The sequence below is a fragment of the Danio aesculapii genome, chromosome 15 (assembly GCF_903798145.1).
Source record: "Danio aesculapii chromosome 15, fDanAes4.1, whole genome shotgun sequence".
Lineage (NCBI taxonomy): Eukaryota > Metazoa > Chordata > Actinopteri > Cypriniformes > Danionidae > Danio > Danio aesculapii.
In genome coordinates this window covers 37546194-37618282 of record NC_079449.1, presented here as the reverse complement: position 1 = coordinate 37618282, position 72089 = coordinate 37546194, and the positions used below count along the sequence as shown (strand labels likewise).

The 72089-nt window shown below is 43.0% G+C and overlaps 1 protein-coding gene and 1 long non-coding RNA gene across 2 annotated transcripts in view; one reads left to right on the top strand and one right to left on the bottom strand.

Moving 5' to 3' along the window:
- The first annotated feature begins 59253 nt into the window (after nt 1–59253).
- On the top strand, nt 59254–60686 carry LOC130241600 (uncharacterized). Its single transcript, XR_008838890.1, has 3 exons — nt 59254–59357; nt 60225–60260; nt 60656–60686. It is a non-coding gene; the product is annotated as an uncharacterized LOC130241600 (long non-coding RNA).
- Nucleotides 60687–71958: 11272 nt separating this feature from the next.
- LOC130242344 (uncharacterized) overlaps nt 71959–72089 on the bottom strand; it is a 4178-nt gene continuing 4047 nt past the window's right edge. Inside the window, exon 2 of the mRNA XM_056474424.1 lies at nt 71959–72046. The gene's annotated coding sequence lies outside the window, so the exon portion shown is untranslated. The remainder of the gene's footprint in view (nt 72047–72089) is intronic.

Here is a 72089-nt window from a genome sequence, read left to right as displayed (position 1 = left end):
TGTTAGAAGTACCTAGCTCCATAACATTCATGCCTTCATTGGATGCTAAACATAGATCCAGAAAGTTGTGCTGTAGCTGAGGTGGAGGAAGTACAGCAGAGAAATTAGGGTCAAGTGGATAATGAAGTGGGTGCAATTGAAGAGCTTTCTCTGCTTAACCCTGAAAGAGCTAAGGCTACGTTCACTCTGCAGGCAAATGTGGCCCGAATCAGATTTTTCCCCCTCAAGTGACTCAGGTGATGACAGTGTGAACAGCCCAAACTGCATGGAATCTGATCTTTTCAAGAGATAAAACTGTTAAGGAGAAAAAGTTTCCAGTTTTATATCAACTTGAGTGTGTAGTGATTGCAGTCGTGTGATTTTGCTTAGTGGATAGTTTCATTTGCTGCTCATACACTTATTGTTTATGCATGCAAGAAGTCTCTGTGGGGAAGGGGAATTTAGACAACGCAAATGGAGATTGAGTTTGAGTTAACCTGACAAATGTTACAAGCAGAGCCGGCCCAAGGCATAAGCGAACTAAGCGGCTGCTTAGGGCCCCGTGGCCACCAGGGGGCCCCCAAGAGTGCACGAAATGAATGAGTGACTTTCATTTTGTTTGTTTGTTTGTTGGGTTATGGATAAGGGGTGGGACAAAACATATGCCCATTTATCATGTTATTTCCGGCCGCGATACATACTCTGGCGCCACGTATCGATACTTATCTAAATTTACAAAAGATATGAATTAATTAATTAGTCTTTCACTCTGACTGCAACAGATTACCGCTTTAGATACAGTACACTCAGCCACCACCAGGCGCTTCCCATAACAGCAGATCATCAGAGACACACCGGCGTCATGTAAACCGCTGACAGGTGAGCCATTGCAATGGTGGAAATCTCAGGCATACGGATATTCTTCTGTCCAAGCTGGACCAAGGTATTTGTGTTTCAGACATCCAGCTCCCCCGAATTTTCCGCTAGTTTCTTCCTCACAGACGCGCTTTCACTTCGCTATATCGCTCGCGCGTGCCCGCGGGCAGTGCTGTGACTTAAATGTGCTCAAACATTTTAATTCCGCCAAAATATGTATTAGATAAAGATATCAATAGGGGGTGAACATATAATTTAAAAGGCCTTGCGTTTATTTAACCCTTACAGATTTTGGCAAAGTCTTGTAGATGGTATTTTGGCTAAAAATATTAGGATAATTAAAAAATCTTTTTAAATAGATGAGTAAATAACTGATGTTCTCCACTGCTGAAAACTTCATACGCGATCAGAGGAGTCTGTTCTCACCTCTCAGAGCATTCTGATCAGTTAAAGAAAAAATATTAATGCATTAATTACAAATATTTAATGCATGATTGTTTATTCAAAATAAACCAGGGCTAAGCATAAAATGTTTCCATGTTTTCATAAAATAAGTTAATCAAGTTGTAATAAGTGTTTTAAGTTTACAAAAAACTAGAAAGCAATAATTGACTATTTTGACAGTGTTTTCTTAAATGCATATTCCACAAAATTGAGATTCTGCTGCTATGATAGAGATGACTGATTTTCAATCACAAACTGCTCTTTGCACATCAGCATTGTTAAGTTGTTTGACAGCTGTGCACTTGTTTTACATTGTTGCAATTTTAGAAACATGCTGTCATTAAAAGAAATGAATCAACCTTTTGATGCATTTTTTCCTTTTTGCATTTTTTTTTTATAAATTTTTTTTTCATTTTTAATGCATTTTTTTCATGATATATTTGTGATTGGTTTTCTGTTGATTTATCGCAGAATCACTGATATCGTGATTGAAGCAACAGTGCACGGTACAGCAGCAAAACGCTTCATAAACTTGGTGATAAAAAATAAGCTTCTGATTTATACATTTGTTTCAAATTTCTTATTACACAGCCATTAACTATGGATGGTAAATACACTGCAAAAATGATTTTCTTTCTTCTTTTTTTGTCTAGTCCAAATATCTAAAAAAAAATTTAACCAATAAACATTTTCTAGACAGATTTTTAGTCAAAATTATGTGCGTTTTTTTTTTTTTTTTTTTCATAAAAAAAGCTCAATTATCTGCCAATTAGGGTAAATAAAATAATATTGTTTTTGGTTTAAAAATAAGATTATTTTACTTATCTCATTGGCAGATTAATTTGTTCACTTTAGATAATTTATTTGTTCACTAGATATTTAGTAATATGCTATATGCGAATATGTCTACAAAATGCTTCCTGATTTAATTTGAATTTGATGTAAATAGTTTTAAGCTATTTGAACTACAAAATGCATTTATGTTAACATTTATCCATTTTTAAAAAATGATCTTTATTGTCACTATTCTATTTTGGCAGCGTTTTGTGACTGAATAATAATAATAATAATAATAATAATAATAAGTATGCTATTGGCTACTTCCAACTGTTTTTGTTTCTGTCAACATTAATTACAGCTTAGATTAATGTTTTGTGTCTAATTGTTTAGTTTTGTGGCAAGTAGTCATATAAAAAGTGGGATCAATAGGCAGTTTATCAATAGGCAGTTGTTTCTGCAGTATAATATTTGGAATTGTCTTTAAACATATTTTATGATTTAAGTAACACAACTACAGCAAATAAAATCGATAATGCATGTTTTAAATTTACAGTGTGCGAATAATCAAGGATCAACGATAATTTGTCACATTGTTTGCACCAAGGGGGGCCCCAACTAAAATCCTGCTTAGGGCCCCCTAAAGGCTTGGGCCGGCCCTGGTTACAAGAGTTTGATAATGTTGCAAAATGTTTATTAATGCTGTTTGTTTCCTACTGTATGTGAATTGTTTATACAGTAATTATTATTAGTTATACTGTGTTAGAGGGGAGAGATACAGTACACAAGGTCACACATGTGCTAAATGCTACATGAACTTTTTCTGCCTTATTCATTAATTTTCTTTTTGGCTTAGTCTCTTTATTAATCAGTGGTGGTGCACCCTGACCAAATATCTCATATCAGATGAAAAGAACATGATGTGTGCGTCGGAGGACAAGTGAGTTCATCAAAAGTTGCAGATCAATGACAGCCAGGGAGCCACCTACACTAAAAAATTTGACCTTAAATTCACATTAAATTACTGGCTAATAATTGTATTACTTTTACAGTAAATTACTGTATGTAAATTCACAGTAAATTATTGTGATGTAGTTCATAGTAATTTACTGTGATTTTGTCACATTAAAGTATTGTGAATTTACAACCATAGAGTGTAACTTTACAGTAGATAATAAAGTCTGTTACTGTGATTTCACAGTATTATCTTGTAGAATTAACTATATTTTACTTTGAATTTACAATACGATTACTGTGATTTAACAGTAAATTGCAGTAGAAAAACTTGATTTAACTGTAAAGTTACATTTATATCCTGTATTATTGTAATTTAACAGTTTGGTGCTGTAAAACTTCAAGGCAAATTTAGGTCACACAAAAATGAAAATTCTGTCATGATTAACTCACCCTTAGGTTGTTCCAATTCTGTTAAATATGATTTTATTTTGTTAAACACATAAAAATATCTCGCTTTGTGTCCAAACAACCCAAGAATGTGTAAATGATGACAAAATCTTCATTTTTGGGTGATCTGAGAAGACTCTAAAATCAAAATAAAAACAAACACAGATACATTTTAGACATTTATTTAACAGTTTCATGACATCTGTGTAAACATTTCAGAAAATTGTCAAAAGGTGAAGCCTCACCTGAAAAATACTATAAGAACATATTAATAAAATCTTCTAAAATCTTCATATGTAGCATACATATAAAAAGCAGTGTTTCATATGAGGCGCCGTGTAGGATTTAAATCAAACTTTGCTTATCAACACGCACATAAACACGTGCATATACACCTATAAATTACTCGCATATACACCTATACTTTTAGATGTTCAATAAACTTGATGCTCGCATACACCCACACACACACACACATACATATAAACTCCATCTATGCAAACACACCGACACACGCGCGCATACATATATACTCCATCCATGCAAACACACCCACATTAACACACGCACATACATATATACTCCATCCACGCATACACACCCACATTAACACACGCACATACAAATAAACTCCATCCATGCATGCACACCCACATTAACACACACATACATATAAACTCCATCTATGCATACACACACACATTAACACACGCACATACACATACACTCGGTCCTTGTGCGCGCACACAAACGCACATACATAAACTTCATTGCATAAACACCCACCCATACACACACATGCACATACAACTCCCAGCATGCATAAACACCCGTTAAACAGTCGAGCAAACATCCAAAACAAGATACACAAACGTATACAAAGTTGTGCATATATGCAGGTGATTTATATGTGGATGTGCGTTTACTTTTCGGTGTGAACAGAAGGCATGTCCGTTCAAACGGAAGGCATTAACTAATTTTTTTTCTCATGCAAATCAACATGAATTTCAGAGTGATCTTGATAGCCGTGACGTTTGTCGGTGCTTTATTTACTTGTGCTAATTGCAATGAAGATGATAAAGTCAGGCGAATAAAAGTGAAACAAGATTATAAAACTGCAGCGCATTAAACATACGCGTCTTTAATCTACCGCAAAACACAGAGTAGACGCGCACTACAATTTAAAGCACAGATAGCGTGACCGTCTCTCTCCGAACTGCAGATGGCGTGACCGCAGTCTTAAACTGCGGGCCTTGATGGCCTTGGCCTTGACTCCACTGAATTAGATATGGATCTAATTATAGTCGGCGAAGCAAGAACATTTCGCAAAATGTTAAGTGCGTCTGTAACGTTAGTGCTATCACTGTTCATCATGGTCATTCAAATAGAGAAACGTGGCAAAATAGCTTACTTCATCTTATTTTCTGATTAATGGCAGCTGGCAAACCAACAATGTGCATTCCTGCCACCTTCTGGACTGAAGTGTGGAACCAAAATAACCCATTAAGGGTTGCGACACCATACAGAAAATCATATTAGACAACAATGTATTTATTCTAATAATAAATAATATTATATACTTCATATGTGACCGTGTATTGATTAAACCTACTGCTTTCATTTATTTTAGGATTTTTAATAAACATTTTGCTGGAGCAGTCATGTCATGTTTTCAATAATCAAAAGACCTCAATTAATCACATTATTTATATTTCATAAGCTTGAAGATAGGATAGATTTCACTACAACACAGCTAATTGAAATTACCTGATACATGCTTATAATTATAAATAATGATATATGTCGTTTTGGCTGTGACTTTTACACTGAAATGACTTCTTTTTTATGAACTGAAATAACTTCTTTTTATACTGAAATACCTTCCTTTTACAGTGAAAAATTCATGCGCACTCACATATGAAATTACTTGCATATATGTATATACACAAGTAATTATATATATATATATATATATATATATATATATATGTGTTTAAGAAGTTTGCGCAACTTTTTTATGGTTGTGTATGAAAGGATCAAGTTTATTTATGTGCGTGTGTGTGCGCAAGGACCGAGTTTATATGTATGTGCGTGTGTTAATGTGTGTGTATGCATGGATGGAGTTTATATGTATGTGTGTGTGTTAATGTGGGTGTGTTTGCATAGATGGAGTTTATATGTATGTGCGCGTGTGTGTGAGAGTGTTTGCATAGATGAAGTTTATATGTATGTGCATGTGTTAATGTGGGTGTGTTTGCATAGATGGAGTTTATATGTATGTGCACGTGTGTGTGGGAGTGTTTGCATAGATGAAGTTTATATGTATGTGCGTGTGTTAGTGTGGGTGTGTATGCATGGATGGAGTTTATATGTATGTGCGTGTGTTAATGTGGGTGTGTATGCGTGGATGGAGTATATATGTATGTGCGTGTGTTAATGTGGGTGTGTATACATGAATGGAGTTTATATGTATGTGCCATAGACTGTAAAATATATGGACGGAGTATCCGTGACGTCACCCATAGGTTTCTGAAGAGCGCAAAAGAAGCCACAAGTAGGCGCGGCCAACCGTCGCCATTTTGTTCGCGCGTCATCGCACCCACGGCGGGATACCAAACAAGGGCAAAGAGGCGGAGAGTGGGCGGAGCTATAGACACCTGCTGGCACTTTGCTAAGACCTGGCAGACAGACTTTACTTTGGGAGAAACGCTTGTTACTTTATTACCTGCGACTCGTTTGTGTTCTGACCACATGTGCTTGGCTGTACACTATATCAATAAAGTGTTTAGACATTCAAAAACACTGTTGTAATACATTGAGCCACTAAGCATTGTTCTTATGACGTTTTTCTACAGGAGGAAAACGCAAATTACTTCCAAACACTTCAGATGTGTGTGTGTGTTAGAAAATGCAAGACTATTGATGAACTCCAGCATAACTCTGTATGACAACGCTTCAGATGACTGTTCAAGAGCCTACAGCTAATCAATCTGTCACATTCTGAAGTGCTTTACGGGTCTAAAGAAAAATATTAATGATAAATGATCTTAAATAAAACAAATACATTTACAGAGATGGTATACAAGTATATAACTTTACTCACATGGGAAACGAGGCCACGTGAACGGTTTGTGAGCACAATTAAATGCACACAGCATCCCATATCATCTGATAATTGTAAGAAATAAGTCCAAAAGACAGCTGACTGTGTAAAGCCACATAAAACAACACAAAAATACGATGAATATGCCGAGATCAGTGGCTAATCTGCCGGATTCAGCTGAGGTGAAGGGACGGCGACCAGCGACCAGCGAGACCTAGCTGTCACGCCCTTAATTATGCAAATTTAATATAACCTAATATAAAGGAAATGGATGAGTTATAAAAAAATTCACCCCCCTCACAGTTGTCATGAAGGGTAATAATAGCTATATGAACCAAAATCGTTCTTTGTACCAGGCTATAAACACCTTTTTTTCTGCTGTAAAGTTGGCCATTCTAACAGAGGGCTCAATTGCACTTTGCTCTATTATGGAGCCAGGACTAGCGGAATTTTGATGAATTGCAGTTTCAGTTACTTCCGTATTGGCCTCCCGAGGGAGAGCGGGAGGTTGCCGCTTGGTATGTGCGCGTGTGTCGGTGTGTTTGCATAGATGGAGTTTATATGTATGTGCGTGTGTGTGTGTGGGTGTATGCGAGCGTCAAGTTTATATGTATATACACAAGTTTTATATATGTTGTTTTGAACATCTAAAAGTAAAGGTGTATATGCGAGTAATTTATAGGTGTTTATGCACGTGTTTATGTGTGTGTTGATAAGCAAAGTTTGATTTAAATCCTACACGGCGCCTCATAGTTTCAGAGTGCGCTCTCACTTTCTCTCTCACTTTCTCTCTCTCTCTCTATATATACCCTACTGAATAAACCCTACTATGCTGGTTTAAGCTGTTTTTTTTAGTAGGGAATATCTCTCTCTCTCTCTCTCTCTATATATATATATATATAGAGAGAGAGAGAGAGAGAGAGAGAGCGAGAGAGAGAGAGAGATTTTGATTTTTCACTGTACTTTATTAGATCAACTTACAAAGCCCAAAAAAATCCAATAAAAAGGAAGAAAGAAGTAAACATATACATATTACAACAACAGACTGAAAATTAAATTATCCTCCACAACAGTACACAGAACATTGTTAAAACACCACTGCAACATAAACATATCCACATCATTCATATCCTTATAATATTTGAATTCAACCAGAATCCTTGATTTACCAAGAGTTTTAAAAGACAAAACAACATCTTGACCATGTGAATTGTTTATCTTACTTTTTCTCGACATATTGTTTGCCATTTTTGCCTGTCCCTCAACAAAGTTAATTAATTGTCATTTGAATCTTTGACTATGATTGTAGCCAGCCCCCAAAATGAAAGCAGTAGGTGTAAAAGATTCTCCAAAGCCTAAAAATAAGTGCTCCAACAAGACAAACAGTGACTGCAATCTATTACACTCTAAATAACAATGAAAAATAGTCTCTCTAAAACCACAAAAAGCACAACTGTCATTTATATTAGGATTAATAACAGAAAAACACGCATTAACAGCAATAACACCCTTTTAAATTCTCCATTGCAAATCACCTGGTTTTTTAATCAATGGTGGTTTGTATAATACCCTCCAAACTGGTTTGACTTCATCTCCCAAATTAAGTTTTGTCCTCCAAACATTGTCAGACTTGTCACATAACACTGTTCTATACATGATTTTGACAAAACATTTATACATCTTTTCCCATTCGAATCACCAAAGTCCAAAAACTGTAACCCATCTAAATTCAATAAGGAGCCCGACTTGTCTTTTAAATCAGGTGTTACCCAGTGCTTGGGATTGGGATCCCTCATATCTGGAGTTAAGTGTCCTTCTTCAAAGTTTTTTAAAAGCACAAGTTCCTCAGTGGTTAATTTCTTCTTCCATAATTCTATAATTTTTTCAGTGTAACGTAGCGACTTTTGACCCAACATAGAGGCCACTGCAGTTATGTCTTTCAAGTCAGCACCCGCAATATTTCCTAAATGTACCAACTTTACAGTCTTAGTGATGCACAATCTCTGAAAAAGATTTGGTACTTGATCTGTAATGTCCAAGCGAGCTGCTTTTACCAAAGGTTCTTCCAATAGCCAGAATTGAGAGGCTGCAGAATCTGACCTTTTAATTTTAAATGAACCCCAGGCCTTATACAGTCTTTGATAGAAAAAGGGTAGTCTATTCAGGTGCAGTTTGCCATGATCCATAAAAAACAAAGTCATGTCCAGTCCAAGACCATCAACTCTTTGAACAATAGTCTTGGCCACATTTCTCAACACCAAATCCACCGGGCTTGTTAAAAATCTCTGAATAAACTGTAATCTAAAAGTGGCATGTCTGCTCACCAAGGATACCAGTCCTTGTCCACCCTCTTCTAATGGCAAATAAAGTTGGCTTTGAGACACCCAGTGCATTTCATCCCAGAAAAAATTAACTAATTTGGTTTGTAAAAATAACAGCAACCCTGAGGGAGGTTCAGTACAAAAAAGTCTATGCCACAAAGTTGAAGCTATTAGATTATTAATAATTAATATTCTTCCTCTAAAAGATAACTGGGGATGAATCCATCTCCATTTTTTTTTTAATTTTCCTTCTATTCTTTCTATTATTCCATCCCAATTATTTTGTTGCATAGTGCTCTCTCCAAGATATACTCCCAGGTGTTTAAGACCTCCCTTCTTCCAAATCAGCCCACCAGGTAAAATTGGAGTACCATTGTTACATTTGCCATTAATTAAAGCATCGCTTTTACCCCAGTTGACTCTGGCTGCATAAGTTTGTCAAAATCACTAATGGACACCAAATTATTTACATTCTTTTGACCATTTACAAAAACCAAAACATCATCCACATAAGCTGATAATTGATGTTGAACACTTTTATTACCAAACATAAAACCCTCAATTCTAGAACACAGCTTTTTTAACATGGGCTCAATGGCCAAGGAATATAACATTCCAGATAGAGCACAGCCTTGCCTTATACCTCTATTTATTTTAAAAGGGGCACTCAAACCACCATTGATTTTCAATACGCTTTCAATGTCTTGATACAACACTTTAATCATTCCAATAAAGCCTGATCCAAAACCAAAGGCCTCAAGAGTGTTCCAAAGGTACTGATGCTCCACACAATCAAAAGCTTTTTCCTGATCAATTGAAATTAAACCCAAATCAAAGTTAAAATAACTAGACAGTTCTAGAATGTCTCTAACAAAACAAATATTATCCATAATAGACCTGCCAGGCACACAATAAGTTTGGTCAGGATGGACAATCTGCCCCATCACATCTTTTAATCTATTGGCTGATGTTCTTGAGAGGATTTTAAAATCTGAACAAAGTAGGCTCACTGGTCGCCAGTTCTTTATTTCCTGTAAATCACCTTTTTTAGGCAACAGGGTCACCACTGCCCTCCTACAACTCAGAGGGAGTGAGCCCTCAGCCAAACTCTCATTTAGAACAGCCATAAGATTTACACCCAGCACATCCCAAAAAGTTTTATAAAACTCAATCGGAAGGCCATCAACACCTGGAGCCTTACCAGGTTGCATAGCTTTTAAAGCTGTTAAAAGCTCAAGTTCAGAGAGAGGCCTATCAATACTTTCCTTGGAAGCCTGTGAGATGTCAGGAAAGTTTTCATAAAAACTGGCAGTCAAATTCTTATCCTCTTTGTATTCACTCCTGTACAAATCCACATAGAATTGTACAGCCCTTCTTCTTATATCAGCAGGGTCTATCAGTTCCTGCCCACTTTCAGCACGTAAAGAGTGAATAAGACGACTTTGGTCATTTTTTTTTTCTAGACCAAAAAAGAATCTAGATGGGGCATCCCTTTGTGTTTTTATAGCCAGCAGGTCTGAAAAAGCAGATTTTTTCCTTTTAAGAGCATCAATACATTTTTTATCTCCCGTAGTTTCAACCAAATTCTGTAAATGAATCATTTCAGATTTAAGTGAAGTTTAGTTATAAACTAATTTCGAGAGGATCACGTGCTTATGATTGCTAGCGGCTGGATCCGCATTATTCAATTCTCAATGCACCAATCAGACGACTCCTAAGCTAGTACAAATACCCTGGGTTACGTACCACTGCTATCTTCGTTTTGAAGACAGCTCTGCTCCGAATCAACTGCTACTGCTACAACAACAAAAACAACAACTACTACTACTACTACTACTACCACCACTACTTCAAAACGACTACATCTCCAACTATACTCCAACAACAACAACATCAAAACCTTCCACTTCAAGTGCATCACCCAACGCATCCGTTGTGTCTTCAAAACCAATTCTCCAGCAAAATCACAGTCAAAACTCGATCACCGTCCATGAACTCCGCTCAAACTCTCAAGATGCCGGCGATTAAGCCACTGCAATAAATAACTCACTGCTCTCCTAGCGGTGCACCTGCAGTAACGTATATTGCATGCTTTAAGGGGAAGCCTCGCAAAAAATAACTACTTCCCAACAAAGACTAAACATCTATAAAGCTTTTGAAAGACAAGACTCGCGTGACTAGAGAAATTTCAACCAATAACTCACCTTTCAAGCCTCATGCCCGTCCACAGATCCATAACATTCCAAAGTAATTCGACTGCAAAGATCCAGTCAATCTAGTCCCTAAGCTTTGGTTTGCGGCATGTTCGTGCGTAGAGAAACATGACAGAATGCGCTGTTATCATCCAATCTAGTCACGGAGTGCAGCTGCGTTTCCTACACATTAACACTAGTATTTCTGGTCAACAAAATGGCCGCCGATCTTTTGATTGACACCCCATTGAGCCAATAGCTGAAAGAAGACTTGTCACTATCCAATGAGCTCCCAACTCTAGATGGTCCCGCCCTCTCTCTTGACAATTTGTGAATGAACTCGGCTACAAAGACCTTGTGAATGATAGGCTCATGATTTAATAGCATTGAGATCCCAAACGTAATGTTAATGGATTAAAGTAAAGCCTATAACAAAATTCCATTCACACAGTGTCTTCTAAGTGGTGACTTTATAGTTTAGAGTTTGAGGTTGGCAGTTGATTATATTTATTATAAATAAATAAATAATAAAAAAACAAATAAATAAAATTAAATTAAATTAAATTAAATAAATAAATAATTTTTTACCCAACCAGTTAAATTCAAAACATTACCACAGAAGTTAAATCGTAATGTGACTCTCATGTCCATACACAAAGTGACATGCAAGTTCATAATAACAATTCAGTTGAATCTGAAATGGCAAAGGAACAACTCCATGCTTGATAAATAGGAGGAGGACATTTCTGACAATAGATCTTCAAGAGGTATCTGTCTTTAAGAAGTACTTCCAGGACAACCAGACAAGCCACACCCCATATCCTCAGCTCTCTATCCATCTGCCATCCCATGGAGGGACGAATGACCACCCCTACCATCCTTGCACTTCATGTCAATGAGGCTATCATACTATGCATTAACAAAGGTGCTTGAATTCACGGTTACCCATGCCCTTATTAAGATGCCTTGCATGGATATCAGCTAAAACAAATTATTATGTCTGGCGTACATGTACCATGTTGTAAAGATTTCATTTCTGATTCTCTTTGGTTTCTCGTTTCAGAGATCATGACTGCCGGCCCCAGAAGCTGACCCTCATCCAACCTATTACAATCCACATCCATTCCAAATACATTCACATTCCATGCAAAGAATACATTTCCACTAACCCAGCCCACACCACGATGCCATATTCACACTAGCCCCTTTTAGTTTTAAGATGTTCTGAACTAACATCAAATGTCAATCCCAACATCCACCTCACCACATCCGATCTAACTTTGCTGGATGAAGAAACTCCATCTTTCTTTATTAAGCAAAGCAAATAGCTCAATTTTGTAAAGGACATTCTGGATACATCCTCAATATCCCCTCCCCCACACACCCATTCCAAACCCTCCAAGCATTCTTACATAACAGTAGAGCAATACCCCCTCAGGGAAGCCCAGCTGATCCTCTTCAGCCGAATTCCACCCACACGCATTTCTAGGTATAAGCACGACTCTGCCTTTTCCCCCTATTCCCTCCTACTACTTTCCCTCCAAACTTGAGCTATTTCATACTCCTATTCACTCCCATTCACCACAGCTCCCACCCATTTAGGGAGCACCCAGAGTTCAATTGCTACAGCAGAGACGCTCTAAACAAGCTCATATACACCTTAATTTCCAATACCACTATCGTCACACTCCCACGTACTCATACAGCAGCAATGCTTCTACGGGTGCGCACATTACCGCCATATTGACCCACTGCACCTCTGCAGCAGCATAGACGCTCCGCTGAGCTGCACTTACCCATAGCACCACCGCAACTGCAGTGAAGCTCTAGCTAAGAACTTATTTACCTTCATCTATACATATCACTACAGACAGTATTTACATTCCAGTGGGAACCCTCATAACTCCAATACCGAACACCACTGCACCTCTGCAATCGCAGAGGCACCCCGCTGAGCTACACTCACCCATAGCAAACCAGCAACTGCGGTGACGCTCTAGCTGAGCCCCTATTTACTCTCATCTGTACAAATCACTACTGACAGCATTTAACATTCCTGCAGGAGCACTCATAACGCTCCAATATTGACTACCACTGCACCTCCGCAACAGAAGAGACGCTCTGCCGAGCCTTATTCTCCCTCTGCACCACCGTATCAGCAGTGACACTCCACCTGAGCTCACACACATCTCCATTTAGCCATTCACTACCAACACACTCCCCAGCACTACAACATCAGTTAAAACACCTCTGCGGAAGTGCACTTGCCTTCAAATTTTTACTTCCACCGCACATTTGCAACAGCAGAGAAGCTCCGCTGAGCTTCCTTTCCCCTCCTCACCACTGCCGCAGCAGTGACGCTCTGTCTGAGCTCACAAACACTTGCATCTAACATACCACTACTGACACACTCCCCAGCACTGCCACAGCAGTTAAATTGCCTCCACGGAAGAGTACTTGCCTTCCAATACCAACTTCCACTGCACCTCTGCAACAGCAGAGAAGCTCCGCTGAGCTTCTTTTCCCCTCTGCACCACTGCCGCAGCAGTGACGCTCTGCCTGAGCTCACACCTCAAGGAAACCCAGCTGGCCCTAACTAGAACACACAATACTCCAGAACAAGGGCTTGAGCATGACCCTCTGTATGTGTGTGTATGTTTGTATATGGATGTATGTGTATGTGCGTGTGGGTGGATGTATGTGTATGTGCGTGTGGGTGGATGTATGTGTATGTGGGTAGATTTATGTGTATGTGTGTGTGGGTATATGTATGTGTATGTATGCCTGTGTATATATGTATATGCATGCATGTACGCGTATATATAAGTAAATGTGTGTGTGTGTGTGTGTGTGTGTATACATGTATAAGTTTGCATATGCGTATGTATGTGTTTTTATGTATGCGTGTATTCATGCGCGTGCTTGTGTATGTGCATGTGTGTGTCATGTATGCACGGTATGCATGCGTGTGCATGTGCATTTCTGTGTGTTGTGTATGCACGCGTGCATATGATGTGCATGTGCATATGTACGTGTATGTACATACCTAACTTTCTGTTTCCAAGCTTTGCTATGCTTTGCCATCCCACCCAACAGCTCTGACCCCCGCAGGGGTCTAACCCGAGCTTCGACTCCCGCAGGAGTCACTTCAAGCCCATCCCTGGCCACCCCTTCACAGTCACACCTCCAGTAGGAGCATCCCTGCCCCTCCTTTTTCCCCACTCTTACTGGATCCCCTCTAATCTCTAATCTCGCTCTAATCGCTCCGAGCTTTGACTCCCGCAGGAGTCATCACCGCCCCCCAGCCATTAGGAATGGTATGCACACACGAACGAGCAGGTATATGTGTGTGCATTTGCGTGCGTGTGCAGGTATATCACTTCTCCTTTTCTTCCTTCCGGCGTTGAGATCCTCCGCCCCCCTCTTTTGCATATTGTGTGCGCATGCAGGTATATCCCTTCTCCTTTTCTTCCTTCCGGCGTCGAGATCCTCCGCCCCCCTCTTTTTATCCATCTCTTTTCAGCGAATTACTCCGCTACTCTTTCTCTTCCCATAGGCCGAGCTTCGACTCCCACAGGAGTCTCGCCCCGGCCACCTCCTACAGTAGCCTCCACCGCCCCCTTCCTTCCCTAGACTACAGTAGGAGAAATGCCCACATCAGCTCTGACCCCCGCAAGGGTCGCCTCGAGCTTCGACTCCCGCAGGAGTCAATCACTGCCCCTATATATATATTCACATATGTGTATATATATTTTACATTTATACTCTCCTTTTCTTCTTTCTGGCGTCGAGATCCTCCGCCTGGCAATTATTTGCCCTTTCTCTACTTCCTTACTGCGTAGAGTGCTTCCGCTACCTTTCTACCCCTTCTTTTATCTCCTCCCTTATCTTCTTATCTGTCAATTCTCCCAATAATTTCCTCCTTCCTGCGGCAAATTTTCTCCGCTAACTGTTTTTTTACAGCATTGATTCTGCCACTTTTTTACTTCCGCTTAGGCCCTCAATCCCCAGCTCTAACTCCCGCAGGAGTGACTAAAACAAGCTTCAACTCCCGCAGGAGTTCATGCCCCCCCCCTGGCCCACCTCACACCCTCGCATGCAGGAGTCTTCACCGTCCAATACCTTTCCCCACTCCCACAGGAGCCTGCCCACCCCAGCTTTCACTCCCGCAGGAGTGTATCCAAGCTTTGTCTCCCTCAGGAGTCAATCCAGCCCCTCCCACTCTTCCGCTTGGACTCCCGCAGGAGTCTACTTTCCTCTGCTCCTGCAGGAGCCTCTCTTCCTAAAATATCAATATATCCAGCAGCCGGATATGGCATTGTTACATCTGCATTTTGGGGGGGTTCTTAAATATGCGGCTGCTGTCCCGAGCTATATAAGGCATTTTGGGGAGTTCTCGAGATCTACCTGAGCTCAAACTTCCCTCTCGCCTTGCAATGGGAGGGAGCCCTGGGCTCGAGGATCTTATGAGCTCAGGGCTCTCTCCCGGGACAGCATTCCAAACAAGCTTATAATTAATCATCAGCTAAGTGTGAACTCTTGAAGTGAAGTTTAGTTATAAACTAATTTCGAGAGGATCACGTGCTTATGATTGCTAGCGGCTGAATCCGCATTATCCAATTCTCAATGCACCGATCAGATGACTCCTAAGCTACTACAAATACCCTGGGTTACGTACCACCGCTATCTTCGTTTTGAAGAATCCCCCCATCCACCCCTACTCCTCCTTCTTCCTAGATGGGTGACACGTGGCCCAGTGCTTAGCACTGTTGCCTCACAGCAAGAATGTCTCTGGTTCTAGGCTTTACCAAACCAGCAGACATTTCTGTGCGGAGTTTGCATTTTCTCCCCGTGCTCACGTGGGTTTTCCCCGGGTTCCCCGGTTTCCTCCCACGATCCAAAAAACATGCAACATAAGTTAATTTACTAATCCAAACTGGCACTATAGACATGCTCCTAGTAAATGGTTATCTCTCAAGAGCAATCACTGGCTGTTCATTGATTATTACAGTGGGGGAGTTCTCAAGATCTACCTGAGCTCAAGCTTCCCTCTCGCCTTGCAATGGGAGGGAGCCCCAGGCTCGAGGATCTTATGAGCTCAGGGCTCTCTACCGGGACAGAATGCCAAACAAGCTTATAATTAATCATCAGCTAAGTGTGAACTCTTGAAATATTTTCATTGAACGTGCAATGTCTCGAGAAACATTGAACGCGTATTTTGACATAACATTTTTATTTCTACTTTCCCACAATCCCACCACTGTCGTAGATTTTTAAAACAACTCTTCCTTGATTTAAAATTCTCCCAGAATTTACAAAACACATCTTTAAAATTAGCATCACCCAACAAAGTATTAAAATGCCAATATGCACTCATTACTTTAACATTTGCTATTAGACATGTACATAAAACTAAAGAATAATCCGAAAAACCAACTGGTGCAATTGAGCAACCTTTTATAATGTTTAACTGATAACTAAAACAATAAAGCCTATCAAGCCTGGCTAATGAAAGAACATTATCTCTAACATGTGACCATGTATACTGTTTGTTAGAGCCATTCACCTCTCTCCATACATCACATAAGCTGTGAGCTTCAATCAGCTCACGCATAGTACGCCCAAAAGTAGTATGAGGTTCCAAGTGGTTTCTATCTAATACATAATTTTCCGTACAGTTAAAATCACCCCCTAAAAAAAGATAATCATCTGAGCTACAACTTTGTAAAAAACCACTTACATTGTTAAGAAAAAGGACTATTTCAGTGCCATTAATAGGAGCATATAAATTCAAAAAGACAAATTTACATTTTTCAAATTTTGCTTGTATAACTAAAAACCTACCAGGAATTTCTTGTTTAATATCACACGAAACAGGCAAAAAATTCCTTGAAAAAAGAATGGCTACTCCACCTTGAACATTGTTAAGGTGTGAAAAATATACTTCCCCCTGCCATTCTTTCCTCCAATCAATCTCATTCAAACTATCACTATCTGTTTCCTGAATAAACATTACATCAATATTCTTTTGACTTATTAGATCAAATAACAATGCTCTTTTCTGAATAGACCTAGCACCGTTCAGATTAAGAGTGCCTATTCTTATTGCACTCATGAAATTATATATTTCCAAAAAACACACAAAGAAAAAACATAAATGAAAAAGAGAGGAGTTAAGTAGTCTCAAAACCATATTTACTTCTTAGTTCCAACTTCACCTTAGAAACTAATGTCTTCAATCTATACACCTCCTGTGCAGTAAACTGCGTTTCATCCTTATTTCTCATTAAACTAACGACTGAGTCAACAAATGCTCTCTGGTCAGGAAAAGAGTCTACCACCTGAACATTCTTCATATTCTTGGTTTTTTGCAAAAAAAGTCTCACTCTCTCAAATGTATACATATTCCTCCATTTAGTAGGGCTCAGAGCCTCTCCATCAGAATCCTCCTGAGTGCTACAGTCAAAATCATCACTTCTACTGTCCAGTTGCTCCGTTATTTCCTCGTTTGCTTTTCTTAATTTGTTGGATCGCTTTTTCTTAATTACTGGTGTTTTAAACAACGACTCGTCATTCTCAAAATCAACATTCATGTCTTCCTCATTCAAAATAGATCCTGCTGCTTCAGCGACATTGCAAGTTTTCAGAACTTTTTCATTTTTTTCTTTCATACTTACAATGTCCTCTGAAGCAGCATCATGGTTTATTCCCCTTTCATCTCCCTTACTACCACCATCAGGATTCACGTTATCCACGAACTGTCCCAGCACCGTCGCCTCAACATGAACAAGGCTGGCCTGCACAATACCAGGACCGTTTGTGTTTTCATCATCTACGCTAACATTCGCATTATCCGCAGACTGCTTCTGCTCATTCACTCCAGCCGGAGCGGTATTGCCCTGTGCCATCTCAACACCGCGGGCATTTTCATCATCAGCCTGTGCGGTACAATCGCGTTTTAAATGCCCTTCCCTCCCGCATTGAAAACACCTTATTGTATCTGAAGATGCAAAAACAATGTAGTCACAGCCATCTACCCGAAATTTAAAAGCCACATTCAAACCATCAACTCCATTGTTCAAAATCATATATATTTGTCGCCTAAACGAGACAACATGTTTAAGCAAAGCCGATTTGCAACAAAGTGGTATCTTTTTCATTTGAGACATTGTTTTGCCATATCTAGACAACTCCGCAATTAACAGTTCGTCTTTAATAAAAGGTGGAACGTTTGACAAAATAATCTTTCTTGCAGGTTGTGTTAGGGGCATTACCGATATAAAAGTGTCACGAATTACAAAACCCACTTTGCACTACACTATGCACTTTTTCTAGGGAGTCTAAAAAAAACGACCACCGCGCCATTCATTCGGGAAGCAGACACTATACTGTCATAGCCAACAGCTTCCCCGACTGACAAAGCGCAATCCTCAACCGAGCACTCCACAGCAGGTACCAGCTTAATGCCATGCCTGCGTGAAAGTTGCTCTGCACTGCACTGTTTGTCGACGCCGCCAAAATCAACCGGCAAAAACACCGGTCAACAGCATTTCTATACTCTATAAACTTTAAAAACACCAACTAGATTTCTCACAACCAAAAACTATAATTGAAAAGAAAAAGCTGTGCAATAAAGTATAGAAAAAGAATGAATGAAAGGAAAATTCACTCAGCAGCGATAAAGACAATACTGTAACTCAGTCAAAATGCAACCATTTAAACGAAAAAATCTAAAAAAAACATTTTCATCACAAACACACAATCAAGAACAGTCTAACAACAAATAGTGGTATTGATTTACCCAGGAAGAGCATTTCAAAACAGTTGATTTGATTTACATCTTCCGTTTACAGAGTATAATCTAATGCTGGGTTCACAATTATTGCAAAGTGAACACGTGCATCACGGCACTTGCTCTTAAATACTAGCAGGATGTTTCTTGCATCAATCTAATTGTTTATGAGTAAAATATTTGGAAAATTATTTGTAAAAAAACTTGATTGAAGTGAATACAGCACTTGTGTTGTATTCACTTCAATCAAGTTTTTTGCAAATATTCCAGATATTTTTTCCATGTTTTGCGTTTCACTTAATTTGTATTCATTCATTCATTTTCTTTTCGGCTTAGTCCCTTTATTAATCCTGGGTTGCCACAGCGGAATGAACCACCAACTTATCCAGCACATCTTGCTGTGAGGCAACAGCATTACCTACTGCGCCACTGCTCCGCCCCTTAATTTGTGTTGCCCAGTAAAAATTCCCCACTATTTTTGCATCTGCAATGACTTGTATGTAATCCACTCACCTGAATAGGTAACTTCACATTTGGTATAAGAGCTCCATCCTTTTAAAGACAGCTTCCTGTCTGATCTCCAGCACAGACACACAAATTCCTGTCTGCAACACTTGACATGACTTATGCTCCTATACATTCCTTGTTTAACCCCCCAAAACAAGCCCTCAGTTACAATATTATTGTAGACATTACCTTAAATTCCAGAGTGCAAAAGGCATCTTCAGCATACTTTAATTTCAGACCAGATCTGAAGCCAGTTGTGAAAGGTCCCATGACCTCTTGACCCTCCAAGGAATAAGACTAAAAGGGGGAAAGAAAGACTAAATTAGAGGTGTTTGTGAATAATTAAATTTGTTTGTTGGAATAAAGTTGACATTTCATGCACTGCCTATTGAAAACCAAGCAAACAAACACACATGCCCAGTAAAATTGCTAATAAAAACAAAGACTATAGTTAAAAAAATCTTTGTCTAATATTTACTACTACTGGAAGTTCTGGTGGAAATTCTGGAAGAAGAAAAAAAAAGAAAAGTAATTTTCCACTTGGAAATATAAGGTTCTATCAGGCAGATCATTCACTGAAGCAATACTTTTCAACAAATAAAATAAAAAAATATATAAGTTGGTGTTGTAACAATGTTGATGCTTGAGAAAGTAAAATTTTTGCTTTCTATAACATTTATTTCGTTTTAGGATGAATAATTTTTCTTGTTCAAATTAAGCATACAAGGCTGTGCTAAATATTTTGTCCAGTGCAGATATAAATTTTATCAAATTGATATGTTAATGTTTATAAAATGTTATGCTTTATATGAATTATTGAATTATATTTATTGAATTATATGCCCTATGAATTAAATTAAGTATTTGACCCTCAAGGCTTAATATTAAAGAGCCCATATTATGGGTTTTTGAAAATGCCCTTCCATGTAGTGTGACACAGCTCTAAGTGAAGTGAAATATTCAGCTAAGGCTTAAATCTGTAAGTGTACAGTGTTTAAAATTATTGATTCATCTATAAAAGAGTCGACTCATAGTGCTTCAAACGAGTCGTCTTGATAACGAGTCATTAGGAGTTTCGCGATGACGCGGCTACGAAACACAAGCCTCGCCAGTAGTTACGCGCGCAAACCTGGGAGATTTGAAACCTGCGGCCCCGCCCACTAACACAGAAAAAACACTAGACACACAGACGCCGCCGGTCGAATGAAGTCACGCTGTGCTCAGATGGATAATATTGACAGTCTCTACCCAAAGATGAAACTCTGAAGAGTCAGTGGTCAAGGGAAATTAGGCTGTTCGTGGAAATTTTTGAATGGAAATAAGTTGCCAGATGACGCATAGTTGGTTCGAGGGATCGTACTCATTATTTGGACGCCACGAACCACTTAAGTGAATGACTACTTGTCACTTTTACTAAAACGAAGGTAAGGCGGCCAAATCGGCCCTAGGCTCCGAACGGACGCCTTCGGGGGTGCCCAAGCTCTTCGTGGGTCACTCCCGAAGCCCCCCCCGTCCCCCCAAATGCCTAGTCGTCCACCTGACCACCTTTTTGTCCACAAAGTGCCTAAATGTCCCCCTGAGTTCCTATCGACACCCCCTCACCCTCTTCATCGCCCGCAGACTGCCTATTGATCCCCCTGACCACCTATTCACCACCCTCCTCTTCCTCACTGTCCGCTGAGAGCCTATTGATCCCCCTGACTGCCTATTCTTCACCCTCCTCCTCCTCACTGCCCGCAGAGTGCCTATTGATCCCCCTGACTGCCTATTGTTCGCAGAGTGCCTATTTATCCCCCTGACTGCCTATTCGTCACCTTCCTCTTCCTCACTGCCCGCAGAGTGCCTATTGGTCCCCCTGACTGCCTATTGTCCAAAAAGTGCCTATTGATACCCCTGACTGCCTAATGTGCAAAAACTGACCTTTGACCCCCAAAATGTCCGCCGATCCCCCGACTGTCTGTTTTTTTACCCTCTTCTCTCTCATTCTCCGTAGAGTGCCTTTAACGACCCTAAACACCTATTTTTCATCATCATGCACAAAGTGACCGTCGTGCCCGGGACCCGCCTGGACATGCCCGCCAGGTGCCCTCTGTGCTAACGAGCACTCGTTTTTGGTCACTGGAAAAAAATGGTTTCCAAGATGCCATAGAAAGGCCGCAGTAGTCTTCTCGACCCATAGAGAGTACCGAAACTTCAAGTCTGGGGCCGAACGGTCCCTTAGGGGCCAAACGGCTGGACGTCCCACGTGCAGCTTATCCCATTCATTTTCATAGGTGTTTTGTGGACGGCGCCCAATTGGCCCCAAACTGACATATATGTTGGTTCACGGGGCCCCAGGGCCGCCACCAAAGTTCCACGGTCGCACGGGCCAATTTGCTCAAAAAAGCCCCCCATGACCGCGAACCACCTACGGAGTTTACATTGAATAAGTTGCACGTGGGACGATGGCTTCCGAGAGGTCAAAAGGTCGCAGGACCCCCAAATTTGGCACAGAGTACCGCCGCCAGCCCCCCAGCCAGGTCCCCAAGTTCCGTGGCCCTAGCTGCTTTCTGAACATTTTAGGCCTGGCCAACAAAACCACCCTTTTAGGCCTCATCCCATAGAGCTCTATGTGAGACAGAGGGACATACGAAAAATCCATTAAAATTTTCAGGGTGTCCCTCGAGCTAGCCCTCTTGGTATGCGCCAGAGGGCTTTGTGACGCAACTTTGTGCGAAATTTGGGGCCCCTCGGGTCCCCGGTGGCCGAACGGCGGCCGCTGACACGTGTAACTTATTCCATTCATTTGGTAGGTGTTTCGTGGACGCCCCCCGAATTGGCCCCCGTGGTCCGAAACGACTCCGAATTAATATGGTCTGACCCTCAGGGGCCCCTCAAAAGATCCGCAAAGTTTGGGGCCCGCAAGACCTTTGCAAGTGCTTAATTGGCTGGGCGGGGGATGGGCGGATTAGATAATTTTTTCTGAATATTTTTTCAGATTTTTTTTCAAGTGCTTTCCCTGCACCGAGGCGTATGAAATTTGAATAGGTGGTGCAGGGGGCCTTGACGAAACTGTAGTCGAAGCCCCCAACGTTTTGCGCCAAAACAAAGGTCCCTTTGACCACTCAAACAAAAAGGTCCCACGGGCAACTTATTTTTAGGCTGTCCGCGGACAGGGCTTTTTTAGGCCACAGAAGCCGTTTGGTGAGCTCTGACTTGACAGGCACTGTTGGAGGGGGTCCCTGATCCCCCCTAACTACCAAAATAACCCCTGACCTTTGAGGATGCAAAGTTCACCTCAAACATGCAAAGTCATTCATGAGACAGACTTGCAGTGCATAGGTGAAAGAGGCATGTGTGAGAGATTTGCTCTGCCTTGCCAATTAAGAGTTGCGTTTGAGCAAGGCACTTGTGCTCTTAGTATGGTGTGTGGGGGCCCCTAGGCTGCCAGCAGGCCAAGTTTGGAACCGCTCGGAACCCCGGGGGCCCATCCAGGGCCCGTGACACGTGCAACTTATTCCATTAATTTTGTAGGTGTTTCGTGGACAGTGCCCGATCGGCCCCAAACTGACATATATGTTACGTCACGGGCCCCTGAATCAGACCCCCAACTTCCGCGGTCGCACTGGCTAATTTGCTCAAAAATACCCCCAATGACCGCGAACCACCTATGGACTTTACATTGAAATAAGTTGCACGTGGGACGTTGGCTCCCGAGGGGTCGAAAGGTCAGAGGGCCCCGAAAATCGGCACAGGGGTCGTGTTGGGGCCCCCGACACGAGACCCAGAGTGTCGGGCCGCAGATGGCTTCCATGTACATGGAAGTGCCGACGTTGCCTGATCGGCCTCGAACTGACATATATGTTACGTCACGGGCCCCTGAATCAGGCCCCCAAGTTCCGCGGTCACACGATCTAATTTGCTCAAAAAAGCCCCCCATGACCGCGAACCACCTATGGAGTTTACATTAAATAAGTTGCACGTGGGACGTTGGCTCCCAAGAGGTCAAAAGGTCAGAGGGCCCCGAAATTCGACGTGGTGGTCGCGCAGGGGCCCCCGACACGGCACCTCGAATTTCAGGGCCCCAGAAGGTCTCATGAACGTTTTATAGCGTGCCAAAAAAAAATCCCCTAAAAACACACAAAGTGACTCAAGACAGTCTTGGGGTCTAAAGGCTAAAGAGGCCTTTGTGTGAAAGTTGGGCTGAGGAGCCAATTAAGAGTTGTGTTCGAGCGAGGCACTTGTGCTCTCAGTATGTTGTTCGGGGGCCCCTAGGCTGCCAGCAGGCCAAATTTGGAGTCCCTCGGCCCCTCGAGGGCCGATCCGGGGCCCGTGACACGTGCAACTTATTCCATTCATTTTGTAGGTGTTTCGTGGAAAGTGCCCGATCGGCCCCAAATTGACATATATGTTACGTCACGGGCCCCTGAATCAGGCCCCCAAGTTCCGCAGTCGCACTGGCAAATTTGCTAAAAAAAAACCCCAATGACCGCGAACCACCTATGGACTTTACATTGAAATAAGTTGCACGTGGGACGTTGGCTCCCGAGGGGTCGAAAGGTCAGAGGGCCCCGAAAATCGGCATGGGGGTCGTGTTGGGGCCCCCGACACAGGTCCCAGAGTGTCGGGCCGCAGATGGCTTCTGTGTACATGGTAGCGCCGACGTTGCCCGATCGGCCCCGAACTGACATATATGTTACGTCACGGGCCCCTGAATCAGGCCCCCAAGTTCCGCAGTCACACTGGCAAATTTGCTAAAAAAAACCCCCAATGACCGCAAACCACCTATGGACTTTACATTGAAATAAGTTGCACGTGGGACGTTGGCTCCCGAGGGGTCGAAAGGTCAGAGGGCCCCGAAAATCGGCATGGGGGTCGTGTTGGGGCCCCCGACACAGGTCCCAGAGTGTCGGGCCGCAGATGGCTTCTGTGTACATGGAAGCGCCGACGTTGCCCGATCGGCCCCGAACTGACATATATGTTACGTCACGGGCCCCTGAGTCGGGCCCCCAAGTTCCGCGGTCGCACGCGCTAATTTGCTCAAAAAAGCCCCCCATGACCACGAACCACCTATGAAATTCCATTGAATAAGTTGCAGGTGGGACAAGGCCATACAGGGGGTCAAAAGGTCGCAGGACCCCCAAATTCGCCACAGAGTACCGCCACCGTCCCCCCAGCCAGGTCCCCAAGTTCCGTGGCCCTAGCTGCTTTCTGAGCATTTTAGGCCTGGCCGACAAAAACACCCTCTTAGGCCTCATCGTATAGAGCTGTATGAGAGACAGAGGGATGTATGAAGAGCTCAGAAAATTTTTGGGGGCGCCCCTCGAGCTAGCCCTTTCGGTAGGTGACCGAGGGCCTTGTGACGCAACTCTGTGCCAAATCTGGGGTCTCTCGGACCCTCGGTGGCCGAAGGGGGGCCGCTGACACGTGTAACTTATCCCATTCATTTTAATAGGTGGTTCGTGGACGCCCCGCGGAATGGCCCCCGTGGCCCGAAACGGCTCCGAATTGATATGGTCTGACCCTCAGGCACCCCTTAAAAGATCCTCAAAGTTTAGGGCCCGCACGTCTTTTGAAAATGCTTAATTGGCTGGGCGGGGGATGGGCGGATTGAATAATTTTCACTGAATATTTCTTTCTGATTTTTTTTCAAGTGCTTTCCCTGCACCGAGGGGTACGAAATTTGAATAGGTGGTGCAGGGGGCCTTGACGAAACTGTAGTCGAAGCCCCCACCGTTTTGTGCCAAAATAAAGGTCCCTTTGACCGCTCAAACAACAAGTCCCACGTGTAACTTATTTGAATGGGCCCAGATAGGCTGTTCGCGGAAAGTGCTTTTTTAGGCCACAGAAGCCGTTTGGTGAGCTCTGACTTGACAGGCACTGTTGGAGGGGGTCCCTGATCCCCCCTAACTACCCAAATAACCCCTGACCTTTGAGGATGCAAAGTTCACCTCAAACATGCAAAGTCATTCATGAGACAGACTTAGAGTGCATAGGTGAAAGAGGCCTGAGTGAGAGATTTGCTCTGCCTTGCCAAATAAGAGTTGCGTTCGAGCGAGGCACTTGTGGTCTTAGTATGGTGTTTGGGGGCCCTTAGGCTGCCAGCAGACCAAGTTTGGAGCCCCTCGGACCCTCGGGGGCCGATCCAAGGCCCATGACACGTGTAACTTATCCCATTCATTTTTATAGGTGGTTCGTGGACGCCCTGCGGAATGGCCCCCGTGGCCCGAAACGGCTTCGAATTGATATGGTCTGACCCTCAGGGGTCCCTTAAAAGATCCTCAAAGTTTGGGGCCCGCAGGTCCTTTGCAAATGCTTAATTGGCTGGGCGGGGGATGGGCGGATTGAATAATTTTCACTGAATATTTCTTTCTGATTTTTTTTCAAGTGCTTCCCCTGCACCGAGGGGTACGAAATTTGATTAGGTGGTGCAGGGGGCCTTGACGAAACTGTAGTCGAAGCCCCCACCGTTTTGCGCCAAAATAAAGGTCCCTTTGACCGTTTAAACAAGAAGGTCCCACGTGTAACTTATTTGAAAGGGCCCAAATAGGCTGTTCGTGGACAGTGCTTTTTTTAGGCCACAGAAGCCTTTTGGTGAGCTCTAATGTGGAAAAAACTGCTGGGTGGGGCTTCCTGACCCCTCTACTTCCCCTAATGAACCCCAAAACTGTTCCTGCTGTGAATAGTGACCTTTTACAGGGGTGTCCACGGACAGCCTACCTCGCTCTGTTCAAATAAGTCACAGGTGGGATGTTTTTTTTTTTTTTAACCATCTGTGAGCTGGAAAACCTCAAAAAGTGCCAAAAAAACCTATTGAGGTGAAAGGGCAAGCCCCCCTGGGCCACCTACAGGTTTCGAAACCTTGAAATTCCACTGTCCACGAACAGCCTATTTCATACAATGGGATAGATTGTACGTGGGATGTCCAGATCTCAGCTTCTGGACACTGTAGAAAGCCCAAACCTGCGTTTCTGTGCTAGTCTGGACATGCCCTGTCCAGGGGGTGAATTTGGGGAAGTTTGGAGAAACTTGAAAATTTGACCAAAAAAAACTCAAAGGGTTACCCCTTTGAGTTTTTTTTGGTCAGATTTTCAACATTCTTCAAACTTCTCCAAATTCACACCCTGGACAGGGCATGTCCAGATTAGAGCAGGAGGCCAGGTTTCAGCTTGCTAGCCCTTGTAGAAGCTGAGATCTGGACATCCCACGTACAATCTATTCCATTCATAAAAATAGGTGGTTGCTGGACAGTGGAATTTTGAGGTTTTAAAAGCAGGGGGCAACTCAGGGGGATGTGGGGATTCCCCTTTAAAGGTTTTTTTTTGGGATCTGTTGAAGTTTGACCACTTGGGTGGGTGGACCATGTAAAACATCCCACGTGTAACTTATTTGAGTGGGCCCAGATAGGCTGTTCGTGGACAGTGCTGTTTTAGGTCACAGAAGTCTTTTGGTGAGCTCTGACATGGAAAAAACTGCTGAGTGGGGCCTCCTGACCCCTCTGCTCCCCCTAATGAACCCCAAAACTGTTCCTGCTGTGAATAGTGACCTTTTACAGGGGTGTCCACGGACAGCCTACCTCGCTCTGTTCAAATAAGTCACAGGTGGGATGTTTTTTTTTTTATCCATCTGTGAGCTGGAAAACCTCAAAAAGTGCCAAAAAAACCTATTGAGGTGAAAGGGCAAGCCCCCCTGGGCCACCTACAGGTTTCGAAACCTTGAAATTCCACTGTCCACGAACAGCCTATTTCATACAATGGGATAGATTCTACGTGGGATGTCCAGATCTCAGCTTCTGGACACTGTAGAAAGCCCAAACCTGCGTTTCTGTGCTAGTCTGGACATGCCCTGTCCAGGGGGTGAATTTGGGGAAGTTTGGAGAAACTTGAAAATTTGACCAAAAAAAACTCAAAGGGGTACCCCTTACAGATTTTTTTGGTCAGATTTTCAAGTTTCTCCAATCTTCTTCAAATTCACAGCATGGACAGGGCATGCCTAGACTAGCACAGGAATGCAGGTTTGGGCTCTCTGTTGTGTCCAGAAGCAGAGATCTGGACATCCCACCTACAATCTATTCCATTCATAAAAATAGGTGGTTGCTGGACAGTGGAATTTTAAGGTTTTGACAGCAGGGGGCAACTCAGGGGGATGTGGGGATCCACCTCCAAAGGTTTTTTTTGTGGATCTGTTGAAGTTTGACCACTTGGGTGGGTGGATCATGTAAAACATCCCACGTGTAACTTATTTGAGTGAGCCCAGATAGGCTGTTCGTGGACAGAGCTTTTTTAGGTCACAGAAGTCTTTTGGTGAGCTCTGACATGGAAAAAACTGCTGAGTGGGGCCTCCTGACCCCTCTGCTCCCCCTAATGAACCCCCAAATTGTTCCTGCTGGGAATTATGACCTTTTACTGGGGTGTCCACGGACAGCCTACCTCGGCCTGTTCAAATAAGCTACAGGTGGGATGTCCACAGACAGCCTAGTGGGATGTCCACAGACAGCCTAATAAGCTACAGGTGGGATGTCCACAGACAGCCTAGTGGGATGTCCGTAGACAGCTTAATAAGCTTCAGATGGGATGTCCACAGACAACCTAGTGGGATGTCCACAGACAGCCTAATAAGCTACAGGTGGGATGTCCACAGACGTGGATCATGTAAAACATCCCACGTGTAACTTATTTGAGTGAGCCCAGATAGGCTGTTCGTGGACAGAGCTTTTTTAGGTCACAGAAGTCTTTTGGTGAGCTCTGACATGGAAAAAACTGATGAGAGGGGCCTCCTGACCCCTCTGCTCCCCCTAATGAACCCCCAAATTGTTCCTGCTAGGAATTATGACCTTTTACTGGGGTGTCCACGGACAGCCTACCTCGGCCTGTTCAAATAAGCTACAGGTGGGATGTCCACAGACAGCCTAGTGGGATGTCCACAGACAGCCTAATAAGCTACAGGTGGGATGTCCACAGACAGCCTAGTGGGATGTCCGTAGACAGCTTAATAAGCTACAGATGGGATGTCCACAGACAACCTAGTGGGATGTCCGTAGACAGCTTAATAAGCTACAGATGGGATGTCCACAGACAACCTAGTGGGATGTCCGTAGACAGCTTAATAAGCTACAGATGGGATGTCCACAGACAACCTAGTGGGATGTCCACAGACAGCCTAATAAGCTACAGGTGGGATGTCCACAGACAGCCTAGTGGGATGTCCGTAGACAGCTTAATAAGCTACAGATGGGATGTCCACAGACAACCTAGTGGGATGTCCGTAGACAGCTTAATAAGCTACAGATGGGATGTCCACAGACAACCTAGTGGGATGTCCACAGACAGCCTAATAAGCTACAGGTGGGATGTCCACAGACAGCCTAGTGGGATGTCCACAGACAGCCTAATAAGCTACAGGTGGGATGTCCACAGACAGCCTAGTGGGATGTCCGTAGACAGCTTAATAAGCTACAGATGGGATGTCCACAGACAACCTAGTGGGATGTCCACAGACAGCCTAATAAGCTACAGGTGGGATGTCCACAGACAGCCTAGTGGGATGTCCGTAGACAGCTTAATAAGCTACAGATGGGATGTCCACAGACAACCTAGTGGGATGTCCGTAGACAGCTTAATAAGCTACAGATGGGATGTCCACAGACAACCTAGTGGGATGTCCACAGACAGCCTAATAAGCTACAGGTGGGATGTCCACAGACGTGGATCATGTAAAACATCCCACGTGTAACTTATTTGAGTGAGCCCAGATAGGCTGTTCGTGGACAGAGCTTTTTTAGGTCACAGAAGTTATTTGGTGAGCTCTGACATGGAAAAAACTGCTGAGTGGGGCCTCCTGACCCCTCTGCTCCCCCAATGAACCCCCAAATTGTTCCTGCTGGGAATTATGACCTTTTACTGGGGTGTCCACGGACAGCCTACCTCGGCCTGTTCAAATAAGCTACAGGTGGGATGTCCACAGACAACCTAGTGGGATGTCCACAGACAGCCTAATAAGCTACAGGTGGGATGTCCACAGACAGCCTAGTGGGATGTCCGTAGACAGCTTAATAAGCTACAGATGGGATGTCCACAGACAACCTAGTGGGATGTCCGTAGACAGCTTAATAAGCTACAGATGGGATGTCCACAGACAACCTAGTGGGATGTCCACAGACAGCCTAATAAGCTACAGGTGGGATGTCCACAGACAGCCTAGTGGGATGTCCACAGACAGCCTAATAAGCTACAGGTGGGATGTCCACAGACAGCCTAGTGGGATGTCCGTAGACAGCTTAATAAGCTACAGATGGGATGTCCACAGACAACCTAGTGGGATGTCCACAGACAGCCTAATAAGCTACAGGTGGGATGTCCACAGACAGCCTAGTGGGATGTCCGTAGACAGCTTAATAAGCTACAGATGGGATGTCCACAGACAACCTAGTGGGATGTCCGTAGACAGCTTAATAAGCTACAGATGGGATGTCCACAGACAACCTAGTGGGATGTCCACAGACAGCCTAATAAGCTACAGGTGGGATGTCCACAGACGTGGATCATGTAAAACATCCCACGTGTAACTTATTTGAGTGAGCCCAGATAGGCTGTTCGTGGACAGAGCTTTTTTAGGTCACAGAAGTTATTTGGTGAGCTCTGACATGGAAAAAAACTGCTGAGTGGGGCCTCCTGACCCCTCTGCTCCCCCAATGAACCCCCAAATTGTTCCTGCTGGGAATTATGACCTTTTACTGGGGTGTCCACGGACAGCCTACCTCGGCCTGTTCAAATAAGCTACAGGTGGGATGTCCACAGACAGCCTAGTGGGATGTCCACAGACAGCCTAATAAGCTACAGGTGGGATGTCCACAGACAGCCTAGTGGGATGTCCGTAGACAGCTTAATAAGCTACAGATGGGATGTCCACAGACAACCTAGTGGGATGTCCACAGACAGCCTAATAAGCTACAGGTGGGATGTCCACAGACAGCCTAGTGGGATGTCCACAGACAGCTTAATAAGCTACAGGTGGGATGTCCACAGACAGCCTAGTGGGATGTCCGTAGACAGCTTAATAAGCTACAGATGTGATGTCCACAGACAACCTAGTGGGATGTCCACAGACAGCCTAATAAGCTACAGGTGGGATGTCCACAGACAGCCTAGTGGGATGTCCACAGACAGCTTAATAAGCTACAGGTGGGATGTCCACAGACAGCCTAGTGGGATGTCCGTAGACAGCTTAATAAGCTACAGATGGGATGTCCACAGACAACCTAGTGGGATGTCCACAGACAGCCTAATAAGCTACAGGTGGGATGTCCACAGACAGCCTAGTAGGATGTCCGTAGACAGCTTAATAAGCTACAGATGGGATGTCCACAGACAACCTAGTGGGATGTCCACAGACAGCCTAATAAGCTACAGGTGGGATGTCCACAGACAGCCTAGTGGGATGTCCGTAGACAGCTTAATAAGCTACAGGTGGGATGTCCACAGACAGCCTAGTGGGATGTCCGTAGACAGCTTAATAAGCTACAGATGGGATGTCCACAGACAACCTAGTGGGATGTCCACAGACAGCCTAATAAGCTACAGGTGGGATGTCCACAGACAGCCTAGTGGGATGTCCACAGACAGCTTAATAAGCTACAGGTGGGATGTCCACAGACAGCCTAGTGGGATGTCCGTAGACAGCTTAATAAGCTACAGATGGGATGTCCACAGACAACCTAGTGGGATGTCCACAGACAGCCTAATAAGCTACAGGTGGGATGTCCACAGACAGCCTAGTAGGATGTCCGTAGACAGCTTAATAAGCTACAGATGGGATGTCCACAGACAACCTAGTGGGATGTCCACAGACAGCCTAATAAGCTACAGGTGGGATGTCCACAGACAGCCTAGTGGGATGTCCGTAGACAGCTTAATAAGCTACAGATGGGATGTCCACAGACAACCTAGTGGGATGTCCACAGACAGCCTAATAAGCTACAGGTGGGATGTCCACAGACAGCCTAGTAGGATGTCCGTAGACAGCTTAATAAGCTACAGATGGGATGTCCACAGACAACCTAGTGGGATGTCCACAGACAGCCTAATAAGCTACAGGTGGGATGTCCACAGACAGCCTAGTGGGATGTCCGTAGACAGCTTAATAAGCTACAGATGGGATGTCCACAGACAACCTAGTGGGATGTCCACAGACAGCCTAATAAGCTACAGGTGGGATGTCCACAGACAGCCTAGTGGGATGTCCACAGACAGCTTAATAAGCTACAGGTGGGATGTCCACAGACAACCTAGTGGGATGTCCACAGACAGCCTAATAAGCTACAGGTGGGATGTCCACAGACAGCCTAGTGGGATGTCCGTAGACAGCTTAATAAGCTACAGATGGGATGTCCACAGACAACCTAGTGGGATGTCCACAGACAGCCTAATAAGCTACAGGTGGGATGTCCACAGACAGCCTAGTGGGATGTCCGTAGACAGCTTAATAAGCTACAGATGGGATGTCCACAGACAACCTAGTGGGATGTCCGTAGACAGCTTAATAAGCTACAGATGGGATGTCCACAGACAACCTAGTGGGATGTCCACAGACAGCCTAATAAGCTACAGGTGGGATGTCCACAGACGTGGATCATGTAAAACATCCCACGTGTAACTTATTTGAGTGAGCCCAGATAGGCTGTTCGTGGACAGAGCTTTTTTAGGTCACAGAAGTTATTTGGTGAGCTCTGACATGGAAAAAACTGCTGAGTGGGGCCTCCTGACCCCTCTGCTCCCCCAATGAACCCCCAAATTGTTCCTGCTGGGAATTAATGACCTTTTACTGGGGTGTCCACGGACAGCCTACCTCGGCCTGTTCAAATAGCTACAGGTGGGATGTCCACAGACAGCCTAGTGGATGTCCACAGACAGCCTAATAAGCTACAGGTGGGATGTCCACAGACAGCCTAGTGGGATGTCCGTAGACAGCTTAATAAGCTACAGATGGGATGTCCACAGACAACCTAGTGGGATGTCCACAGACAGCCTAATAAGCTACAGGTGGGATGTCCACAGACAGCCTAGTGGGATGTCCCACAGACAGCTTAATAAGCTACAGGTGGGATTGTCCCACAGACAGCCTAGTGGGATGTCCGTAGACAGCTTAATAAGCTACAGATGGGATGTCCACAGACAACCTAGTGGGATGTCCACAGACAGCCTAATAAGCTACAGGTGGGATGTCCACAGACAGCCTAGTGGGATGTCCACAGACAGCTTAATAAGCTACAGGTGGGATGTCCACAGACAGCCTAGTGGGATGTCCGTAGACAGCTTAATAAGCTACAGATGTGATGTCCACAGACAACCTAGTGGGATGTCCACAGACAGCCTAATAAGCTACAGGTGGGATGTCCACAGACAGCCTAGTAGGATGTCCGTAGACAGCTTAATAAGCTACAGATGGGATGTCCACAGACAACCTAGTGGGATGTCCACAGACAGCCTAATAAGCTACAGGTGGGATGTCCACAGACAGCCTAGTGGGATGTCCGTAGACAGCTTAATAAGCTACAGGTGGGATGTCCACAGACAGCCTAGTGGGATGTCCGTAGACAGCTTAATAAGCTACAGATGGGATGTCCACAGACAACCTAGTGGGATGTCCACAGACAGCCTAATAAGCTACAGGTGGGATGTCCACAGACAGCTTAATAAGCTACAGGTGGGATGTCCACAGACAGCCTAGTGGGATGTCCGTAGACAGCTTAATAAGCTACAGATGGGATGTCCACAGACAACCTAGTGGGATGTCCACAGACAGCCTAATAAGCTACAGGTGGGATGTCCACAGACAGCCTAGTAGGATGTCCGTAGACAGCTTAATAAGCTACAGGTGGGATGTCCACAGACAGCCTAGTGGGATGTCCGTAGACAGCTTAATAAGCTACAGATGGGATGTCCACAGACAACCTAGTGGGATGTCCACAGACAGCCTAATAAGCTACAGGTGGGATGTCCACAGACAGCCTAGTGGGATGTCCACAGACAGCTTAATAAGCTACAGGTGGGATGTCCACAGACAACCTAGTGGGATGTCCACAGACAGCCTAATAAGCTACAGGTGGGATGTCCACAGACAGCCTAGTGGGATGTCCGTAGACAGCTTAATAAGCTACAGATGGGATGTCCACAGACAACCTAGTGGGATGTCCACAGACAGCCTAATAAGCTACAGGTGGGATGTCCACAGACAGCCTAGTAGGATGTCCGTAGACAGCTTAATAAGCTACAGATGGGATGTCTGTAGAAAGCTTAATAAGCTACAGATGGGATGTCCAAAGACAACCTAGTGAGATGTCCACGAACAGCCTATTTCATACAATGGGATAGATTGTACGTGGGATGTCCAGATCTCAGCTTCTGGACACAGCAGAGAGCCCAAACCTGCATTTCTGTGCTAGTCTGGACACATCCTGTCCAGGGGGTGAATTTGGTGAAGTTTGGAGAAACTTGAAAATTTGACCAAAAAAAACTCAAAGGGGTACCCCTTACAGATTTTTTTGGTCAGATTTTCAAGTTTCTCCAATCTTCTTCAAATTCACAGCATCGACAGGGCATGCCTAGACTAGCACAGGAATGCAGGTTTGGGCTCTCTGCTGTGTCCAGAAGCAGAGATCTGGACATCCCACCTACAATCTATTCCATTCATAAAAATAGGTGGTTGCTGGACAGTGGAATTTTAAGGTTTTGACAGCAGGGGGCAACTCAGGGTGATGTGGGGATCCACCTCCAAAGGTTTTTTTTGTGGATCTGTTGAAGTTTGACCACTTGGGTGGGTGGATCATGTAAAACATCCCACGTGTAACTTATTTGAGTGAGCCCAGATAGGCTGTTCGTGGACAGAGCTTTTTTAGGTCACAGAAGTCTTTTGGTGAGCTCTGACATGGAAAAAACTGCTGAGTGGGGCCTCCTGACCCCTCTGCTCCCCCAATGAACCCCCAAATTGTTCCTGCTGGGAATTATGACCTTTTACTGGGGTGTCCACGGACAGCCTACCTCGGCCTGTTCAAATAAGCTACAGGTGGGATGTCCACAGACAGCCTAGTGGGATGTCCACAGACAGCCTAATAAGCTACAGATGGGATGTCCACAGACAACCTAGTGGGATGTCCACAGACAGCCTAAAAAGCTACAGATGGGCTGTCCACAGACAGCCTAGTGGGATGTCCACAGCCTAGTGGGATGACAGACAGCTTAATTAGCTACAGATGGGATGTCCACAGACAACCTAGTGGGATGTCCACAGACAGCCTAATAAGCTACAGATGGGATGTCCGCAGAGAGCCTAACAAGCTACAGGTGGGATGTCCACAAACAGCCTAGTAGGATGTCCAAACACAGCCTAATAAGATATTGTTTTATTGAATAATCTACGACTGCATTGTTCCTGGCAACTTTGCCATTCCGAGGGCTTGAGTGGTTGATCGTGGCCACGTTGGCATCCAGGGGGACTTGTAGATCGTTACTTGGCATTTAGGTGTTCATGGGGACAGATAAGTCGTTCCTTGCAACTTATGTGGCCACGAACAGCCTATCTATTCCCCTGAACACCTAAGTGTTCAGGGGGACTGATAGGCTGTTTGTGGCCACATAAGTGTTCAGGGGGACAGATAGGCTGTTCGTGGCCACATTGGTGTTCAGAGAGATGTATGGGTTGTTCCCACAATTTAGGTGTTCAGGGGGACTGATAGGCTGTTCGTGGCCACATAAGTGTTCAGGGGGACAGATAGGCTGTTCGTGGCCACATTGGTGTTCAGAGAGATGTATGGGTTGTTCCCACAATTTAGGTGTTCAGGGGGACTGATAGGCTGTTCGTGGCCACATAAGTGTTCAGGGGGACAGATAGGCTGTTCGTGGCCACATTGGTGTTCAGAGAGATGTATGGGTTGTTCCCACAATTTAGGTGTTCAGGGGGACTGATAGGCTGTTCGTGGCCACATAAGTGTTCAGGGGGACAGATAGGCTGTTCGTGGCCACATTGGTGTTCAGAGAGATGTATGGGTTGTTCCCACAATTTAGGTGTTCAGGGGGACTGATAGGCTGTTCGTGGCCACATAAGTGTTCAGGGGGACAGATAGGCTGTTCGTGGCCACATTGGTGTTCAGAGAGATGTATGGGTTGTTCCCACAATTTAGGTGTTCAGGGGGACTGATAGGCTGTTCGTGGCCACATAAGTGTTCAGGGGGACAGATAGGCTGTTCGTGGCCACATTGGTGTTCAGAGAGATGTATTGGTTGTTCCCACAATTTAGGTGTTCAGGGGGACTGATAGGCTGTTCGTGGCCACATAAGTGTTCAGGGGGACAGATAGGCTGTTCGTGGCCAAATTGGTGTTCAGAGAGATGTATGGGTTGTTCCCACAATTTAGGTGTTCAGGGGGACTGATAGGCTGTTCGTGGCCACATAAGTGTTCAGGGGGACAGATAGGCTGTTCGTGGCCACATTGGTGTTCAGAGAGATGTATGGGTTGTTCCCACAATTTAGGTGTTCAGGGGGACTGATAGGCTGTTTGTGGCCACATAAGTGTTCAGGGGGACAGATAGGCTGTTCGTGGCCACATTGGTGTTCAGAGAGATGTATGGGTTGTTCCCACAATTTAGGTGTTCAGGGGGACTGATAGGCTGTTCGTGGCCACATAAGTGTTCAGGGGGACAGATAGGCTGTTCGTGGCCACATTGGTGTTCAGAGAGATGTATGGGTTGTTCCCACAATTTAGGTGTTCAGGGGGACTGATAGGCTGTTCGTGGCCACATAAGTGTTCAGGGGGACAGATAGGCTGTTCGTGGCCACATTGGTGTTCAGAGAGATGTATGGGTTGTTCCCACAATTTAGGTGTTCAGGGGGACTGATAGGCTGTTCGTGGCCACATAAGTGTTCAGGGGGACAGATAGGCTGTTCGTGGCCACATTGGTGTTCAGAGAGATGTATGGGTTGTTCCCACAATTTAGGTGTTCAGGGGGACTGATAGGCTGTTCGTGGCCACATAAGTGTTCAGGGGGACAGATAGGCTGTTCGTGGCCACATTGGTGTTCAGAGAGATGTATGGGTTGTTCCCACAATTTAGGTGTTCAGGGGGACTGATAGGCTGTTCGTGGCCACATTGGTGTTCAGAGAGATGTATGGGTTGTTCCCACAATTTAGGTGTTCAGGGGGACTGATAGGCTGTTTGTGGCCACATAAGTGTTCAGGGGGACAAATAGGCTGTTCCCGGCCACTTAGGTGTTCAGGGGGACGGATAGGCTGTTCGTGGGAGGTGGGAGGGGTCCCGGCAGGGTGGGCGAGCGCTCTTCTGACATATAGGCTGTAAGGGGGAGGTTTAGGCTTTCCCCGGACTCCCAGCCCTCACCTATTCGGCACTCCCACGTAGGGGGTCTCTGTCAGTCCGCTGCCACCCCGTGGCGAACCCCAGATTGCAACAGTATGGGTCGAAAAAGATGACTTGTTCAACGGCGTTCCGCGCTGCCACCGGGGGAGCTAGGGGGGAGGCGTTGCCTCGGAGCGGGTCGGGGGGCCCTCCCCTAGGGGCCTGCGCGGTCGTAGGGGCCGGGAAAAATCATCTAGGGGCCGGCGCGCAGCGTCCGGGAACAGCCGTCCGGAAAGCCCCTATTAAGCGCCCCGTGGGACCCAGTCCTCGGTCGGCGCCCTAAGGCGGTTAAGGTTTATTCACTAGTGTAAGTAAGTGTGATTAAAATTCTTGCCTCATTTACTCTAGCTTGCAGATTATGTATTTATTGTGTTTTGTTACTTGTTAACCTGGTACAGTACACGCGGTTACTCTTTATATTCTCTTATCGCATGTAAGCCACGTTAAAAACGCGACGCGTGCCGCTTTGTTTACGGATTTAACGTTAAATGCTTTTGTGAGCTTGCGTTCCACTGCCGTTTGTCGTTGCTATGGCCATCGTAAGCTAGGAGACAGGAGATCTCCCTAGTTCTGAGGAGGAGCGTGATGTGTGTGTGTTTGTGTTTATGTGTGTGTGTGTGAGAAAAAGAGCAGGTCGAGTGTGTGACGGCTAGGGGCTAGGAGACAGGAGACTCGCGTCGCTCTCCCTAGTTCTTCTGAGGAGCATTGTGTGTGTGTGTGTGTGAGAGAGAGAGAGAGAGAGAGAGAGAGAGAGAGAGAGAGAGAGAGAGAGAGAGAGAGAGAGAGAGAAAAAGAGCAGGTAGAGTGTGTGACGGCTAGGGGCTAGGAGACTCGCGTCGATTTCCCCAGTTCTTCTGTGTGTGTGTGTGTGTGTGTGTGTGAAAAAAGCCTTACACTATGTATGCATGTATGCACTGTGACTACTTTTATATTGTTGATTAGCAGCTGGGCATTTCACTCTGTCTCACGCTGAAGCCTGTCACTGTCGACCAATCGCAGCAGGCTGTCATTGGTCCAATCAGCGCAGATTACCTTCGCGCTGAGGAGGGGGTTGGGAACAAATGAATCGCTGAACGATTCATATGGGAGTCGCTGGGATAATTAGGTAAAAATAAATGAAGATTATAAGACCATAAAAGTGTTTTTTGACCTTGCATGCATATTAGACTGTTGTTGGAGACCCTTACAACCTACATATGACCCTTTTTCATGTATAATATGGGCTCTTTAAATTTAAAGACTTTAAAAGAAACAGACAATGACTTTAATAAACGAGTAAATAAATAAAATGAGTTTAATAAACACTGAAAAGTGTTTCACTGACTATATGTAAACAAATAAATATATTTCACATTTAATATATAAATTTTTAAATATTCATTTCTTTTTCAACAATGTAAAATTTAACATTTGCAACATATTTTTCTTAACATTGGAAAACATCTTAAATCGGTTAAAAAAAACAATACATCATAAATATATGGAATTGTATATACAAAGATTGATTAATAACAACAAGATTCTGAGTTAGTTTTGGCCAGAACATGCACAATACAACAATACAACAATACACAATACAATTTTATGTTTTTTTTTTTGCAAAACGCTATATATCCACCTTATTCTACTACTGTAATACCATTAAGAAAAGCTAGTGAATCAATGTTTTGTTTAATAAGTAAGATTAAGTTAGTTAGATAAACGACTTGTAGCTTGTTACAGAAAGAGTGGAGGCTCCATCCACACCGCTGCTGAAAAATAAACCTGTATGATCAGAGCGGGCGAGTCAGATCAGAGTCCGCAACACAAGATCTGTCATATTTAATGAATTATTTCATTGTAATAATAATAATAATCATCATCATCATCATCATCAGGGCCTGACCAGTCACAGTGGCTACAGTTGCGTTTCCAGTCACAATTTCAGGCAAGAAAAAGGGAGCTTGCATGCGTTTTAAACAGTCGCGCGCATCACAACAGCTTTTGGCGCAAGTAATCATCCTCTCATTCGGTATTCACAGAAATCATTTAAAGAATAAACTTACAAAGGCCACTTAAAAATGTAGCCTTGCAGACAGGTATCTTGTGATGGGGAGGAGCGCAGGAAAAAAGCCAGATTTTCACTGTAACCCGTGGCCTTCTTGACATCAGACTGAGACTGACAGACGCAGGATTATTTTATCTTGGTCCACTTTTGTAGCGTTTTATACATTTTATCGCGTTTTGTGATTAAATACATTTTGTACTAGGCCTAAAATGTACATTTTTAAATGTTATTAATGGCAGCGATTTACACATAGATTAGGGTAAATCTGAACAGTGATTTCCAATAATAAAATATAAATGTCAAAAAAGGGCGTTTATCACATTTTGCAACCAAACTCTTCATATATATATATATATATATATATATATATATATATATATATATATATATATATATATATATATATATATATATATATATGTGTGTGTGTGTGTGTGTGTGTGTGTGTAAGAGTAAAGTAGGAACAAGATTTTCTTTAAAATATACGTTAAAGTTTATTATTAAGCCATCTGGAGTCATTTTTAGTCACGGAAATTTTGCACGAAAAAATCGCCAGACCGGAAGTGACATTGGATGAGGCATATCGCGCATATACACAGTATCAAAACAACTGATGACCCCATGATAAGATATTCTGAGAGATTCACACAAGCGACGGACCACAGCCATACAATTATGAGCCTGTGGACAGACCAGCAGACAGAACAACAGAAGTGTAATTGAACTGTATTATGTGGAGAACAGAGCAGGTTCTCAATGAGAGACCAGTGTTAGCTTACAGACAGATTTGTAAGATAAAGAAATCTTATCTGGCAATAGCAAAGCTACTATTGATCGTCTATTAGTATTAATACTTACCAGTAACAGAAACTAATGTGCATTTAACAGAGTTATGCCCAGGGGCGCCCCTGTGGCCACCCCAATATGATTTTGCTGTTGACATTATTAATTTAAATGTACTTATGTAAATTCCCAATATTTCAATAAATAAATAAAAAAGTGAAAAATGCAGCCACTAAGTTATTGTTGGTGCCACTGATGTAGCTGATTCACTGTCTCCCCCCCTCAGCACTGGTGAAAGCAAACTGACGCATGCGCGCAGAAAACCATTCCCGCGCTCCTGTGTGAATCCTGGTTGTTTGTTTGCATGCACGCCTATAAAATACGCGCCTCTCATGCGCCGTGAAACCAGGGTAACAGACTTTTGTGCAAATGTGTTGGCACGCAGCGAGTTTTGCAAGTGGACTAACCTAAAGTTTATATAATAATATGATGATGATGATGTTAATTTCACTAAGCATGGATTTAAAGCAGAAAGGAGGGATAATGAGTCAGAGAGGTAAGACTTCATAACATTAATTCTCGGCCATAAGTCAGGTCTAAGACCACAGATAATTCTTTAAAAAATATTTCTTTTTTGTATTCTTTAGAATTGTCATAATTAATAATCATGCAAAAGATTTCTTAAGTGATTTCTTGGCATATCACTCCAGTTCTTACATTATTTTATTACATAACAGAGCAAGGAAATTTTCACAGTATGTCTGATATTTTTTCTTCTGGAGAAAGTCTTATTTGTTTTTTTTCAGCTAGAATAAAAGCAATTTAAAAAAATTTTTAAACCATTTTAGGGACAAAATTATTAGCCCCTTTAAGCTATTTTTTTTCGATAGTCAACAGAACAAACCATCGTTATACAATAACTTGCCTAATTACCCGAATCTGCCTAGTTAACCTAATTAAGCCTTTAAATGTCCCTTTCTTGAAAAATATCTGGTCAAATATTATGTACTGTCATCATGGCAAAGATGAAATAAATCAGTTATTAGAAATGAGTTATTAAAACTATTATGTGTAGAAATGTGTTGAAAAACACATTTTAACATGTTAAACACATGTTAAACAGAAATTGGGGAAAAAATAAAAATTATGACTTTTAATTTTGACTTCAACTGTATGTATATGAAGTGTTTTTAAACTAAATATTGATTTTTATTTGGAATGCACATGTACTTGCTAAATTATTTCAAGGAATAAATTGTAATATTTCAAGAGTAATTAATTAAATGAATTAAAATCACATTATTCATTTACCATAAACAAAAATATAACATTACACTAAATTCATTATTTTTTTGTGTCACCCCAAGATTTGGTGCGAACTCTTCTGGCCACCCCTAAGAAAAATTTCTGGGGGCGCCACTAGTTATGCCACATTGACTAAAATTTTTAATTGTAGATAAGTGAATACAAAAAACAAATAACACAGAACGTCTGGAATAATGCAGAAACATGTAAAGAAGGTACTGGAAAATCTTTTTATTATACAAAAGGTTTTCAGAGCTTTTGTATTAAAATAAAAATACCATCAAATATTAAAACAATTTAAATAAGTTTTAAATATGTGTCTTTTTGTCAGTGGAGATATGAATTAACAAAGTTCAGTAGCGTGGTCACGCCTAAACCAATCAGCTTCCATTGTCGACTATTTAGAGGAAGTGGACCTTCCCTAAACAGTTTGCCTCAGATTCTCGCTGGACTTACTCACCATGGATCCAGAGCTCCAGATAAACCCCTCTGATTCAGACGAAGAATTATTCGGAACCAATTCTCCTTCACCTCAAAAGACTTCCCAACAATCTTCACGCAGCCAAACTTCACAGAGACTGCGCTCCGCTATCCATATTCCTCAGCCCCACCAACTTCCTCGTTTAAGCTCATTCTGCGAATTTCTCCAACACCGAGCCGATCACAAGTCCAATCTCCGCCGCATACGCGTACACTTTCTCGCAGCCAATACAGTCCTCAGAGGCACGGAAGTCGGCGGGCTCACCCAACACACCAGCAGCGTCTTTATCCTTCCACCAGCAGCCCTCGTCAACGCAATTTTTTGGAATTGTGATGTTAGGCAGGTCTCCCGGGCCCGAGAGCGATATAAAACAATGGACCGTGGCCAGCCTACAACGTGCTCTCAAAGACAAGGGCATCAGTTTCAGCCATTCCGACAATAAATCTCGCTTATTTCAGCTCTACATAACAGCCACGCAAAACCACAACGACACAAACTCAAAGCGTCCAACTTTTCCGGCATTCCCACGGAATACCCCCAATGTCACTGATGACGTCATCGCGCAGCCCCAACAACAGCCTCAGCAAACAACAATCGCACCATCTGGTGGAAGCCACCCACAAATGCCCCCAACATCAGCTCCTTCCAACCCAGATTTATCTCAGCTTATTACATATTTTTTCTCATCCCTGTGCTCACAAACCAACAATCATCCATCCTTACATCCCATCATCCATTCATCCACTCTTTCTTCAGCCGTTAACTATATAGATTTAGCCCACCTTCTCCATCCATCTTTTATTCATATTAGTCAGCCCAGGAAACTGCAAACTCACAAACTCATCTAGGCACCCTGCAACTCAGCCACACCATAAATGCTCGCTCCAAAGACCTCACCCCTGCAGATTTCTCACTAGCTTTTTCAATCTACAGAGGAATAAAATGCTCCATTTACCCAGATCGGAGATCTGAGTTGGACGACTATCTTTCCATAATTCTAGACATGGCTGTTGGATTCGGAGGTACAGGGTTCTACAACTACCACACTCTTTTTGCATCCCAAGCAGCAGGCAGGCTTCAGCAGTTCAACCAAGGAACATACTGGGGCACCCTCGATGCCGAACTCTACTGCTGTATCTTCGCGGCCCAAAATTCACTGTTCTGCGAGTTATGTGGAGCCCCGTCACATCCTGCCTCAGCATGCACAGCATCAGTTCTCTTAATCCCTAACTCCCCCCCTCACGCAAAACATCAGTTTTCAACAGATTGTCTACCGCAGCCCCTCCTCCTTCCATCATTCCAAAACCACTTAACATAAGCCCCACAGCTAACATCACGATTCCAAAAAACATGGATAATAGAGGGCGACGAATCCTACCAATCCTATACCAAGGAGGCAGAATGATATGCAACAATTTCAGCCATCTCAGATGCTCACTCTCCAACTGCAGACTCCTACATGCTTGCTCCTTCTGCGGCGGCGCTCATGCTAGAAATAGTTGCCCACACAGGTAAAAGCCCTAGTTACAGCCTTATCACATCATCCTGATAAAGAGTTTGAGGATTTTGTTTTCAACGGACTACAACTCGGATTCCATCCAGGAATAGAAATCAAACCAGACACTTCCCACATCTCCTTAAGTCCGCTCTCTCTGATCCTGACATAGTCGATACACTAATAGCTAAAGAAGTCCAAGAAGGATACATGAAAGGCCCGTTCAAAGAGCCTCCTTTTTCCCCATTTAGAATTAGTCCCATTGGCATTGCCACCAGAAAATACTCCGGAAAAAAGAGATTAATCATAGACCTCTCTTCCCCACATGGCACAACGGTTCCCAGCATCAATAGCATCATCCCAGCCCCAGATTTCTCTATGAAATATCCATCTATAGACCAAACTATAACTTTTATTAGCAAGGCAGGCCACAGGGCATGGCTCTCAAAAGCCGACATCACCAGCGCTTTTAAGATCCTACCCATTAACCCAGAATTCTGGCATTTCTTTTGAGTATTCTGGAAAGGAGCTTACTACTTCGCAGTCAGACTCACCTTCGGCTGCAAAAGCAGCCCCAAGATCTTCGACTCGCTATCAGAGGCATTATGTTGGATCCTAATCAACAACAAAAAGCTTCCATTTGTCCTCCATTTTCTCAATGACTTCCTCGTCATCACACCTACATCTTCACCTCCGCACTCAGGAATATCCACTCTCGTCAAAGTCTTTTCTGACTTGGGTATTTCCCTTTCAAAAGAGAAAACTCTAGGACCATGCAATTCCATCAAATTTCTAGGAATCACCTTAGACTCTATCTCTTTCCAAGCATCTCTACCCATAGAAAAACTGCAACCCATTTTTTTCCAACTTCCTGCTAGCAGATACGTGTACAAAGCAACAACTACTAGCTCTTCTCGATCATATCAATTATGCCACCAGAATCATTCCTCAAGGGAAATCCTTCCTTTCTTACCTACTGTCCAAAGCATCATCAATTCCTTTCCTCCATGACAAAGTCACCTTGGACAAAGGCTGTAAGATGGAAATGCGTCTCTGGCAGCAATTCCTGTCATCCTGGAACGGCATATCCTTCTTCTACCATGAATATCTTACACAGCAGGAAGACATCCACCTGTTCACAGATGCAGCACCTTCCATCGGCTTTGGCGGATTCCTCAGCGGGCGATGGTTCGCCTCCAAATTGCCAATCGAATTTAACAACCTCGTACAGTCAACAAACTCGCCATCATCCGCTCTTCACGAAATGTACCCAGTCATTATAGCAGCATTTCTTTGGGGGCCCGAATGGTCCAAACACACCATACTTCTCCGCTCTGACAATTTGGCAGTAGTTGATATCCTGAACAAAGGCAGATCTCGTTCCCAAGCCATCATGCAACTTGTTCGCAGACTAACCCTTATTTCCGCTCAACACCAATTCCTAATTCGAGCCGCTCACATCCCAGGTTACCGGAATAGCATAGCTGATTCTTTGTCTCGTTTTTCTTTTCAGAAGTTCAGAACATTGGCCCCAGACTCCGACATTCATCCCACGCCAGTACCACCGTTTTCAGCAACGATCTTCAATTAAATCATAGTCTGAATGATCTCTCCAAAGCTTCACAGGAGGCCATCCTCAACAGCCTCGCCCACAGTACACTCTCATCTTACCTAGCCGGCTGGAACTGTTTCAAGGCATTCCACTGCTACTACCAACTCCCGTTTCCATTATCGGAGGTTTGGTCCATCTGCAACTTCGTCACGCATGCCCATTCCAACCTCAAGATCCGAGCAGCCACCATCCGGTCATACCTATGAGGTATTATCTTCATCTACAAGCTAGCAACCAGTCAGCCACGCCATGCCACTTCCCATTCCAAAGTAGTCATGTTAATTAAAGGCCTGAGGAAACAGGAACCACCAGCCATAGCTAAATGTCTACCTATAACTTCTGACCTTCTGAGCTTATGCATACGTACCCTTCGCACAGGTTTCTCAAGCCCTCTCGTCGATCTAACCTTAGAATGCATGTTCCTTCTCGCATTCTTCGGCTTCCTGAGGTGCTCTGAATTCACTCCTACCTCGTCAGTCAGCCTTTAACCCCTCCATCCATCCATGTCTCTCAGACATCTCGGTCCACACTTCCAACTCACTCACTTACACCCTGAAGCCCTTACTAGCCTCTTTCAAACTACATCTATTTCCAATACTCCAACAACGCATCACCCCAAGACCCTCTTTTCCTTACTGAAAAAGGACAAATGGCCACCAGAACCTGGTTCAATAACCTCCTCCAAGACATCCTTCGCAAATCCAGTATATCTGCAAAACACTACTCCATACACTTCTGCTGCTAGATCAGGCATCTCAGACAAAACCATCAGAGTCCTAGGCCGATGGTCATCAGAAGCATATCGCCTATATATTCAAAACAACCTTAACGACCTTCGTCAAGCTCAAGCCCACATCAGCTCTCAAAATTCTTGGGGGTCTTCTAAAGGTTCCACTTTAACCTACGAGACAAAGCCCCCAGCCAGTCCAAGGATCATCCATACTTTCTCTTCTCAAACTTCATAACCATTACCTACTTCTCCCAAACAACTAGTAATAAAGTTTCTCAAGCAACGGTTGTAGCGTGGTCCTTAATAGTGAAATAGAGTTATGAATTAACAAAGTTCAGTAGCGGGGCCACGCCTAAACCAATCAGCTTCCTTCGTCTACTATTTAGAGGAAGTGGACCCTCCCTAAACCGTTTGTCTCAGATTCTCCCTGGGTATAAATTGGGTATAGAAATCCATAAAAAATACAAGTACAGTTGTTACTGTATAAAATATTTAGAAAGATTTGATCAACAGATCTGATTTGCATTTATGGGTAAATAAATTTTAACCCTAACTCAAGTTCAAATTCTAATGCAATTCAAGTTCAAGTTTTATTTATATAGCACAAAAACGTAATCAGTGTTAATACCCAACATTTATATACCCTCAACATTATTATAACCCTCTTTATATATGTATAAGTATGTGTGAGTATGTGTATGAGTAGGTAACAAACATAATACTGAAAGAAAATTATATCATCTGACCCATTTAAAAGTAAACCTTATTTAAATTATTTTTCAGTAAGTTGGCCAACCTTTATGTGGGTGTCACAATTCAATTCAATTCACCTTTATTTGTATAGCGCTTTTACAATGTAGATTGTGTCAAAGCAGCTTCCCATAAAAGGTCATAGTAAATTGGAACAGTGTAGTTCAGTTTTTAGTGTTTAAGTTCAGTTCAGTTCAGCTCAGTTCAGTGTGGTTTAATAATCACTACTGAGAGTCCAAACACTAAAGAGCAAATTCAACGATGTGCAGCTCTACAGATCTCGAACCATGCAAGCCAGTGGCGACAGCAGAGAGGGAAAAACTCTGTCACACTATCATGTCTTTAATGTATGCTAAATTGTGAATGCTGTATAAAAAGATGCCGGCAGCCTCATCTTTGTAAACCCACTGGAAGGATCTAGAAAGGAGAGCAAATGTAGTGGACAGTTCTGCATTCTCGTCGAGCCTGTGATGACCTCCAGTATTCCACCGTCAGACACGCAGTGAGGGCTGATGCATATATGCTGCGAAAATAATGCAAAAGTTTAAATCATGTTTATTAATAATGTATATTTTAAAATTCACCATATGATTTTTAATATAACATTAGTACAAAAACCCAACCACATTTGCAGACCCCTGGTTAGTGAACTCCAAACCATCTCACAAATATACAGTAGATTGTAACCTATTATAAGTCAAGAATGTGTGAACAAACTTAAATTTTTCAAATGTAATTTGCTTTTCTTCTGCAAGATAAATATTTCTCATATGTGAATAAAAAGTGCCTTTCCGCATTGACAGGACAGAATATTTTTACTCTCCCAAGTGGTTTCAAACCTTATTGACTTTCTTCTGTTGATCACAAAAGAAGATATTTTGAAGAAAGCTAAAAATCTGTAACCATTGACTTATATAGTATGAAAAACAGATACTATGGAAGTCAATGGTTACATGTTTCCAATATTTTAAACAAAAGGAAATGAAATATGAGCAAATGTCTGAGTTTATCTGCCTGCATTATATAAAAATATTCTAGTATTTATTTGCCATTTTAGTTTTTGTTATCAAATAATACCATGTTAAATCAATTCAAGATAGGAGTCATAATAATTTACCCAATGAACGAGGTGAAGGTCTGGGGTTACATTAAGGGTAAAGTTGGTTTTAAATTCACACATTCTAACTTTCTCCCTAATTTCTCCATAATTTCAGAAAAACATTCTTTGCTAATTCCTAATAATAACATCATATTAGCAGCCCATGACTATCAAAGTACAACATTGTTCACTCTCAGTTTAATAGTGCTAATGTTGTTTTAAGTCATATTTACTTTAGATTTCAGTCATTATATTCAAAGTACCATGGTAAACAATACAGAGAGTGTGTCACAAGCTGTCACTAAACGAATGTGCGAATATAAAATCAACTTTACCTTAGTTAAGGTTACTCTGTGAGCCAAAGTGAAGCACAGTTGAGTGAGAGGCCGATGGAGAGAAAGCCTTCAGCTCCGGGTCAGCATCACTGTCTCCCAAAGTGCTATAAACACACCACATGACAATAAATTATGAATTAGCTGAGCAAACAAAGTCACAACGCTGTAACTATACAAGACATTTATTAAATTAGCAAACTGATGGTACCAGCTGTCTTATATGCTTACATTTTTACATGCTTTCAAAAAGTATATTTAATATGCTTAATGATACAAGCCAGCAGCAGTGTCATAGGCTACTTCAACATAAACACATCGCGTTGCTTCAAATTACTCAAATAATCATGCTTACTGACTTCAAAGTTGACAAACATAAAAGAAAAACAAGTTGTCTTACCGTGTACAGTTCTTGTTTTTATCGAGCTGCATCTCCGACTGATCCAGGAGCGCGTCAGCTTTCGGTCTTATCGGATTCATCCTGTTTCACGAACTAAAATAGCAACTGGAAACTTGTGGACTTGATATGCTGACAGGCTGGAGTTTGTGCACTTCCCATAAATGCAATAATGTACCACAATGATGATAACTATTTACAATTACTAACAACCGTTTATGCGATAGGCTACTCTGCCTCACTGTAAGCACGCCTCTCAAATAAGTGCCTGATCTGACGTCACCGGGGTGGTTCGAAAAAAAAAGGACTTTCCGAAAGTGCAAAAACAGACACATTTTCTTTAAAATTTGTGCCCTTGCACTTCGTAAATCATATTAATATGGTATTTTACGGTATTCTATAGTACTTTCACAAACAATTCTACCTTTTTTTTTAAATAGTTTTTAACCTACAATATGCTCTTTAATGTTATCAGAGCTTACCTTAACTTTATAGTATATATTACACTTCACCTTTACTTCAGTCTTTTACTGAAATAGAGAATGCAGTTAACACAAAGTTAATTAAAGAAAATTATGTTTCTTTTTTTCAGGAACTAACGTTATGCTATCGAATACCTCGCAAACACTACAATCACCATCTGGCGTCGGTTAATTTCTTGTTTAAAAAATGGCGCGCTCAAACCGTTTGTTAACTAATAACGTGGGACCTACAACTAAAGTACTTGGTTAATTCTGTTAAATGATATGCACTATACAGAAATACATATAAAACAATCATTTTACGGACAAAAGTCTCATTTTAATACTTACCGAGGATGAATCCGTTGGATGAAAAGACGACAGGTGCAGTTCAAACGCAGGCGTTGCCTGTGGTGGCGGTGCTTGCTTGTTTGCAGTCGAGTCGAGTGGAGTCAGCTCGGTTCTATGAATTGGCTCCTTAAAGTAAACAGTATAGAGTCGAATTTGCCTGAACCAATTCCTTTTTGTATAATATTGTGAGACGCAAACATATAATTTATTAATATTTCGTCAAACTGTTACACACAATTTATACACTAGTTGTAGACGAATTGCATGTTGATGAGTATGAGCTTATGAACACGTCTGATAAAATATCTGAATCTGATTCAATGTCACTTGAGTCTTGAACCAAAGCAGTGCAAAAAAGATATTGATTACAATATAGTAATATATATAAAAAAAATTTTTGCCATTCAAAATATTAGATATATCTGACTTTAACAATAAGAAATAAAAGATAGTTTGGAGTGTTTTGAGAATCAATTTTTTTTTTTCTCCCTGGACTCATTTCGCACCAAAATGCAGCAAGTTGTAATGGTGGATGAGAAAACTCACATAATATTATAAATATTGCTTTTAATGTGTCATTGTCACGGATTGGCCAGGCTCTTTCACCAATTCCACACAGCTCCCATCATCACCTGAGTATTAATCACGCACAGCTGCACCCTATCACCTTAGCACTACAAAAGCACACACCTCACTTCACTCATTGTCCGGGCTCGTTTATACGAAGCGGACTCAGAGCTGATACTCTCCCAGTCTCTGCTATCTTTATCTTACCACTGATAACTGACCTGATCTCTGTTTGTTTCCAGTCTGTCCAGTGTTCCCAGCGTCCTGTCTTAGGTGTGTGTGTGTGTGTGTCTTCAGTCGTTCTCCCTGCAAGTCATCTGGTGTGTGCATTCGGTCTCCCTCTTCACCCATCATCCATCCTGTTAAGGATAAGGACAGTTATATCGTCCCGGACTCCATTCACATTCCCCTTGTTATCCTTCTGTTGCTCCGCTGTTCAAATAAACCTTATTCATTATCTACTCACCCTGTTTGTCCGTCTACTTCCCTAACAGAAGCCCGGACCTAATACAGTTAACAGCATGAGCACTCCCGATCCCATTCAAGAGCTGGTGGACTCGTTGAAGAGAGTTTTGTTATCCTCTGCACCACTTCCCAATGCACCACCAGCACCGACCACTTCGCCGTCCACCGATTCATCCAGTCCCATGCCTCGACCAGCACCCTACTCTTGCGGGGCGGAGGAGTGCAACGGATTTCTGTTACAATGTTCTCTTGTTTTTACCATGCAACCTGCTTCATGCCCCACAGAAAATAGCCTTCATCATATCCCATCTCTCTGGATCTGCTCTCCGGTGGGCTGAGACCATTTGGCAACAAGCTGGGTCAGTAACCAATTCCATTCAAGCTTTCACTGACCATTTCAAGGAGGTTTTTGGTCGTTCCGATGGAGAGGTAGCAGCAGGAGAACAACTATACCATCTCAAACAAGGAACCAGGTCCACACAGGAATATGCCCTGCAGTTCCATACTCTGGCTGCTGCCAGCGGATGGAATGAGCGACCTCTCCTCACCACTTACCGGCTCGGATTAGAACCTAAACTTCGTCTCCAGCTAGCAGCACAAGATGACACTATGTGTTTGGAAAAATTTATCCAACTCTCTCTTCGATGTTCTGATCGTATGAAGGTCTACCATTATGAACCAGATCCAGGACCTCAAGCACTCCTCCGTCCGCCTGAACCAGTAATCCCTCCAGAACCAGAACCCATGATCATTGAATCTGGTAGACTCACGGCCGCTGAGCGACAGAGGAGGCTGACCCGGGGTCTGTGTATGTACTGTGGTGCTGGAGGACATGTCAGGATGGACTGTCCTCTCCGTCCCTTACGCTCCTCGGTGAGTGTGTTTAGTTCGAACATTGAGAAGATGCATCCTCTCACTACCAATGTCCAGTTAACTACCCACTCTTTCTCTGTTGCAGCCCCTACCCTTATCGACTCCGGGTCAGCTGGAAACTTCATCTCGCATGCCCTCTGTCACCAACTCTAGCTTCGCACCAAAGCCTCGACGCACATTTACCAAATTCAACCCATAACCAACCAGATCAAATCACAGACACGTATCCATCGTAAATGTGAGTCCGTCAATCTACACATCGGGCTGTTACATAAAGAGGAGATCCAATTCCTGGTTCTGGAGGGTGCCACCATGGATATCATCTTAGGGCGCCCGTGGCTGGTGAAGCATGATCCCATCTTCCCTTATGGGTACAGTAGAGATAAAAAAATGGGGTGCAGAATGTACACCAGGCTGGTTTCCCGATCTTCCAGTACAGCGTCGTAAACCCTTATCTATCTACGTCATGTCAGTCGAAAGCCCTGTTGAGAAAAGATCCATCCAGATTCCTGAAATCTACACTCCGTACAATGACGTGTTTTGCCCCAAGAGAGCTTCCCAGCTACCTCCACATCGGCCATGGGACTGTGCCATAGACCTGATTCCAGATGCGCCAATGCCCAGAGGTAGGATCTACCCGTTGTCGCTTCCGGAGACTAAGGCCATGGAGGAGAACATTCAGGAGGCTCTGAGTCAGGGGTACATCCGTCCTTCCACTTCACCCGCAGCATCCAGCTTCTTCTTTGTGGCAAAAAAGGATGGAGGGCTGCGGCCGTGCATAGATTACAGAATCCTCAATCAAGGTACAGTCAAGTTCCGCTAATCTGGTGAGAATACGTGAGGGGGATGAGTGGAAAACCGTGTTTGTGACCCCTAATGGCCACTACGAATATCGAGTCATGCCCTATGGTCTTGTCAACGCCCCCTCCGTATTCCAGAACTTCACTCATGAAGTCCTCCGGGAGTTCCTCCATCACTTTGTCATTGTCTATATAGATGATATCTTAATTTACTCCCGGAGTGAGGCCGAACATCGCCAACACGTTGCGGAGGTCCTACCAACCCTCAGGAAACACCACCTGTATCTCAAAGCTGAAAAATGCTCATTCCATCTACCCTCTGTTCAGTTTTTGGGATACATTATTGATCAGAGAGGGGTTCGTATGGATGAGGGGGAAGTCACCTCTGTTGTCCCCTGGCCAGAACCCACAACCATCAAGGAACTTCAACGATTCCTAGGATTCGCAAATTTCTATCGACGCTTTATCCATAACTACATTATCGTCAAAGCTCAACTCACCAACCTCCTTAAAAATGAACCCAAGATATTATCCTGGCCTCCCGAGGACGCTGCAGCTTTTCTAAACCTCAAAAAGGCCTTTACTCAGGCTCCACTCCTGACTCACCCTGATCCAGACCTACCATTCGTGGTGGAAGTAGATGCTTCCACCACTGGAGTAGGAGCCATCCTGTCTCAATTCCACGGTACTCCCAAGTTACTCTATCCATGCACCTATTTCTCCCGGAAGCTGAGCCCGGCGGAGAGGAATTATGACATCGGGAATCGAGAACTTCTCGCCATCAAGCTCGCCCTGGAGGAGTGGCGGCATTGGCTGGAGGGTGCCAAACATCCCTTCCAGGTAATCACCGATCACAAGAATTTACAATACCTCAAAGATGCTAAACGACTCTGTCCTCGCCAGGCCCGCTGGTCATTGTTCTTTTCTAGATTCCACTTCTCCATATCCTATCGACCTGGATCTAAAAATATCCGAGCAGATGCACTCTCCAGGATTCACGATCATCAAGAGACCATTGAAGTCCCGGCCAAGATTCTGCCAGAAAACATTGCTATCTGCCCCATCAACTGGTCTGCTCCTCCAGCCGTCGCCACTCCTGAATCCATGCCTCCGCTGGGCTGCCCCCCTAATCGGCAGTTTGTCCCTGGAAATCAACGGGTAGATCTCATCGATTCTATACATCCATACATCTCTGGGCACTGGGCATCTCGGGGCCAACAATACCCTCTCGTTGCTATACCAACGCTTTTGGTGGCCGGCCATGGCAAGGGATGTGAGGAGATATGTACAAGGCTGTAGAGAATGTGCTACTGTATGTCTAAGAGTCCTCGACATCTTCCAGCAGGTAAGCTCCATCCCTTGCCCATTCCTAACCGTCCCTGGTCACACCTAGGAGTAGATTTTATGACGGACCTTCCCTCATCTGATGGTAACACCTGCATTCTGGTCATAGTAAATCGATTCTCAAAATTATGTCATCTGATTCCTTTAAAAGGGCTTCCCACAGCCCTAGAGACAGCCGAAAATCTCTTTAATCATGTCTTTCGATGTTTTGGTCTACCAGAAGATATAGTATCGGATCGAGGTCCCCAATTCATCTCGAGACTATGGAAAGCTTTCTTCAGACTCCTAGGTGTGACCGTCAGCCTCTCGTCTGGATATCATCCTCAAACCAACGGCCAGACGGAAAGGAAGATGCAGGAAGTGGGACAGTTCCTCAGGACCTTCTGTCACGGTCACCAAAATTCCTGGAACCAGTTTTTGGGCTGGGCAGAATACGCCCAGAATTCACTGCGGCAACCCACCACTGGACTCATGCCATTCCAATGTATTCTGGGATTCCAACCTCTACTCTTTCCCTGGGATGGCGAACCATCTGACGTACCTGCAGTGGATCACTGGTTCCGGGAAACCGAGAGGGTCTGGGTCGAGTCACATCACCATCTTCAGAGGGCAGTGCGCAGAGCCAAGGAAGTGTCAGACAGGAGGAGGATTGCAGGTCCCGTCTACAATCCCAGACAGAAGGTTTGGCTCTCCACCAGAGACATCCGCTTGTGACTGCCCTCCAAAAAACTTAGTCCCAGATTTGTTGGTCCCTTCACCATCCTGGAAGAGGTTAACCCAGTCACCTACAAATTACAACTACCACCTCAGTACAGAATCCACCCCACATTTCACGTGTCACTCCTTAAACCATATCACGAACCTCTGATTCCCTCCACAGAGCCTGGCCACGAAAAGGAAACCCCTCCCCCATTGATGCTGGAAGAGGGTTCCATCTATACCGTCAAGGACATTCTACGGTCCCGGCGTCGTGGTGGTCAGCTAGAATACCTCGTGGACTGGGAGGGATATGGACCAGAAGAGAGATCGTGGGTCCCCAGATCCGACATCTTAGATCCCGCACTTATCGAAGAGTTCCACTCCAATCACCCCGAGTTCCCGGCACCTCGTGGACGAGGTAGACCACCACGGCGTCGGAGGTTTAGGCCCTCAGAAGCGGGCCCTGGGGAGGGGGGTAATGTCACGGATTGGCCAGGCTCTTCCACCAATTCCACACAGCTCCCATCATCACCTGAGTATTAATCACGCACAGCTGCACCCTATCACCTTAGCACTACAAAAGCACACACCTCACTTCACTCATTGTCCGGGTTCGTTTATACGAAGCGGACTCAGAGCTGATACTCTCCCAGTCTCTGCTATCTTTATCTTACCACTGATAACTGACCTGATCTCTGTTTGTTTCCAGTCTATCCAGTGTTCCCAGCGTCCTGTCTAGTGTGTGTGTGTGTTGGTTTTGCTATACTTGTGAGGACCAACTATTGAGAAACAACCAATGTTGTGAGGACATTTTTCTTTGTGAGGACATTTTAGGTGGTCCTCACAAATAAAATGCTTTAATGGCCTCCAAAGGGCCTATACTTGATGCTGTGCAAATTTCAGCAAAAGTCCTCACAGCAATAGTAAAACTGAAATTTGGTGTTTAGCCTTGTGTCCGCGAGCTCCCCCATCGGTCACACACGTGTACTGCAATCTTAAATCTCGGGATGAGGAGCATGAGTGAGAGCGGATTTTTCCTATTGGACGACAGCTCCCTCGCTGGGGAATTTTTGTGATTGGCCATTTCAGTCACATTACTACACTGTGGAGGGGGAAGGGGAGAGGAATGCCTGAAAACATAATTAAACTAAACTATATGAGACCGGTTGGCAAACTGAAATGTCATGTTTGTAATACTACCTCACGAAAACTAACCAACTGAAGTCAATTTGCCAATAAACACGTTACTACACATTTACTACATTAAAACCTTGGTTAATTTACTGCTGGATTTAATGTAATTACATATGACATTATACATCATTGAAATGTTTATCAAGACTCCGTAATAACACCCTTATAATGTTAAAGTGAATGTAATTCCTATCTGGAGCCTTTGAAAAGCCTTTTGTTTCAGATACGAGCATCAGCCGCATTTAGTGAAAGCACTCCTATATGATCGCCATGACATCGCGTGACAAAACTGCACTTCTCGACACTCAATGAACAATAATGAAATGTTTAGTGTCTTACCTTGTCTGATGTTATAACTCTAGAAGCTGACTGTGCTGTTTCGTCGCTTTAGTTTCCAGTAAAGTCAAAGATAAACTCTGTAAATTCTCTTTACAAAGCCGTGTCCTGTATATGAACAAAGGTTCGTTTAAAATGACTCTAGCGAATCAATGTCAATGATTCTAGCGAGTGAATCAGTGAATCAATTAAGCGTTCGTAAAGACATCCGTTCATTCTAGAAAGCATCGGTTGCTCAAACAAATCAATTCAACTCAACTAATGATTCTGTGATGAAATTATTGACTCGATTGACTTCACTCGCCGTTAAGTTTCGATTTTCTAATGTATAATTTCATGCTTCATCTATATCTATTTATATTAATCATTAATTAAATACGATCTTAATTAACATTAATCTCAACATGAATCTATAAATGTCATTGCACTCATTCTACCTGAGCCTCACTGAACGTCTGAAAATACATAATATCTACAACTTATCAAATGTTTTTCACCCTAGCCCATCAGTCACCAGCAGCCTTAGTACATAACCATATTTTACAGTTGAATTTACATATTAACAGATGATATTTACACTTGTGCAAATGCCTAATGCTGTAGAGGTGTTATAAATGTTGAAATAAAATACATTAAAGTCCATATAATAAACAAATAATAATACAGGCACTATAGGAGTAGTGAAAGTAGAATACTGCTTTAAGGAGCATTTTTTCAGAGGGAGGCTTGGGGGAAGGAGCTGCTTCTGTGTGAGCTGCTCTGAAGCGCTGGACATTCCTAGTGTTTACTCAAAAAAGACTGTCTATACTGTTACAGGTTAACATAACCAAAAGTAGATAGATTTATAGAGTACATGCACACCATTAGTGCTGAACAGCCGTTCACTAGAGAAGTGGTGTGGAGGAAATATGTACAAAACTGCAGGGTGAGAGTGAAGTGTGCCCACTGAGAGAAATGAAAAGAGTAAAAAGAGTAATGCAAGGTAAACTAAAGCATTCAAACACTCTTCCAGTCAGGCGTGATGTCAGCTGTGTCAACCTTATTTAAAAACAACCAAGGTTGATCAAAGTATTTCACAAAGTACAACACTAAAACCCTAATATAATACATAGTAAATCACAATTATATATATATAATATTATAAAACACTGGTAGAGTTGTCGTGTCCTCAACTAAGGTTGCCAGCTGCCCTGTATTAGCCGGAACATCCCATATGTTGAGCTTGCCTGGTTTGTCCTGTATGTGATTTCCCATGTCTTGTTTATTGGTTGCTCCACAGACTGAAGCAGCAGTGGTGTTGAGAAGGTTTTACTGATTTAGCTTTTAGTTTTAAATGTTTTATATAATGTACAGTACAGAATGTATCCTTTAAACAGTAATTGTAAATATGATGCAATGATGGAATGCATGTGCTAATTTGCATGGCTGCACTAGTCAAATTTTGTCACATATTTCATAGCAGTAAAGTTGGCAACCCTGTCCTCAACTTAAAAGAAAAAGAGATGATTTAGAGTCCTTGAGAGTTCAGGCAATTCTAAAATGAATGACGAACTGCTTTACAGGTGATGGTCAGCTACAGCAAAGGCCTAACCACCGCTGGTGATAAGCCTTAGTTTAGGCTGCTAGTTCTATTGAAGCCGACTGGCTGTGATATACTGTGTACACACTGATCCAGCACAACATTATGATCACAGACAGGTAAAGTGAATAACACTGATCATCTCTTCCTCAAGGCACCTTTTACCAGGTAGCATATATTAGGCAAGAGAACATTTTGTCTTTAAAGTTGGTGTGTTGGAAAGGAAAATGGACTAGTGTAAGGATTTGAGTGAGTTTAATAAGGGCCATAGTGTAATGGCAAGATGATTGGGTCAGTGCATCTCCAAAACTACAGCTCTTGTGAGGTGTTTCTGCAGTGGTCAGTTCACTCATCTAGTAAAATCTGTTCAAGGAGGGAACAGTTGTGAAGCGGAACTTATCACAGGCAGCCAAGGCTCACTGATGCTCATGGGAGTAAAAGCTGGCCAATGCCGTCTGACCCACACATGACTGCTGAAGAAGTTAATGTGGTTCTGATAGAAAGGCCACTGAATATACAGGACATTCCACTGAATGGGTAACATGGAGTCCCCAGAATATTAAATATATAAAAATGCATTAAAATTAACTCAAAAATGCATTTTAGTAATAATCAAAGAGTCTTCAAATTTAACAAACTGCAAAATTTAGAATAAGTAATTAAAATCATTATTAAAAACTATGTAGAACACTAAAAAAAGAGCAGCTGTTGCATGTCACCACTCCCTGCTTCTAACATTTGCTAAAATATATTGTTTAAAATCCTTCCCAATTTGTTTTTTTTTTTTTTTTTTTTTTTTTTTTTGCATTTACATGCAGTTTTATATCTAATCAATGATTTCCTATTAAAAAAAATAATAAATCTGAACATTTGTGATGAAATACACATTTTAGCCGTGTCCCCAGGTTTTCACTCATTACTGTTACCCTAACACATTTACCCCTTTGATTAACTTGGGACATTCCATAAGGCATATTTTCAACAGGAAGTTTCATCATCCAGATCTTTTAAAGGCAATGGGAGAACAAAGGGGAAAGTCTTCTCATTTTATTTATTAATTTTAAAAATACAAATCTTTGATAAACCGCTAAAAATTGCTCCATATCCTCATGCTATTAGCATGTGTGCCATGTGGCTATTTAGCATGAATTTGATAATTTTATGTTAAAAACTCACCCTCAGATCCTCAGTCCCGTTACTCATATAAGGCATAACAGGACTGAGTAATAGTAACAGGAGTGAGTTGCGTTCTCTGTTTCATAAATAATAATGCAAAACATTGTTAATGTAAGATGATGTACTTGAATCTTTTAGGTTTCAGTTACAATTACTTATATTGTAAATGTACACTCACCGGCCACTTTATTAGGTACACTTGTCCAACTGCTCGTTAATGCAAATTTCTAATCTGCCAATCACATGGCAGCAGCTCAGTGCATTTAGGCATGTAGACATGGTCAAGACGATCTGCTGCAGTTCAAACTGAGCATCAGAATGGGGAAGAAAGGGGATTTAAGTGACTTTGAACGTGGCATGGTTGTTGCTGCCAGACGGGCTGCTCTGAGTATTTCAGAAACTGCTGATCTACTGAGATTTTCACGCACAACCATCTCTAGGGTTTAAAGAGAATGGTCCGACAAAGAGGAAATATCCAGTGAGCGGCAGCGGGCGCAAATGCCTTGTTGATGCCAGAGGTCAGAGGAGATTGGCCAGACTGGTTCCAGCTAATAGAAAGGCAACAGTAACTCAAATAAGCACTCGTTACAACCGAGGTCTGCAGAAGAGCATCTCTGAAAACATAACACGTCCAACCTTGAGGCGGATGGGCTACAGCAGCAGAAGACCACACCGGGTGCCGCTCCTGTCAGTTAAGAACAGGAAACTGAGGCTACAATTCACACAGGCTCACCAAAACTGGACAATAGAAGATTGGAGAAACGTTGCCTGGTCTGATGAGTCTCCATTTCTGCTGCCACATTCGGATGCTCGGCTCACAATTTGGCCTCAACAACATGAAAGCATGGATCCATCCTGCCTTGTATCAGCGGTTCAGGTGGTGGTGGTGTAATGGTGTGGGGGAGATTTTCTTTGGGTCCATTAGTACCAATTGAGCATGGTGTCAACGCCACAGCCTACCTGAGTATTGTTGCTGACCATGTCCATCCCTTTATGAGCACAGTGTCTCTATCTTCTGATGGCTACTTCCAGCAGGATAACGCACCATGTCATAAAGCACCAATCATCTCAGACTGGTTTCTTGACCATGACAATGAGTTCACTGTACTCAAATGGCCTCCACAGTCACCAGAGCTCAATCCAATAGAGCACCTTTGGGATGTGGTGGAACGGGAGATTGGCATCATGGATGTGCAGCGACAAATCTGCTGCAACTGCGTGATGCTATCATGTCAATATGGACCAAAATCTCTGAGGAATCTTTCAAGTAGCTTGTTGAATCTATGCCATGAAGAATTAAGGCAGTTCTAAAAGGCAAAAAAGGGATCCAACCTGGTACTAGTGAGGTGTACCTAATAAAGTGGCCGGTGAGTGTATCACATGTATCATATGTATGTAATATATACTTGCAGAGTGCCAATCCATCTATAAGAGCTGCAGAAAAGCAACAACTTTATTGTAAACCACATGATACAGACCCAGAGAAGAAACTTGAGGCTGCGCTGGGGGAGGGGAGCTTGAGTTTCGAGTGGGGGAGGGGAGCCTGAGAGCGGGACAGATTCAGAACCGATCATTAACACAGATCAGAATTATGGCACGTGAACGCATGTCACAGAGGCTGGAAAAGCACATCACGAGACATGTGCTCGAAGACAGACAAAGCCAAGGAGGGAAACAGCGGAAAAGAGATCCAGCACTGTTACAGGTGAGGCTCAATTCATTTTAATTAACTTTAAACAAGGCTGAGGTGTTTTATAGTCTGGCCTAGCCTTCCTGATCGTCATTTAGCTAACGTTAGCATTAGCTTAGTTAACATTAGTTGTTCCTTACACGTGCTTCAGCTAAAATACTGAAATTTGGTAACAATTTTGATGACAAATTAATTATTCGAGTAATTTTTGCAGCATAAAAGTGACCCTGGCTGTGAAAACCCGGCAAAATTATTTGTTTATGATTTTCTACAAAACTGCAACAAGGATATATTTTCTATTAATGGTATGATAATTGTGGTGAAATTAATAAGTGCAATGAAACTTCAAAGTTATCAAGTTGATGCCTTATTCTGTTTTTAAATTTATTTAGGCTAAATTGTAGGAGCAATTAGCAAAAATATCCTGAATGAAACAAATTCATATTTGCCATAAAGTCATTTATTATGATACTAGCAATATTTAATGCATTCGTGTGGCATAGAGGTAAAGTTGGTTTTATATTCGCACATTTGTTCATTTAGAAGTCTCTTTATTGTTTACCATGTTACTTTGAATATTCGATCGGAATTAGCATGCAAGTATGACTCCTAAACAACATTAACACTGTTTATTTGACTGTGAACAATGTTGTACTTTGATAGTCATTTGCTGCTAATATGATTTTGCTATTTAGAGTTTGCAAATAATACTTTAATGAAATAATATTATTAAGGGGAAAGTCCGAATGTGCGAAATATAAAACCAAATTTACCTCTATTCATGTGGCCACTATTTAAAATAAATGAATAAATTATACCACTGTGGTAATTTAATAATAATGTGTGCTGATCTTGCTGAAAGGTAATTGTTTTGTTTTACAGATAATGGGACAAAGAAAACCTTCTGGAAATAAGCAGGTACAAATTGTTGTAGTTTAATGTACCACTGATTTTCTCATGTTAATTAAACATATTAAAACCTAATAAGCCTGGTGCTTAATAAATCTTAATGTAATAATTTTTATACTTCACAGTAAATGTAAATGCTGAATTAAGATTGTTCTTTTACTTATTATTTTATTTAAATTGTCAGACAGCTAAAACATTTCACAAAATGTGTTAAATCAGCTGCACAAAGGGATTGGTGTGCTAAAAATCTTATGAAATTGATAGATATGAAGATTTTTACATTTATCATTATAATTATCGATGTCGACCGATATGAAAAAAAGTTATCGTGATAATTATTTTTGCCATATCGCCCAGCTCTAATATGATTGTTATTGAGTGTCTAACACTATATATTCACACAGATATCAGAGAAAGTTCAAGACAGAAAGAGACTGAGAGAGCATCACCACCCTGGCCAGGCTGACAGAGATGATCATGATGAGCAGGTGAGTGTTAGCAGAGTGTTAATGATAGTGTCAGTGACCGCTCCTACGGGAGACACACACTTTATTATGATGCACCACTGCTAGCGCAGTGACCGCTCCTACAGGAGACACAACTTAATATTATGCACCACTCCTTCGGCAGATGCACACCTTATTACGCACCACTGCTAGCGCAGTGACTACTCCCACGGGAGACGCACCTTATTATGCACCACTGCTAGCGCAGTTACAGCTCCCACTGGAGACGCACTGCTAGTGCAGTGACAGCTCCCACTGGAGACGCACTGCTAGTGCAGTAACAGCTCCCACTGCAGACGCACTGCTAGTGCAGTGACCGCTCCCACTGCTAGTGCAGTGACAGCTCCCACTGGAGACGCACTGCTAGTGCAGTAACGGCTCTCACTGCAGACGCACTGCTAGTGCAGTTACCGCTCCCACTGCTAATGCAGTGACAGCTCCCACTGCTAGTGCAGTGACAGCTCCCACTGAAGACGCACTACGTGCAGTGACAGATCCCCACACCTTATTATGCACCACTGCTAGTGCAGTGACAGCTCCCACTGGAGACGCACTGCGAGTGCAGTGACAGCTCCCACTGCAGACGCACTGCTAGTGCAGTGACAGCTCCCACTGGAGACGCACTGCTAGTGCAGTGACAGCTCCCACTGGAGACGCACTGCGAGTGCAGTGACAGTTCCCACTGGAGACGCACTGCTAGTGCAGTGGCAGCTCCCACTGGAGACGCACACCTTTATAATGCACCACTGCAAGTACAGCGACCGCACCCACCAGAGACGCAATCATTATTGATATAGAAATCATATCACAACACTGCAGATTACTGCCTCAGCAGTGGCGGCTCCTTCTGGAGTACACATTTACATTTCATCACTGCCAAGCATTAACAGCACCCAAGGAGTCACATCTGCATCACTGCACCCACCGGAGCCATTGTGGTACAGCACCCCTCCAAATTTTCAAGTCTAGTATTTTGGGGGGACCGTGATATCTGTCTGGCTGCTGTCCTTCTATAAATTGCATCTTTGGGGAGGCTTCTGGAGCCGGGCTAGACACTGCGCTCGGATCCTAACTCTATCCTGATAAGGGAAATAACACGAGTTAGGGTGTCTTCCCGAGCGCTCTCCCCGGACAGCACACCAAATATGCATATTCTATTTAGTCAAATATCTATCAGTGTGAACTCGTGTACTGAGTGTTTGATAAGTAATGGACACAATATGATTGTTATTGAGTGTCTAATCCTATATATTCACACAGATATCAGAGACAGTTTAAGACAAGAGCATCACCACCCTGGCCAGGCTGAGAGAGATGATCATGATGAGCAGGTAACGAATTAACTCTAACTCTATGGGCCCTATCATACTCCCATACTTTCTGTTTTGCGCCACGTTGTTTAAATAGTAAATCCATGTGCGCTACTTTGTGGACTCATGGGTGTTCTGGTCCAAAATAGAGGTGTGTTAAGGTGTATTGTTGGCACATTGCTAAAGGTTGTTTTCAATCATGTGGTTCTGGTGACGCACAAAATTTAGATGGAGGGCAGGAACTAAAAACTGAATGGGAGTCATAGAGGAAAGTGTATTTTTGTGATTTATACCATATTTCAAAGAAGATATAAATATAAAATAAGCACATATGTTGGGCATGATCCTTATATCATGAAGAGGGCCGAGTTTTGTACTAAACTAAAATATGTTTGCCTGTCATCAAGGCAGTAGACACTGTATAAGCTATTATATTACATGAAAAAATAAATACTTTAGATAATTAAACTGTCATAGTAATTGTTGCTGTGGGAAGACTACTGTAGTAATAAACAAATTATTTAAGAGGCTTCACTTCTCTATGCTATAATTACACACAATCACAATGCAGCAGTATTACAGTTTATCAGTTTACTATGCTACAGTATTTGGTAGAATTCATTACCTTCGCTAGCATTCATTGTTCAATAAGAGTTATACACATTATATACTTTACTATGTGGTTCAAAAACATCTTTATTATAAATTACTATAGTTTTTTCCCATGTGGATCTTCCAGACATCACAAAATAACAGATGAAAGCATACAAAAGCGTGGACGCATAGTCTACATTATTATTTATTTATTTTTGTAAGGAGGTAAAGTGCTCCACAATAATAATCGTCTAGTTTTGTCCAGTGAACTTACCATTAACAAACATTCACCGCTTCTGCGCATATAGACGTTAATGTTACAGGTGTTTATTCTGCCGAAATGCCAGTAAAGACTTGGATTAATGCAAAACAAGCCAGAGATTTCATTACAGCGATTACATGGCAGAGTACATTATTTATCTTTTCTTTGATATTGTATAAGTGTGCTGGTGTTTGTATCTGATTTTATATAACACATTAATATATTTATACACACAGCTAGGCCTGTATATTATCTTTATTGGTGCTGTTACGAATTATAGCGTTCAAAAAAAGTTTGTACACATAGTTGTAGAGTAAATGTTTATCACACACCACTTTTTTTCATTTCTTGACCTTTCACCACTTTATGAGCAAAAGCTTTTGAAAGTCTATAAAAGCTGTTCGGCATTTTTTATATTAGCCAATTTAAACTATTAGAAACAACATAAAACAAATATTTTAATGTTCTGGTAGCGATTCCTATGAAGAACCACTTCCTGCCCTCCATCTGAGCCTCCACAATGACGTCATGTGAAAACAACCTATTTTGAGAACCTGAAACAGACTATATAGCTTTTAAAACGTGCACGCGGCGGCGGAGGAGCTCTCTAATTTCACACAGGAGAAAACTGGACTAGTGGATTTCATGAAGGCAAACAGCCTAATTCATTTCATGTTTTGGTTAATTAAATCTTAAAATACAACTCTCTTGAGCTCTAAATGGAAAGAAACGCAAAAAAATTGCTGTTAAATAAATTTCAGCAGGGACGCATTTGCCAGTCATTTTATGTTTGTTTTTTAGTTAGAATAAAAATGTTTAGTTGGACACTGCACAGTCCCTCAGTAGTCTACACTATAAATAATATTATAATTTATTATATTCATTATTATTACAATTTAGCTATACAGTTGACAAAACGCAGAACCCTTTTGAAGGTTTGCTTTAATTTTGACATTGCTAAAGTGCACTTTAACGGTTGTGTAAAGAAACATCCCATTATGAGGCAGCAGTCTCAAGTTAGGACACTTAAAAAATGTCTTTAAAGATGATCAGCCTGCGAAGTCAAGTTTGCAGTTTTATAATTGAAATAGCTATATAGTGCGGGATGTGGATTTGAAAATATAATGTAGACCTATTTTGATGGCTTTAATACAGTAGAATATCTTTGTTTGTTTGTTTTTTTACTTGTGACGTTATTGCCCTCAAATGAAAATGTAACCTGAAAACAAGTTATTAAAATAGGCTAAATAGATAAATAAAATCACAAGTAGGCCTAATAGCCTAATTTTTTTACAAATGCCAAACAGACAATTTCACTAAAAAAAACCCACTTATGATAGCATAACATACATTTTATTTTTACATTTAAAATTATAATAAAAGTTGTGCCTATTGAGTTGCGTGTTATCCATGCCTAACCAATTTTCACGTTAATAACTGAGAACTTTTTTTCGTTGAGGTCGCAGCCCTTTCTGTTGAGCGGGTAAAGGCAATGACCAATCATAGAGGTGTAAGACCTCAATTGACAGCGCTCAAAAAGCAAGCGGGATAATATTTACATTAGTTTATTTGTTATAAATGCTCATGCTGTCTTCTCTGCATTTACTTGAGTTTTGTTTGATACATTCAGAAAGAGTGTTTTCTTGAGCAGATCAAATTAAGGGTACAGTTCATATATCTGACTGCTGTATTTAAGAACAAAATTGTATTACAAATCATATAAATATTAATATATTTATAGATTTTAATAAAAAAAATTCTTGTGTTGTGAAGAAAAATCTAATTATGTATGGAAAGCATCGTCAATGCACCGAGATATCGAATTGAACCGAATCAATGGCATGATAATCATAATCGAACTGAACCGTGAGACCAGTGTAGGTTCACATCCCTAGTATCTTGCTTCATTATTCCGCCACCAGCATTTCTCGGAAAGCAGGTTTCTCTACACGGCGGAGCAGCGCATTCTCAACTATCAAATATGTATGTATTTATATATATATATATATATATATATATATATATATATATATATATATATATATATATATATATATATATATATATATATATGTATATGTTTGTATATATATATATATATATATATATATATATATATATATATATATATATATATATATATATATATATATGCAATCAAGCTCATAAACACATAGACAGAAAAAAGGGATCTGAATAATGTAGTTATTCAGATAATTGATGACCTTTTTCTATACAGATATAACTTGTGATAATCTTTTGTTAATTTTCTTGTGTTACAGAGTTATCCAAAAGGCAGAAATGTAGACGTGAGCATGACGAGGCGTATTATTCCAACTTGGATGGTTTGCAGTTTGATTATATACAGCTTAGACTTTCAGGCTTATAGAGTTCAGTAATTAATAAGTCAGTTTTTAGTTTATATATCACATGCTGTCTCTTTTCTTTACCCAGAAAGCCCTGACTCACACACACAGACCAAAGAAAACAGAACGTCTAAGACTAAAAGAAATGGTAAAATTGTTAGCTATGTTATTCAGATAATTGATGAACTTTTTCTATACAGATTAGGGATGTCCCGGTCAGGTATTTTTGCCCTCGAGTCAGAGTTATTTGATTTCGAGTATCTACCGAAACCTGATCCGATACTTCAATAATAATAGAAGAACTTTAAGGTTACAGTTACATTTTAGGTTACCTTATTAACTAATTTAAAGTCTCTAAGATGCACACTTTATCCTCATGCTGGTTGATCTCAACTCTTCAGCATTTTGAGTTATTTTGTTGTCACACTAAACTAATTGATAATACCAATAATTGACAACAATATATATATATATATATATATATATATACATATAAAAATAAAATCGCTCCACAGAAAATAAGCATTTTTAACGCACCGCTGTAATTTCTATATCCCAATCCCTTTATCAACATTTTTAATACAAGTCATTATTTTAAAGATTATGACTTGAGATTATAACTTTAATTTTACCACAGCGTTGAACTTTTCTCCTTCGCCCTCACGCTGAGTTCAGGTGACGGAGTGTTGTGAAGTAGTTAAACTCTCCTCAGTTTAATTTACAGTGTCAAACTGGCACAGGAATAACAGTATATTAATATAGGCTTTGCTAAAATGCTGGTCAAATGTAGGTCTTTTTTTACAGAAGCTATACAGAAGCGCGAGCTGCGACCACGGTGATAGTCAACAATCGCATATATTTTGACTTATTTAAAGTAGGCTATAGGCTATAATAATTGTGTGTAAAGACATTTATAAAAAATGGAGCCAATATATCACAGGGGTTTGTGTAGGAGCAATTACAGTGGAGCATTATCCTTTTTTTCCCGAGGAGTGAAACAAACACTGCACAGTTGTGTTTCAATTCATATATTTTTTACAATTAACGCATTTCGTTTTGTACAATTTGTATCTTAGTTTTTGTCGGTCAGTAATCTACAAAATAAACAATAATAACTAATAAACTTTGAGGTGAAGCGATGTGCCTCAGGCCCTATCTACTGAAAGGGTTACATACAACCTTAACGTCCCTGCTATGTAGCGCATATATAGCCTATATATACTCCATTTTAGGTAACCCTTTCAATAGATAGACCTCATCAATGACATATTAAGCATGGACATTTAAAGGATAAGTTATGCTTTGCGCTGTGAGATGCGTCCATGACTTTACACATTAAAGTAATAATCAAGTGTGCGCAGGTTATGTACCTTATGGAGTCACTCTCTTAATATTGGATATTTATAAAGCATAAAACGCTGTTATGAAACAAACTCTCTTATATCTGCTGGTGCTGCTATTAATATGCAGATCTCGGTTATGCTGGTGCAGCCATTAATACACGGTTCAGGTAATCAAAAAACCAGCTCGCCTACATGATGTTTAATTATGGGTGGGTCGCAGGTGGATAAGTTCAATCATTGGTTATGCAGACCAAACGCTTTGATTAAACTAAAGCGAAACTGATAGATCAATGGATGTTTGTCATAAAGATTGATAATATAGGCTGCTCTTTTATTTTTGATACAGTTAACAAAGATTCAATATTCCACACTGAATATTTCACTTTTATTTTATTTATATTACGATTGTATTTAACAGACCAATTTGTGTTTTGGCCGCGGCATATAGCGGACCCTGAGGCACATCGCTTCACCTCAAAGTTTATTAGTTATTCATGTTTATTTTATAAATAACTAACCCACAAAAACTAAGATACAAATTGTAAAAAAAAAATTTGTTCAAAGAATATTTTTCTTCCGACAAAAATATCTGAATTGTATATTTTTGTGCGTCTCCCTCCGCTACACAACTGTGCAGTGTTTGTTTCGCTCCACGGGAGAAAAGGATTTAATTAATGCTCCCGTAATTGCTGCTACACAAACCCCTGTGATATATTAGCTACATGTTTTTATAAATGTCTTTACACAAAATTATTATATAGCCTATAGCCTACTTTAAAGGGCACATAGTTGACCTCTTTTTTATGGTTTAATATTATGGTTCTTCTGAGTGTGCCAGTTTAGGTTCAGTTTAAAACACAATTCAGATTTTTTTATTATAATGTGTTAAAAAGTGTCATGTTGGGGGCGTGTCCACAGTTCGCTGATTTAGGGGTGTGTTGTCAGGGTTCTGCCACTCTGGTCTTGTAAATTCTTGTTTTGGTGGCAGAGTCCGGACACTAGCTCTGTTTTGTCTTGTCCTGTAGTGCTCGGCTCGAGTTTTCTTGGGTCGAGCACTTGTTTTGTCATTGTCTGGGTTGCGCGTCATCAAAGGTGCGCGCGGACCGTGCGCGCTCCCGCTTGACGCAGGCGCGCAGGGTCTGCGCGTCCTTGGGACGCGCGCTCTTGTACTCGTGTTTGTGTTTTGTTTCGTCAGCATCGCGCTGTTTCATTCTCAGCGTCTCAGTCTAGTTAGGTTTCGGTTTTGGTTGGCGCTGAGATGAAACATGCGCGTTGCATTTATGTGAGCGCACGGTAAGGTGTATTCACTTATCGTGTGCTCGTGTCTTGCGTCTGTTGTCAAAGCACGTGGCTCTGTGTTTACATGGGTCGCGTGCTTTTGTTGTGTGCTTTGTGTCTTGTCATACGAACACGCGGTTAATGAGTTCTCTCATTGGCTGCGTGTTCTAATCTTGTTTAATGTGAGCACCTGGCTTGTGTTGTCTCTTTGTCAGGTGCTCTCCCGTCTATTGTCTAGTCCCACCCTCCTTGTTAACCCATTATTAGTTAATTATGTTCATCTGTTGTGTATTAATTTAACCCTGCTTATATTCTCCTCTTGTCTGCTGTCCTGTGCCAGTTCGTCGTCGATTTTTCCTTGTCATGTTGTGTATTTCCAGCCCTACCTTGTCCAGCCAACCCAGTCTAGTTTGTTTTTTCTTTATTATTCAGTGTTTTCCCCCTCGGGGTGGTTTTTGTTGTTCTTTTGTTTTATTTTATTAAATAAATCTTATTTTGCTCTGCATTTGGGTCCTCGCCCCTTTTTCCCCTCTACGAATCGTGACAGTACGAACTGGCCACATGAGGACCCAGCAGAAGGACTCCTTCCTCAGCCACATGCCACAGCTTTTAAGTCTGCATGTGCTGCGGCAACATGGTGTGGACTTGAAGGAGTTTGCGGAGAGGTTCCGTATGGCAGCGGAGGGGCTTGGATTTAATGACTGGGCTCTTTTGAACCTCCTGAATTATGCTCTTGATAAGCCACTATATCCTCTACAGATACAGAGATTGGTGGGTTACTCATACCAACAGTTTGTGGACCACATGGTACATCAAGAGGCCCGTGAAAGTTTTCAGGAGAGAATCTTCTCTGTCATTCCATCTACAGAGCCACCTGAAGCCAGCTCCCTGCTGCCACCCACTGAGAGGAGACTCAGGAGGAGGAACAGGTCTTCCTCACTCATTACCCTTCCAGTGGTCACTGAACCTGCTGCAGCCCACCCAGCTACAACCCTGGCTGCATCATCACCCACTGAGGCACCCGCAACAGACACTGCTCCAGTCCTGCAGATGGAGTATACTGTAGTGTCTGAAAAGGTGGCCAGCTTCCCGCCACCAATAACAAGGAAGCGTAGGAGGAGAAGGGGCTCCTCTACAGTGTCGGCTCCAGCCCCAGAGCGCCCGCCAGTGTCGGCTCCAGCCCCAGAGCGCCCGCCAGTGTCGGCTCCAGCCCCAGAGCGCCCGCCAGTGTCGGCTCCAGCCCCAGAGCGCCCGCCAGTGTCGGCTCCAGCCCCAGAGCGCCCGCCAGTGTCGGCTCCAGCCCCAGAGCGCCCGCCAGTGTCGGCTCCAGCCCCAGAGCGCCCGCCAGTGTCGGCTCCAGCCCCAGAGCGCCGCTCCGTGCCGGCTCCAGCCCCGGTTATTGCCTTGCCGGCACCACCCAGACGTCTTGCCCTGCCGGACCCAGCCCCGGTCATTGCCTTGCCGGCACCACCCAGACGTCTTGCCCCGCCGATCCCAGCGTGGCTCATTGCCCTGCCGGCACCACCCAGACGTCTAGCCCTGCCGGCCCCATCCAGATGTCTAGCCCTGCCGGCCCCACCCAGACGTCTAGCCCTGCCGGCCCCACCCAGACGTCTAGCCCTGCCGGCCCCACCCAGACGTCTAGCCGTGCCGGCCCCACCCAGACGTCTTGCCCTGCCGGTCCCAGCCCGGCTCCTTGCCTTGCCAGCACCATCCAGATGTCTTGCCCTGCCGGCCCCAGCCCGGCTCCTTGCCCAGCCGGCTCCCCACGGGCCTTCACCCCAGCCGGCTCCCCACGGGCCTCCTGTCCAGCCGGCTCCAGCCCTGCCGGCTCCCCGCAGGCCTTCATCCAAGCCGGCTCCCCACAGGCCTCCTGTCCAGCCGGCTCCAGCCCTGCCGGCTCCCCATAGGGCCCCAGCCCTGCCGGCTCCCCATAGGGCCCCAGCCCTGCCGGCTCCCCATAGACCTCCTGTCCAGCCGGCTCCCCTCAGGCCTTCAGTCAAGCCGACTCCAGCCCTGCCGGCTCCCCACAGGCCTCCTGTCCAGCCAGCTCCCCTCAGGCCTTTAGTCAAGCCGCCCTCAGCTTTGGTGGCTCCCCTCAGGCCTCCTGTCCAGCCGGCGCCCTTCAGGCCTTCAGTCAAGCCGCCTCCAGCCCTGCCTGTTCCCATCAGGCAGCCTGCCTTGTCTCCCCTGACAGACTGTCCCTGGGTCGTCCCTCCTGCTCCTCCCTGGTGTGCCCCTCTACCACCCTGGACGGACCCTCCGGCTCAGCCCTGGTTTCCTGCCGGGGCTATTGACCCATTAAACCCGCCCTGGACTGTCCCTCTGGTCCCGCCCTGGACTGTACCTCCTGTCCCTCCCTGGTCTTGCCCTCCTATCCCTCCCTTGTTCGTCTTATTGGGTCTGGCTTGGCTCCCCTCCCTTCCCCCCTTTATATTGTCTTGCCTGTTCACTTCCCTGTCTTGTGTTTGTTGATGTTGCCTGTTTTGTTGTCTTGTGGTGTTTCTTGTTTGTCTTGTACCTTGTTGGATGTTCCCTTTAGGGACGCCAGGTGGCGTCCCTTTTGGGGGGGGCTAGTGTCAGGGTTCTGCCACTCTGGTCTTGTAAATTCTTGTTTTGGTGGCAGAGTCCGGACACTAGCTCTGTTTTGTCTTGTCCTGTAGTGCTCGGCTCGAGTTTTCTTGGGTCGAGCACTTGTTTTGTCATTGTCTGGGTTGCGCGTCATCAAAGGTGCGCGCGGACCGTGCGCGCTCCCGCTTGACGCGGGCGCGCGGGGTCTGCGCGTCCTTGGGACGCGCGCTCTTGTACTCGTGTTTGTGTTTTGTTTCGTCAGCATCACGCTGTTTCATTCTCAGCGTCTCAGTCTAGTTAGGTTTCGGTTTTGGTTGGCGCTGAGATGAAACATGCGCGTTGCATTTATGTGAGCACACGGTAAGGTGTATTCACTTATCGTGTGCTCGTGTCTTGCGTCTGTTGTCAAAGCACGTGGCTCTGTGTTTACATGGGTCGCGTGCTTTTGTTGTGTGCTTTGTGTCTTGTCATACGAACACGCGGTTAATGAGTTCTCTCATTGGCTGCGTGTTCTAATCTTGTTTAATGTGAGCACCTGGCTTGTGTTGTCTCTTTGTCAGGTGCTCTCCCGTCTATTGTCTAGTCCCACCCTCCTTGTTACCCCTTATTAGTTAATTATGTTCATCTGTTGTGTATTAATTTAACCCGGCTTATATTCTCCTCTTGTCTGCTGTCCTGTGCCAGTTCGTCGTCGATTTTTCCTTGTCATGTTGTGTATTTCCAGCCCTACCTTGTCCAGCCAACACAGTCTAGTTTGTTTTTGCTTTATTATTCAGTGTTTTCCCCCTCGGGGTGGTTTTTGTTGTTCTTTTGTTTTATTTTATTAAATAAATCTTATTTTGCTCTGCATTTGGGTCCTCGCCCCTTTTTCCCCTCTACGAACCGTGACATGTGTTGCTTCACATGTAGACTAGTTTCGGCTTCCCGCCCAACGTAACAAGGGGGCGGGGCCGTGAGCTCACCCGCTCTGTGTTTGCAACACAGACAGTTCAATTCAATTCAATTCACCTTTATTTGTATAGCGCTTATACAATGTAGATTGTGTCAAAGCAGCTTCACATAAAAGGTCACAGTAAATAGGAACAGTGTAGTTCAGTTTGTAGTGTTTAAGTTCAGTTCAGTTTAGCTCAGTTCAGTGTGGTTTAATAATCACTACTGAGAGTCCAAACACTGAAGAGCAAATCCATCGATGCGCAGCTCTACAGATCCTGAACCATGCAAGCCAGTGGCGACAGCGGAGAGGGAAAAAAAACTTCACTAAAGGCGGAAGTGAAGAAAAAAAAACCTTGAGAGAAACCAGTCTCAGTTGGGCACGACCATTTTAATTTCTCCGCTGGCCAAACGTCTTGTGCAGAGCTGCAGTCTCAGTGGCGGAGGCTGGAAGCTGGCCTCAGCGAAGACTCGTCTGTCTCTGGAGCGTCATAGGAAACAGTCTCATGTTCTCCACTCCTCCATGACCATCGCAGTAGTTGTTCAGGATTCGGCCAGGTCCAGGATATGGAAACCTTGGGATCATCTCGTCGTTGGTCTTGGATCGAATCAGTGACTCTGCATAGTCTGGGGGCCTCGGGAAGAGTATCCCCAGGTGGAAATGGAGAATAAAGAAAA